General features: G+C 42.7%; 2 protein-coding genes and 1 long non-coding RNA gene across 5 annotated transcripts; 1 reads left to right on the top strand and 2 right to left on the bottom strand.

Annotated features, from left to right (window-relative positions):
• Nucleotides 1–29,716: 29,716 nt before the first annotated feature.
• On the bottom strand, nucleotides 29,717–31,413 carry LOC127308719 (purple acid phosphatase 2-like). Its single transcript, XM_051339625.1, has 2 exons — nucleotides 30,877–31,413; nucleotides 29,717–30,796 (listed from the first exon to the last, which is right to left on the bottom strand). The coding sequence occupies exons 1-2, from the start codon at nucleotides 31,373–31,375 to the stop codon at nucleotides 29,901–29,903; spliced, it is 1,395 nt and encodes a 464-aa protein (XP_051195585.1). The 5' UTR covers nucleotides 31,376–31,413; the 3' UTR covers nucleotides 29,717–29,900.
• Nucleotides 31,414–33,969: 2,556 nt separating this feature from the next.
• On the bottom strand, nucleotides 33,970–42,940 carry LOC127308717 (uncharacterized). Of its 3 annotated transcripts, XR_011746543.1 has the most exons (4): nucleotides 41,737–42,940; nucleotides 40,439–40,539; nucleotides 40,121–40,214; nucleotides 33,970–34,156 (listed from the first exon to the last, which is right to left on the bottom strand). XR_011746543.1 is itself a non-coding variant. In XM_051339622.2 (3 exons), the coding sequence occupies exons 1-2, from the start codon at nucleotides 42,887–42,889 to the stop codon at nucleotides 40,487–40,489; spliced, it is 1,206 nt and encodes a 401-aa protein (XP_051195582.1). In that variant the 5' UTR covers nucleotides 42,890–42,939; the 3' UTR covers nucleotides 33,970–34,156; nucleotides 40,439–40,486. The 3 variants fall into 3 exon arrangements, 2 of the variants coding, with proteins under 2 accessions (XP_051195582.1, XP_051195583.1); XM_051339622.2 differs by lacking the exon at nucleotides 40,121–40,214 and having other exon boundaries at nucleotides 41,737–42,939; XM_051339623.2 differs by lacking the exon at nucleotides 40,121–40,214 and having other exon boundaries at nucleotides 33,970–34,159; nucleotides 41,737–42,939.
• LOC127308718 (uncharacterized) lies at nucleotides 36,066–38,240 on the top strand. The gene is made up of 4 exons (XR_011746542.1): nucleotides 36,066–36,387; nucleotides 36,465–36,527; nucleotides 36,785–36,954; nucleotides 37,939–38,240. It is a non-coding gene; the product is annotated as an uncharacterized lncRNA (long non-coding RNA).
• Nucleotides 42,941–72,089: the final 29,149 nt, after the last annotated feature.

Raw genomic sequence — 72,089 nt, forward strand, 5'->3', positions numbered from 1 at the left:
CTGTTGTTTTCAACTTAATACTGGAGGGGGTTCGGATGATAACCTGAAGGTGGACTTTTTAGGCATAGATGCATGCTGGATAGCGGTCTATGTACTTTGTCGTAATGCCCAATTAAATCTCACTATACTCATCATAATATGTATGTGCATGGTCATGCCCTCTCTATTTGTCAATTGCCCAACTGTAATTTGTTCACCCAACATGCTGTTTATCTTATGGAAGAGACACCTCTAGTGAACTGTGGACCCCGGTCCAATTCTCTATACTGAAATACAATCTCTTGCAATCTTTGTTCTCTTGTTTTGCAAACAATCATCATCCACACTATACATCTAATCCTTTGTTACAGCAAGCCGGTGAGATTGACAACCTCGTTGTTTCGTTGGGGCAAATGTGGTGACCCGGCATACCACTGCATGGTGTAGTATGCAAGTCTGATATAACACCAATGAAACACCATTCCACTAGTATTATATCGCTCAGAGTGGTACAACAGAAACATATGCGGGTCCAAGGCATGTCTATAGAATTACAACATTGACTCTATTACATAAGATCAGCACAGCCTCCTACTTTACAATGAGGTAAATCTGCAAATAAACTCCAGAAGAACGACTCGTAGTCTAATTCTATCACGAACTCTATTTGTAGAGTATTTGACTAGCTATAGAGGCTAAGAATAGATTCTAGCTAAGTAGGAGCTAGGTTGAGGAAGCTAGTTCCCTTCTATGGCTAAACTAGGTTTTCTCCTTGATGTATGTGGTATCTGACTCCCTCTGAGGGTCTTGTCTCTTGAAGTAGTTGTTGACTCCTCGACCTTCGAGTTGCACTGTGGATCCTTCTTCGATGCCTCCATATCTAAGCAGGGGATTTTAAGAGTGGGATGAGTACGAGCGTACTCAACAAGTTCATTATAGGAAAGAGGTGTTTAATGCACTAGCTACAGCATTAGACCAGAAAGTCTAATACCAATGCAAGTTTTCATAACCATTTCTTCAAAAGGTTGCTTTTATTCAGAAGAACTATGTCCGTCAGCCTTCACCGGTTTACTAGAGCTTCATGGAGCTCCTTTCCGGCCGCGTTCGCAGTTCCATATCCCGGAACAGGGAGTGCCTGGTCACGATTCATTACACTCTGCAGAGGTGTGTTGCTTTACCCATAAGAGATCTTAACCTTGGTGCCAACCGAGCTATAGTTCTCGTCCACACTTCCTTTGGTGTGAGGCCCGGTATAAGGTCTAGCCAATCATGTTCCTCCGCTACCTCGAACACCCACCCTTTGTTGCATACCCCGACCCTGGGTCCTCGTCGGTCCTCTTATACCACTTAAGGATGGACCCCGACCACGACGACAGTTTGGGATCGAACCAAACTCCTTCGCCGGTAGCTGCAACCCATCATAGACCGCAATACCGTGGGGACTTTAGGCTTCCCCAGCCCACCGCTTGCACTTCGAGCGACAAGTGTCTACGGACTATGCCGTGGGGACTTTAGGCTTCCCCAGCCCACCGCTTGCCCTGACAGATACAAGTGTCTACGGTAAAGCGCATCCGTTGATGAACGAGAGGTGGAAACACTTTTGACTACTCCGTCCCACTCCGGATCTTATGGTTAACACGGATATTACGGCACAAGAATCACTGGCGACATTTGTTGTTTAATCCTAGATGGATATAAGCCCATGCAATGGAACCTCCACCATATCAACACAATCCATGGTTCCATTGCCCACCACATAGTCATATTCATAGTTATGAAAGTAGTGGTTTTGATTTTTGTGCAATAGTGATAACCATAATACTTTGCAAGTAATTTGATAAAAATACTCAAATGACATGAGCAAGTGATGAACTTGCCTTTCTTGGCTGCAAGATTATGCAGACAAGGTCTTCGATGTGTAATAACTCCAAATTCTGAAATAGCATCATCGTCCGGTAAGGACGATGTTTAAAAGATTGGCAAGGATGCAATAATGCATAAGAATGAGATGCAATCGCTCTAAGCGTGACCTAACCCCGATGATTTAGGATTAGTGAGTGGTAATAATTGATTCAGGGTGTGTTGCACTTTTTAGAGTGATTCACAAACAAGGTTTTTATTCAGGTGTGGTTACTTGGTATCATGAACATGTAGATAATAAAGTACAATAATCAATTGAGCACATAAAGAATGATAATTGGCATAATGTTAACGTGTAAAGAACAGTTGTCAATTTTAGTACTATATGGCATAGTTAATGATTACTTGTTATATTCTTCAAAAGAATAACTTTTGAAGAACATGTTCTTTAATAAAGAACAAGTATGATAATTAGTCTGGTGGGGTTCTATGGTTGACTATGGTTTCATCTTATTTCTAAAGTAGTTATTAGATGGATCACAACCTAGTTGGATTCATCAGCTACTAGGGCTTATATGGTTGAATTAAGTCTAAACATCTGAATTACCAATAGTTGCTATCAAGGTGGTATACCTTGTTGGTGATAGCTGATTAGGGTTTATAGGTCCTTATAAGCAGGGTTGATGATGATTCTTTATTTACTTCAAAAGAATAACTTTTGAAGAACATACTTCTTAAATAATAAGAAGTATATCAATTAGGGTTGAGGTTGTCCAGGTTTTGCTACTGGATCCACTAAGTAAGGAATTATTGGCTCCTAAATAGGATGGTTCATAATTATGAAGTATTTGTAGGGTTCAGTGGACTATGGTTATGTAATGATAAATATTGAGCCTAGATGCTATTTGGGTTCATCACAATGGTGTGATGCTAAGCATGGATGAATAAGGATGATGGTTTTGACAGTAGAAGCTAGGATTTAAACCTGGTTGATCCTACTTGATCAACTAGGTTTAGTGATATGCATACATGGATTACTAAATTGCTGGTGATAGGGTTCTACATTTTATGTGGACATAGGTATGTCTTTTAGTTGCTAATGGTGGCTCTATGATTTGAATTGAAGTACCATGATCACCTGTTCTAACCTTGGGTTTAGGTTAGAAGCCAATTAGGGTTCACATGTAATAATAGAACTAGGGTTCCTACTTAATTTAGGGTTTTAAGAGTCACATGAAATGATAGGGCTATAATATCATTCCATGTGGAATTTAGGGTTTGCTATTTACAATGTAGTTCTATGATTAATAACTTCATGTTAAAGTTGAAGTTATTAATAGCTTTGAAACAAAAATAATATTAGACTTTTTATTTTATTATTTTTAAGGAGTTAATAATTAAGGTAATTATTATTTAGGGTTAAATCTCTCTGATAAAGATTTAACAAAATTAACAAATAAAGAAAATTAGTTTTAATGGTTTCTCTATTTATTTACTGTTTTTTTTTTATTTAATTTGGACACTTTTCTTAATTTCTGAATTTTAATTGCATTTTGAATAAAATTAAAGGCTTAATTATTAGTTTAAAACAATTAAATTTTTATTAAAAATAAAAATTTCAAATTATATTTTTATTGAATAGAGTTTTCTTTTAGAAGAATTTTGATATCTTATTTTAATTTTTCTGAGTTAATATGAATTTTCTAAATTAATTCAAAGTTTCTAGAATTATGAGATTTAAATTTAAAACAGGTGAATGACTAAATCTACCCGGCTGTCTTACCCACAGAGTCACTGACCAGTGGGCCTACGCCACGGTGGCTGCCACACAAGCATTTGACCAGGGTCAAAATCGAAACGTGGCGGGGGCTTCTCTGCCGGCGGGAGGTCGGCGACGGCGCCGCCGTTCCCGGGCTCGCGCGGATGGATTAACAGCACCACTCGATTCAGCTCGCCGCAGTGAACACAATGGTACTAGCGCCGCTCCTAAAAGGTCGCCGGAGTTTGCTCGCCGGCGAGGCCGAACGACGGCGGACACGGGCATACGCGGCTAGGAGTCTACAGGCGACGATTCGGTGCAAACAAATGCTCAGGAGATGCGCGGGCTCACCGTGAGCACGACGGGCATGACGGTGAGGTCGAGGGAGGCTTGCTTCGCCGGATTTGGGGTCGCCGGCCGTCGGAGAGATGAGCTCGTCGGAGCCGCTCCGGGGCCTCCCAGCTCGATTCCTCCCGTATCTTTGGGCATGTCGAGGATGCTTGAAGACGATGGTGGTCTTGTGGGGCTCGGGGTTGCCCCGATCGACGGCGATAATGGAGACCATGCGGCTAGGGTTTCGGGTTGAGCAGAATTTGAGCAGAGAGAGCGAGAAAACGGTGCTAGGGTTTGTCCATGGGCCTTTTATACCGTGCTTGTGGCGCGCCTCATCACGAAATCGAGGAAGGAGGGGCTGCCAGCGCTGAGGAGAAGGGCTTCACGGCGTCGAGCTGCCCTCCAGCTCACGGTGAAGATGAGGACGACCTCCTCAGATATTTAGACGAAGAGGTATGGGCTGTTAGATGGGCTGGTCTTGATGGGCTCTGGTTGAGCTCTTTGTTGGGCGCCGGCTTGGGCCTGTGTTAGGCCACTCCACGGCTGCATGGCCAGGTAAGTCTCTTCTCTCTTTTATTTATTTTCTGTTTTATTTTTGTTTTGAATTCAAATTTGAATTCCTTTGTATTTTGCAGGTCTTTCATTATGTTAATTAAATGAGGATGAAGTGCAATGACTATTACACCACCCTCCTATTTGAAGAACATATTTTGTATTGATTAAATTTCATACATGTGGGCTTGTTCAAAATAGCAAATAGACATGATCTTGTATTTTTTTTATTTTTATTTCATGTCTCACTTGTGAATCAATTTATTTAGATTGTTATAGTTGATGTTTTCAACTCAATTATTTTAGAGGTTGTTAATAGGACTTGGCTTCTATTTGATGAGTCATTGACTTACATGTGATGTTATGTGAGCACTAATTTATTAGGGCTTTTCTAATTTTCTATCATAACCCCCTTTTAAGTTTATTGCTATTGTTATATTTTAACATCACCATGAAATGCCTAGAGTAAAATATTACTCTCTTCATGGTTTGATCTTGGTTATAAGAATAGGTGGTTGATCTTCACCTATGGGTCTTACTAATAGAATTTAGCACTAGGTGTTCTTATGTTTGATAAGTGAAGCATCAGATTTAACTAATGATCAATTATAGGGTTTAAATCATATTCACCTACTGGCAAATGGTTTGGAACTCAATTGTGGCCTGGGTTTATATTAGGATCATCATGGTGGTACATAAACTAGGGTTTGGATATAATTCTAGTTTATGGTTATGGGGATGACATCATGTTATATTGGCTAGGTTTACTTGCTTAATATATCATGTGCTTCCCTAATTACTAAGGATTTGAGAATTGGTTTTATCTTCTACCAATTAACTACAATTATTATCCTTAATTTATCATTAAGTTAACTACATTGGTTATAGTTCTTTTTATAGTTAACTTTGGTCTAATGGATTGTTGGTTTCTCACCATGTAAAGTATGGAGTTTTACTCTAAGGTTTTCTTAGGTTCTTTAATTTATGAAACATAGATATAGTAAGATTCTTCTTATGATCACCAAATGGTTCACAAGTAAGATAAGATATAAACCTAGGGTTGCTTACTAGTTAACTTTCTATAATTTCATGTGGGAATGAAATCTACTTACTCTAGTAGGGTTTAACTTATCCTCACATACTTCAAGAGCAATGATCATGGTTAGACATGATCCACTTGTTCTTGATATCTTTACCTCAAGTTCTTAGGGTTTATGCTCATCACTCAGTTTATAATGATCAAGGTTTGGCTTCCTAAATTATCTCTCCTGAGTTAGGTTTCTCACTTCTAAGATCAAGTATTGTCTTGATCAAGTAAATATATACTTTCTTTTATAGTTACTTGAATAGGCATGGTTATGGTTGTCTCAATTATCTTGAGTATAACACCATGGGTTGAGCTTTCTCATTTAAGAATGGTTATTCTAGGGTTTATGGTGTACTCCTAATATTTATTTAGGTTGCTGAGCCAAAGATTCAATTGTCTATCTTAGTTGGTTTATTCCACTCCTTATTTCACTAAGTCATGGATATAGTCTTATTCCATTTGGTATTTGGTGATCTCACCACTTCAAGGTGGAATGGTTTACCTAATACTTTAGTTCAAAGTTTAACATTGATTCTTAAATAGGTAAAGCTAGAACTAGTATGATTGGTCTCTCTCATTTGGAAAGGTCTTTAATACTAACCTAAGGTTAGGTTCCATAGAGAATGAGGTGATCATCAATATCCATGTTTAATATATTTGGGTCCTCTCTCTAAGGATGATCTGGAATAACATCCTAGGGTTTCTCTTAGAGATGATGCTTTGAATACTTGGATGTATATCCAAGGTTTAGCGCAAGGTTTGTTATTACTTCTCTGATAATTATAATATAACTCTCACCTCTCTAGGTTTGATGTATAATAACTTGGAATAGAGAAGAGTTATATTCCTTATTTGGATCTCCTTGTCTTGCTTCCAAGATTAAAGTAGAATGGATATCATAGGGTTTATGATAAGAGCATGGATTAGTTTAAGATATGGAGAAGATAAGTGAAGAATAGTTTCTCCAGTTATTGTTACTTGATTTCCAATTAGATGTATGTTCATATGTTATGGTAAGGATTACCTTATTATGATATGTTATGAGATCAAGCAGTTAATCATTGATTCAAGTGTTGTTGTGTTGATTTTAATTCCATTTGATCTAACCCCTTAGATCAAATCATCTTTACCCAAAACAAGGTTTTAACAAAGTCACATTGAGGTTTATAGCGCTTGACTTGATGAGCTACTTCAATTCCACCAAGGTCAAGTGAAACTTCGATTCTTTGTGTTGTTTTACTTTAAAGCGCGAAAATTCCCCAGATTTTCTATGCATGAATGCAATGCACACATCTGTTTCCTCTATTTTTATAACCCCATTACCTGGGATATTACAGTCTCTACCCCTTAAACTAAACTTCGTCCTCGAAGTTTGATATCTCTCACGTTTCGGAGTATGGATCTGACTTGTGCAGACTACATCTTTTCTCAACTCCTTGGTGATCTCACTGGATATAATTGAATATATCCCTTGTCCAGATTCTTCCTGGAATCCATTAGTGTTTGACATCAACAACTATTACTTCCTTTACTTCCATGATTTCCTCCAATATTATAAGCTTGTTTCCTTTCTCATTGAATATTCAATGATTGGGACTTCTTCTTGTCCTGACAGTCTTAATTGAGGACTAATTGGATAACATTCTCCTATTTGATAGAATAAGTCTTTGTTTTTCCCTTACAACCAAAAGTGCAGTTATGGTACTTGGCAAGACACTTACCATGGAAATGGTTGTGATGGTTTATTTTCCTAGGAATGGATTAGACTCATTTAGTCCATCCAATCATGGTTTATAGTTGATGCTTATAACTATTTTGGATTCATTAGGTTCCATGAAAGGAATCATTCTATTAGTCCTTGATATTAATATGTTCAATCTTCTTCATTCTTTGACCATCTTGGGCTTTATTGGTCTACGGTATTTCCTTCGTCCAACTTCATTATACTTAGCTTACTTGAGCTTCTGTACTTCTGAGTAACTATTACTCACTTTCTCAAGTTATAGTCCACTTCTTACTTCCTTGAGGTATGAACCTCGGCTTCTGGTCTGACATCCTTCTGAAAGTGGTGTTCGATAATCTTATGAAAATAAGATTGAATTTCCTCTCAGTTCAGACCTTCTTTATCTTTCTTACTCCGAATATTGAGTTATTGTACATCCAACTCAGTCTTTACTCTACCCCTTAGAGTTTTCTTATGGTCTTCAATTCCTTTTCTTCCAACTATTGGACTTATGATTAGAATATTGATCTAGGTCTTGTTTATAATTTATATTCCTCTAAGGTTTTGCGAAGAAACTTTGTGGTGTATCCACTCAATTGTGGACATCCACTATGAATTCTTTGACTAAATGTTTATAGATCTGGCTATTTGGCTGACAAGATCTTTATTTGTTCACAAACTTTTGTTACAACTAATTAAATCGTGGACTATTTGTAATACCAACTGATACCAGCTGTGGTTATTATACCAACTGTGGCTATTTGATATCTAAAAAATGGATTCTATTATAGGTTCTAATCAACTGGACGAAACATCTTCTACTCTATCTCGCAGTATTGATCCTATACCACAACTGTGGTCTTCAGATACCCATTATGGTCTGCTTATATCTGCTACGGTTTCATAGATCATCTTCCTTCTTCGAGAGTTTATTGTTGCAAGAAAACCACTAGCTGACATTATGATTATAGTATCCTAAGTGATTTTCCATGCATTCCCTCCTCTATAATGACTATGGATCTGCTTGAGCTTCACCATAATCACCAGATTTCTCACCTTCATGCTTCTTATGTACTAAAGTACTCCTTTGTTGAGGTAAGCATGAGTTTCTGATTGTACTACTTTCGGAGTATTGTGGTTACTTCCCACAACTTTGCTTCCTTTCTCTGATGAACCTTCATCTTGTCTTCGGAATCTTCCAGAATTCGTCACTTCCTCACACGTTTACCATTACCCTCTAGATCTATAGCACCAAGTAAGGACTTGACATTGCAACATGCATTTGCATATCAAAGTCAAACTTCATGTATGGATCTAGTCAAACAATAAAAATTCCAATAAAATCCAAGAAGATTCAGCTTTGTGCATATAATACACATCATCGTAAGCCTGAATATACTAGTTGAGTAAGACATCTCTAAACATCAGGCTGAGATGTGTAGTATACAACACCACATAATATAGGTTTATATCGTGATACTTAGCACGAATATTTGGGATTCTACTATTTGCCTCAACATTTACCTTAATTGCACATTTGCAATGAGATAAACTTGAAACAAAGTGGTCTAGGATAGTTGTGGTTAACCTAATTTTCTTTGGAAGTACTAACTTAGCTTCCATTTTGTTGAAGACTACTTCAATGATATGTCTGGTTCTAACATCACTATTCTAAACACATAACTATTGGAATATAGCTCCTATACTTCCATGTGTTCTTACCATATAACTAGGGTTCTGATGTACTTGATACAGTTCCCATAGTTTTGGAACACAATTCTTGCTCTACCTGACTTCTTATTGTTCTCCTCCTAAATGTTTATGATGTTCTATTTCATCACATAATGATTCTCAGGTGAATCATATATGATGAACAACTCTACCATGTAAGTTGACCTATATTATTCCTATCTCTCTTCCTTACCTCCCATGATTGACTCATCATGGTACATACTACCTTATATGACTTACATTTATCACTTATTATCAGTTGTTTCACATGTCTAGATAATCTTACTTACTTATTACTTATCTTGGTATACCTATTCTAGTAGGATATCTTACTTATCTTCATCACTTGATATTACTCCTATTACAGGTCTGGACAATTTTTACTTATCCATAATATGTGTTGGTACACGTCTTCCAATAGGATATCTTCCTTATGGTTGTATCCTCTCTTTGGACTACCATGTATTGTCTACCAACTGTGATCTACTCATCTATTGTTTTAAGGACTTAATGATGTTCTACATGTTTGGAATTAGCTAACTAACTTTACTTAGGAAAGATAGATAAAAAAATTGACTCAAGTATGTCAGGATTATTCTCAAGTGAATATCCATCTCAAGTCATATGTAGTATTTGGTTTGACTAAGACAACTTCCTATAGACACTACCAATCCTATAGGTCTCCTTTAAAGGGTTTTAATCCTAAGGTCAAAGCATTTGCTCTGATACCAACTGTGGTGACCCGGCATACCACTGCATGGTGTAGTATGCAAGTCTGATATAACACCAATGAAACACCGTTCCACTAGTATTATATCGCTCAGAGTGGTACAACAGAAACATATGCGGGTCCAAGGCATGTCTATAGAATTACAACATTGACTCTATTACATAAGATCAGCACAGCCTCCTACTTTACAATGAGGTAAATCTGCAAATAAACTCCAGAAGAACGACTCGTAGTCTAATTCTATCACGAACTCTATTTGTAGAGTATTTGACTAGCTATAGAGGCTAAGAATAGATTCTAGCTAAGTAGGAGCTAGGTTGAGGAAGCTAGTTCCCTTCTATGGCTAAACTAGGTTTTCTCCTTGATGTATGTGGTATCTGACTCCTCTGACAGGGTCTTGTCTCTTGAAGTAGTTGTTGACTCCTCGACCTTCGAGTTGCACTGTGGATCCTTCTTCGATGCCTCCATATCTAAGCAGGGGATTTTAAGAGTGGGATGAGTACGAGCGTACTCAACAAGTTCATTATAGGAAAGAGGTGTTTAATGCACTAGCTACAGCATTAGACCAGAAAGTCTAATACCAATGCAAGTTTTCATAACCATTTCTTCAAAAGGTTGCTTTTATTCAGAAGAACTATGTCCGTCAGCCTTCACCGGTTTACTAGAGCTTCATGGAGCTCCTTTCCGGCCGCGTTCGCAGTTCCATATCCCGGAACAGGGAGTGCCTGGTCACGATTCATTACACTCTGCAGAGGTGTGTTGCTTTACCCATAAGAGATCTTAACCTTGGTGCCAACCGAGCTATAGTTCTCGTCCACACTTCCTTTGGTGTGAGGCCCGGTATAAGGTCTAGCCAATCATGTTCCTCCGCTACCTCGAACACCCACCCTTTGTTGCATACCCCGACCCTGGGTCCTCGTCGGTCCTCTTATACCACTTAAGGATGGACCCCGACCACGACGACAGTTTGGGATCGAACCAAACTCCTTCGCCGGTAGCTGCAACCCATCATAGACCGCAATACCGTGGGGACTTTAGGCTTCCCCAGCCCACCGCTTGCACTTCGAGCGACAAGTGTCTACGGACTATGCCGTGGGGACTTTAGGCTTCCCCAGCCCACCGCTTGCCCTGACAGATACAAGTGTCTACGGTAAAGCGCATCCGTTGATGAACGAGAGGTGGAAACACTTTTGACTACTCCGTCCCACTCCGGATCTTATGGTTAACACGGATATTACGGCACAAGAATCACTGGCGACATTTGTTGTTTAATCCTAGATGGATATAAGCCCATGCAATGGAACCTCCACCATATCAACACAATCCATGGTTCCATTGCCCACCACATAGTCATATTCATAGTTATGAAAGTAGTGGTTTTGATTTTTGTGCAATAGTGATAACCATAATACTTTGCAAGTAATTTGATAAAAATACTCAAATGACATGAGCAAGTGATGAACTTGCCTTTCTTGGCTGCAAGATTATGCAGACAAGGTCTTCGATGTGTAATAACTCCAAATTCTGAAATAGCATCATCGTCGGTAAGGACGATGTTTAAAAGATTGGCAAGGATGCAATAATGCATAAGAATGAGATGCAATCGCTCTAAGCGTGACCTAAACCCCGATGATTTAGGATTAGTGAGTGGTAATAATTGATTCAGGGTGTGTTGCACTTTTTAGAGTGATTCACAAACAAGGTTTTTATTCAGGTGTGGTTACTTGGTATCATGAACATGTAGATAATAAAGTACAATAATCAATTGAGCACATAAAGAATGATAATTGGCATAATGTTAACGTGTAAAGAACAGTTGTCAATTTTAGTACTATATGGCATAGTTAATGATTACTTGTTATATTCTTCAAAAGAATAACTTTTGAAGAACATGTTCTTTAATAAAGAACAAGTATGATAATTAGTCTGGTGGGGTTCTATGGTTGACTATGGTTTCATCTTATTTCTGAAGTAGTTATTAGATGGATCACAACCTAGTTGGATTCATCAGCTACTAGGGCTTATATGGTTGAATTAAGTCTAAACATCTGAATTACCAATAGTTGCTATCAAGGTGGTATACCTTGTTGGTGATAGCTGATTAGGGTTTATAGGTCCTTATAAGCAGGGTTGATGATGATTCTTTATTTACTTCAAAAGAATAACTTTTGAAGAACATACTTCTTAAATAATAAGAAGTATATCAATTAGGGTTGAGGTTGTCCAGGTTTTGCTACTGGATCCACTAAGTAAGGAATTATTGGCTCCTAAATAGGATGGTTCATAATTATGAAGTATTTGTAGGGTTCAGTGGACTATGGTTATGTAATGATAAATATTGAGCCTAGATGCTATTTGGGTTCATCACAATGGTGTGATGCTAAGCATGGATGAATAAGGATGATGGTTTTGATAGTAGAAGCTAGGATTTAAACCTGGTTGATCCTACTTGATCAACTAGGTTTAGTGATATGCATACATGGATTACTAAATTGCTGGTGATAGGGTTCTACATTTTATGTGGACATAGGTATGTCTTTTAGTTGCTAATGGTGGCTCTATGATTTGAATTGAAGTACCATGATCACCTGTTCTAACCTTGGGTTTAGGTTAGAAGCCAATTAGGGTTCACATGTAATAATAGAACTAGGGTTCCTACTTAATTTAGGGTTTTAAGAGTCACATGAAATGATAGGGCTATAATATCATTCCATGTGGAATTTAGGGTTTGCTATTTACAATGTAGTTCTATGATTAATAACTTCATGTTAAAGTTGAAGTTATTAATAGCTTTGAAACAAAAATAATATTAGACTTTTTATTTTATTATTTTTAAGGAGTTAATAATTAAGGTAATTATTATTTAGGGTTAAATCTCTCTGATAAAGATTTAACAAAATTAACAAATAAAGAAAATTAGTTTTAATGGTTTCTCTATTTATTTACTGTTTTTTTTTATTTAATTTGGACACTTTTCTTAATTTCTGAATTTTAATTGCATTTTGAATAAAATTAAAGGCTTAATTATTAGTTTAAAACAATTAAATTTTTATTAAAAATAAAAATTTCAAATTATATTTTTATTGAATAGAGTTTTCTTTTAGAAGAATTTTGATATCTTATTTTAATTTTTCTGAGTTAATATGAATTTTCTAAATTAATTCAAAGTTTCTAGAATTATGAGATTTAAATTTAAAACAGGTGAATGACTAAATCTACCCGGCTGTCTTACCCACAGAGTCACTGACCAGTGGGCCTACGCCACGGTGGCTGCCACACAAGCATTTGACCAGGGTCAAAATCGAAACGTGGCAGGGGCTTCTCTGCCGGCGGGAGGTCGGCGACGGCGCCGCCGTTCCCGGGCTCGCGCGGATGGATTAACAGCACCACTCGATTCAGCTCGCCGCAGTGAACACAATGGTACTAGCGCCGCTCCTAAAAGGTCGCCGGAGTTTGCTCGCCGGCGAGGCCGAACGACGGCGGACACGGGCATACGCGGCTAGGAGTCTACAGGCGACGATTCGGTGCAAACAAATGCTCAGGAGATGCGCGGGCTCACCGTGAGCACGACGGGCATGACGCTGAGGTCGAGGGAGGCTTGCTTCGCCGGATTTGGGGTCGCCGGCCGTCGGAGAGATGAGCTCGTCGGAGCCGCTCCGGGGCCTCCCAGCTCGATTCCTCCCGTATGCTGGGCATGTCGAGGATGCTGAAGACGATGGTGGTCACGGTGGGGCTCGGGGTTGCCCCAGTCGACGGCGATAGCCGGAGACTGTACGGCTAGGGTTTCGGGTTGAGCAGAATTTGAGCAGAGAGAGCGAGAAAACGGTGCTAGGGTTTGTCCATGGGCCTTTTATACCGTGCTTGTGGCGCGCCTCGTCACGAAATCGAGGAAGGAGGGGCTGCCAGCGCTGAGGAGAAGGGCTTCACGGCGTCGAGCTGCCCTCCAGCTCACGGTGAAGATGAGGACGACCTCCTCAGATATTTAGACGAAGAGGTATGGGCTGTTAGATGGGCTGGTGCTGATGGGCTCCTGCTGGGCTGCTGTTGGGCGCCGGCTTGGGCCTGTGTTAGGCCACTCCACGGCTGCATGGCCAGGTAAGTCTCTTCTCTCTTTTATTTATTTTCTGTTTTATTTTTGTTTTGAATTCAAATTTGAATTCCTTTGTATTTTGCAGGTCTTTCATTATGTTAATTAAATGAGGATGAAGTGCAATGACTATTACACCACCCTCCTATTTGAAGAACATATTTTGTATTGATTAAATTTCATACATGTGGGCTTGTTCAAAATAGCAAATAGACATGATCTTGTATTTTTTTTTTATTTCATGTCTCACTTGTGAATCAATTTATTTAGATTGTTATAGTTGATGTTTTCAACTCAATTATTTTAGAGGTTGTTAATAGGACTTGGCTTCTATTTGATGAGTCATTGACTTACATGTGATGTTATGTGAGCACTAATTTATTAGGGCTTTTCTAATTTTCTATCATAACCCCCTTTTAAGTTTATTGCTATTGTTATATTTTAACATCACCATGAAATGCCTAGAGTAAAATATTACTCTCTTCATGGTTTGATCTTGGTTATAAGAATAGGTGGTTGATCTTCACCTATGGGTCTTACTAATAGAATTTAGCACTAGGTGTTCTTATGTTTGATAAGTGAAGCATCAGATTTAACTAATGATCAATTATAGGGTTTAAATCATATTCACCCTCTTGGCAAATGGTTTGGAACTCAATTGTGGCCTGGGTTTATATTAGGATCATCATGGTGGTACATAAACTAGGGTTTGGATATAATTCTAGTTTATGGTTATGGGGATGACATCATGTTATATTGGCTAGGTTTACTTGCTTAATATATCATGTGCTTCCCTAATTACTAAGGATTTGAGAATTGGTTTTATCTTCTACCAATTAACTACAATTATTATCCTTAATTTATCATTAAGTTAACTACATTGGTTATAGTTCTTTTTATAGTTAACTTTGGTCTAATGGATTGTTGGTTTCTCACCATGTAAAGTATGGAGTTTTACTCTAAGGTTTTCTTAGGTTCTTTAATTTATGAAACATAGATATAGTAAGATTCTTCTTATGATCACCAAATGGTTCACAAGTAAGATAAGATATAAACCTAGGGTTGCTTACTAGTTAACTTTCTATAATTTCATGTGGGAATGAAATCTACTTACTCTAGTAGGGTTTAACTTATCCTCACATACTTCAAGAGCAATGATCATGGTTAGACATGATCCACTTGTTCTTGATATCTTTACCTCAAGTTCTTAGGGTTTATGCTCATCACTCAGTTTATAATGATCAAGGTTTGGCTTCCTAAATTATCTCTCCTGAGTTAGGTTTCTCACTTCTAAGATCAAGTATTGTCTTGATCAAGTAAATATATACTTTCTTTTATAGTTACTTGAATAGGCATGGTTATGGTTGTCTCAATTATCTTGAGTATAACACCATGGGTTGAGCTTTCTCATTTAAGAATGGTTATTCTAGGGTTTATGGTGTACTCCTAATATTTATTTAGGTTGCTGAGCCAAAGATTCAATTGTCTATCTTAGTTGGTTTATTCCACTCCTTATTTCACTAAGTCATGGATATAGTCTTATTCCATTTGGTATTTGGTGATCTCACCACTTCAAGGTGGAATGGTTTACCTAATACTTTAGTTCAAAGTTTAACATTGATTCTTAAATAGGTAAAGCTAGAACTAGTATGATTGGTCTCTCTCATTTGGAAAGGTCTTTAATACTAACCTAAGGTTAGGTTCCATAGAGAATGAGGTGATCATCAATATCCATGTTTAATATATTTGGGTCCTCTCTCTAAGGATGATCTGGAATAACATCCTAGGGTTTCTCTTAGAGATGATGCTTTGAATACTTGGATGTATATCCAAGGTTTAGCGCAAGGTTTGTTATTACTTCTCTGATAATTATAATATAACTCTCACCTCTCTAGGTTTGATGTATAATAACTTGGAATAGAGAAGAGTTATATTCCTTATTTGGATCTCCTTGTCTTGCTTCCAAGATTAAAGTAGAATGGATATCATAGGGTTTATGATAAGAGCATGGATTAGTTTAAGATATGGAGAAGATAAGTGAAGAATAGTTTCTCCAGTTATTGTTACTTGATTTCCAATTAGATGTATGTTCATATGTTATGGTAAGGATTACCTTATTATGATATGTTATGAGATCAAGCAGTTAATCATTGATTCAAGTGTTGTTGTGTTGATTTTAATTCCATTTGATCTAACCCCTTAGATCAAATCATCTTTACCCAAAACAAGGTTTTAACAAAGTCACATTGAGGTTTATAGCGCTTGACTTGATGAGCTACTTCAATTCCACCAAGGTCAAGTGAAACTTCAGTTACTGTGACTGTTTTACTTTAAAGCGCGAAAATTCCCCAGATTTTCTATGCATGAATGCAATGCACACATCTGTTTCCTCTATTTTTATAACCCCATTACCTGGGATATTACAGCAAAGTACTTGGTTTGTGTTGTGCAGGTTCCACGTTGGCGCCGGAATCCCTGGTGTTGCGCCGCACTACATCTCGCCGCCATCAACCTTCAACGTGCTTCTTGACTCATACTGGTTCGACAAACCTTGGTTTCTAACTGAGGGAAACTTACTGCTGTACGCATCACACCTTCCACTTGGGGTTCCCAACGGTCGCGTGCTGTACGCGTGTCAGTCACCTAGAGAGATCGAGGGATAGTCAGAAACGAAAAACAGATGCTAGAGGGTATACTTCGGCATGTTTGTCGCGAGAAATAGAACGACGGTACCTCGTTCCGAATCGGCATAATGCGGAGGCGAAGCCGTCCATCGTGAGCTCTACCGCCAAGACGGCCAAGGTGAGGATCGCGAGCGAGGCCACGAAGCCATGCGGGGGAAGTGGTGTGGATGAAGATGTAAACGTTTTCTGAACTCATTGTTCAAGTTCGTACTCTTTATTTGGCCACAGGTCCTTGAGGAACGCGGTGTGGATGAAGCCTGGATCTCTGTAACCCTGTCCACGAGCTGGGTTACCTGCAATTGTTCACCTCGGTACTTAGTCAATTGTTCTTATCGCATTCTGAATCTGAATGACAATCATCAGTTGTAGCTCTAAAAGTCTGAACTCTCAACAGCAGTACTTACCGAACAGATGGCCCTGCGTGAAGGTGAGCGTGTCGGCCGGCGTCCGCTTGGAGGTCTCCTCGCCCTTGATCCTCCACTCCACGAATGGGTATGCCTCGCCGATGTTGTACCCACTCGTCCAAGTCACGGCCATCTGCATTCACCATTCAGAATCAACATCAATTCACATTAGAAAACACAGTGCACGATCCATATCTTTGGTTGATTTGTCAATTGGCTTACCTCGTTCCATTCTTTCCCCTGGGATAGGCGAGGGAACACCGGGGCTTTCGGGTTCGCAAAGGAGATCTTGTTGGAGACCTCTAGAAGTTTTGGCTAAAAAAAATAACGCAACGGCACACAGGATCATGTCTGAATATTTATTTACATCATCATTGACGACATTGCAGAGCGACGGAAGAGAAAAGCTAGGCTTACATTGTCCTTGCCACCGGAGAAGAGCCCGAAGGCGTAGTCATACTGCTGGTTGATGCCGAGAAAGCTGGTGTTTCCGCTGCCCGTGCTCAGGAAATCCGGCTCGCAGTTGCCGAATTTGTACTGCAACGGACCATATATAGGATCGAACACGATGAGATGAGTACACATGAACTTGAATCAGTTGGTCGTCACTGCGCGACATCTATTGCCTGCTGGGTCTGCCTATCCACTGACCTTGATGGGAGCAATGGGCAGCCCTGGAAGCGCATGTTGTTGCCCTGCTACCTTGGTGCTCCCAATGCCCGAGCACGGCACAGCATGGCATGGCCAAGGTGAGGATCGCGAGCGAGGCCACGAAGCCATGGACAGGTGGCATGGCGGCGTCCGGCGATAGGGCGATGACGATGACGGCTAGAGCCTAGAGGCGGCATGTGTGTATGTGGTATGCTCACGCACGTACCTAGTTTGTTGATTATTTCCTTTGACGCTGGACGAGATTAATGCTGGATGTGATTGTTTACTTAATTGTAGCGATTTGATTGATACACAATAAATATGTTTCCTATTTTTCCTCAGCGGCGTGGGATTGATTCGATGTTTGATGGTTGCTTTAGTGGCTGATGTACGGCTGTGATTTCTCTAATGTTTGATGTCAAAGTGAACACCATCCCCAACTCCAATTTAATAGTAAAGATTCTCGCTGATTGAGCAAACAATGTCACTCCGTACAAACATAGCTGCACTAGTTTCTAAAATGCAAAACGTTCATGGAGAAGCAAAAAACGAAATAAACTTCAGAGGCAACTTCAAATTTGTGAACATTTTAAATCACAAGTTCAATTTGAAAACCGTTTGGAATACCTAGGTTCCTATCAAAGAGGGCTTCAGGATAATACCAATATGGAATATGTTTTAGCAATATTAGAAAATCGATGTTTGAGAAAACATTATGAAACTTGACGGAAATATTTCTTGAAACAATTTGTTTCACCGTGTTTCAAACTATAATCTAAAAGAAAATTATGATGATTTCTATAGCAAGTATTGGCATAATGGGTGGGTTGCGCTTAAATCATGATGTTTATTACCTTTTCCATCTAGCCCACAGATGATGCCATTTTCCATGTTTTTTTTTGCTTGCTCGCACTGCATTATCCTATATCGATCGGTTGTATTTTTACAATATTCTGAAACTTCCGCTGACATCGAATGTAGGTAAAGACTTGACGGAAATATTTCTTGAAACAATTTGTTTCACCGTGTTTCAAACTATAATCTAAAAGAAAATTATGATGATTTCTATAGCAAGTATTGGCATAATGGGTGGGTTGCGCTTAAATCATGATGCTTATTACCTTTTCCATCTAGCCCACAGATGATTCCATTTTCCATGTTTTTTTTGCTTGCTCGCACTGCATTATCCTATATCGATCGGTTGTATTTTTACAATCTTCTGAAACTTCCGCTGACATCGAATGTAGGTAAAGACTTGGAACATCTACATAAAAAGATGAAGGTTGATAGGTCCAGAATAAATTAGTGGATCGCCATAGGGGAGGCGGAAAATCTCTAACACATTGTGTGCACATCGCATATTTACACTGTTCGGGCAGCTTCGATATTTGTGCAATGTCTTGTGAAAAGGGCCCTTAGCTTCATCGAATCCCTTGCATGAAGATCCTCTGTTTAATATTTTTTCTTGAGATTTTTCATGTTGACCGTCTCTTGTCATCATAAAGTATTGCGTGTTTTTTTACAAAATTTGTAGTACCCATTCTAATACTTCATAAGAAACATGTATTCACATAAAAAGATCCGTGGAAACATAAAAAAAAGATCCATATTGAAATTGGTTCGCATTTATTCTAACACAATGTGAATTTAACACAAAAATACTGAACTGGATCCACAAAGATACTAGAAAATCCATACATAATCCACACAAAGATCCATATAATTTTTTGCGAAGATCCAACAAAAAAATCAAAATAATAGGAAGAACATGCCTAGAGCAGGGCACTCTAGGACCAGATCTGACGATCCTATACCATGGCCACAACCCAACCATGCTCAGCGATGGCTGCATCTAGGGAGCAGGAATCGGTTCAAATATTGTAGCTCACCATGTCTATCTTGCTTCCACCTCACAACAGTGGCGGACGCGGGAAAGAATTTTTGGAGGCACACCTCCAAAAAAAAAAATTTGCGCCCCCAAAAAACGTGAAAGTCTTTGCCTAATGAAGTAATGAACAATATATAAGACAAACTCATTGTCAACATTGAAATTTAATACATACCTATATGCTTCTTAATTGATTCAGGTCTCTTTGAATTTCTTAAACGATCTTTACAAAGGCATCTCATTCGGGACCTCCATTGGCTCTCTCTTTGAATAAGTAACACACAAAGCAAAATACCGCATCCTTTCCGATATTATATTCGAGCCAATTGTGGTGATGAAAACAAAGGAAGCTAAAATGTCGATTTTTTGTTCTTCTTTTTTGTTGTTCGAAGAGCGGCGGCTGACGGAAACGCAGTGAGGCCGTGAGGGTAGGGAGCGCCGGCCAGAAGCGCAGTTGTCAAGGGCGGACGTGCGGCGACGACGCCGAGGGTCGGGCAGCGGTCAGTCGAGGTCTGCGTAGCGCCGGTCGATCGAGGCGGCGGGCGGCAGTGATCGGGGCAGTGTGCTGGGAGACTGGGAATCGCGTGACTGCGTGCCGTCGCGTGTCGCTCCTCCCTGTCCATGGCTCCATGCTAATTGGGCATAGGCAAGTTGGGCTTTTTTCATGGGGTACCAAAATATCATTGATGATTTTTTGTAGACAACTGTACTCGCTTTGTTACATGGATTCTCTCTTACATTTTTACACCCATGACGAGTTAAAATGAAATACATTTATACTAAAATTTAATACTTCTTCTTAACAAACTTTTACGATAATGATAATGTATATTTAAAAATAGGTTAAAATTTGTATTGTAACCATTTTCTTAGTTTTATCATTTATGGACATTGGCTTTTAACAAGGCTCCAAACCAAATGTCTATACATGTGAACATGAATAAAGTTGACAAAATTACATTCCTCTTTGAATTATTGTTTGGCAATTGAATGAATATTTAGTATTTTAATATATGGTAAAGATACCTAATGTGTATGTCTAATAAATATCTTAATAGAGGTTTCCTCTGTATAATTAAGCAAGGGAATTAAAGGAAACTTCTAGAGTAGAAGTTCAACCGTTAGCATGACAGTACCGGTTTGGTCAAATGCCTTATAGATAAAGTGCGTACTATATTAAGGTACAACGCACACATGCTCTGTATACTGAGATATATAGTATATCTTATGCTAATCACCAACAAAAAGTAGCTTATGCTTATCACCAACAAAAATAAAAATATGGTAGAATCTACTACTCATGCATACACACGATTCGATTTGATAGGTCCATTGCTTGGTATCTTCTAGTGTATACAAACGCTGCCATTTTCTCAAACAAAAAGTCCTGCACAAACTTAAAATGGAAAAGTTATTTAACATAGAGTGCAACAACGGTTACCATCTATATCCTCAAGGGACTAATAACACAACAAAACTATTTAGCGCGGATCAGATTTTTTTGTTGCTACATGATAGATGCTATTGGTTTGTGTTGTGGAGTTTCTCCTTCAAATTATTTTAGTATGCTAAGATATATATACTTCCTCTGATACATATGCATCGGGGAGTAATACATTTAGCATAAGGGTAGTAGTTCTAAAATAAGTGTTCAAAACCGAGGGAGTACATAGCTATTTGGGTCCTCCTTATCGCGGGGCTAGGTTGGTTGCCTGCCCTATGGGCCGACTCTTTGTTTGATGTGGATTGTGGTATTTTAGGGCTCGAAAAAAGAAATGTATACGTTGTTATCGGGGTAAATAAGAGTTGTCGAAAGTTTCAGAAATTAATTTTGGCCATCCATGTCTCTCCAAACGTAGCGCACTGTCCGATACGGACCCCGGGAGGACACGTGGAGCCGTCACAACGGACCCTCCTCCCTCCATCCCCGTCTCTTGGCCATGGTCCCACAATACGTCCCGTCACGAGATGTTGGGCAAACTGAATACGAAGTTGCAAATTTCTACGGTTGTCACTGATGTCTTGATGGAAGAAATTTTTTTCGTGTTTGCATATTATTCCATACTTGATTATATACTGATGAAAAATCAGGTAATAAAAAGCACCGGAGTCACAATCTTGAAGGAGTCAGGTAATAAAAGGCCAAAGCTAGCTATTTGCTGCCATCCATTAGTTTGGTGTACATGTATTGCATTGCCTCAGACCATACTAGTCGCCAGCAGCGGATAAAACAGCAGAGCAAAAGATGACCGAGAGAGGGAATGTCTTCAGCAACAGCTAGTACTGAATCTCGACCTTGTGGTCAACTCCACTGACTTGATTTCTTGCTTTCACAAAATATTGATCATTGGTAGTTCATGCGAGAAAAACCGATTCAAAAACATGTCAAAAAATGGTAGAAAATTCGATTCTGAACGGTTTATAGAATTCAGGGTTGAAGATTAAACCAAAATAAAGTTGAGGGTTGTAATCTGAACTTTGAGACAAGTTTAGGGGGGTAAATTGGACTTCTCCCAAAACGAAATAAACTTTAGAGGTAACTTGAAATTTGTTTACATTTTAAGCCATAAATTCAATTTAGAAACCGTTTGAATATTTGGGTTCCTAGCAAAGAGGGCTTCAAAATAATACCAATATGGAATATGTTTTAGCAATATTAGAAAATCAATGTTCGAGAAAACATTATGAAACTTGACGGAAATATTTCTTGAAACAACTTGTTTCACCGTATTTCAAACTATAATCTAAAATAAAATTATGATGATTTCTATAGCAAGCATTGGCATCATGGGTTGCACTTAAATCATGATGTATTACCTTTTCCATCTAGCCCACAAATGATGCCATTTTCCATGTTTTTTTGCTTGCTCGTACTGCATTATCCTGTATCGATCTGTTGTATTTTAACAATCTTTTGAAACTTCCGCTGACATCGAATGTAGGTAAAGACTTGGAACATCTACATAAAAAGATGAAGGTTGATAGGTCCAGAATAAATTCGCTGGTCGCCGTAGGGGACGCCGAAAATCTCTAACACATTGTGTGCACATCGCATATTTACACTGTTCGGGTAGCTTCGATATTTGTGCAATGTCTTGTGAAAATGGCTCTTAGCTTCATCGAATTCATTGCACGAAGCTCCTCCATTTTATAATTTTTCTTGAGATTTTTCATGTTGACCGTCTCTTGTCATCATAAAGTATTGTGTGTTTTTTATAAAATTTGTAGTACCCATTCTAATATTTCATAAGAAACATGTATTCACATAAAAAAATCCGTGGAAACATAAAATAAGATCCATAGTGGAATTTGTTCACATTTATTCTAACACAATGTGAATTTTAACACAAAAATCCTGAACTGGATGCACAAAGATACTAGAAGATCCATACATAATCCACACACAGATCCATATAACTTTTATGAAGATCAACAAAAAATCAAAATAATAGGAAGAACATGCCTGGAGCAGCGCACTCTAGGCCCAGATCCGACGATCCTATACCATGGCCACAATTAACCATGCTTGGCCATGGCTGCATCTGGAGAGGAGGAATCAGTTCGAATATTGTAGATCACCATGTCTATCTGGCTTTCACCTCACAACGTAGACCTGAACACTATCATTGACACCTTTTTTTTCAGGTAGAAGGCTGTACTCGCTTTGTTCCATGGCTTACACCCATGACGAGTTAAAATGAAATACATTTATACTAAAATTTAATACTTCTTCTGAGCAAACTTTTACGATAATGATAATTTATATTAAAAATAGGTTTAAATTCGTATTGTAACCATTTTCTTAGTTTTATCTTTTATAGACATTGGCTCTTAACAAGGCTCCAAACCAAATGTCTATACATGCGAACATGAATAAAGTTGACAAAACTGCATTCCTCCTTGAATTATTGTTTGGCAATTGAATGAATATTTAGTATTTTAATATATGCTAGAGATACCTAATGTGTATGTCTAAAAAATATCTTAATAGCGGTTTCCGCTGTATAATTAAGCAAGGGAATTCAAGGAAACTTCTAGAGTAGAAGTTCAACCGTTAGCATGACAGTGCCAGTTTGGTCAAATGCCTTATAAATAAAGTGCATACTATATTAAGGTTACAACGCACACATGCTCTTCATACTGAGATAGTATATCTTATGCTAATCACCAACAAAAAGTAGCTTATGATTATCACCAACAAAATAAAAATATGGTAGATTCTACTACTCATGCATACACACGATTCGATTTGATAGGTTCACTGCTTGGTATCTTCTAGTGTATACAAACGCTACCATTTTCTCAAACAAAAAGTCCTGCACAAACTTAAAATGGAAAAGTTATTTAACATAGAGTGCAACAACAGTTACCATCTATATCCGCAAGGGACTAATAACATAACAAAACTCTTTAGCGTGGATTAGATATTTTTTGTTGCTACATGATAGATGCTATTGTTTTGTGTTGTGGAGTTTCTCCTTCAAATTATTTTAGTATTTTAAGATATATATATACTTCCTCTGATACATATTACTTGTCGTTGAAACACTTGTATGTGTTTCAGCGACAAGTAATATGTATCGGGGAGTAATACATTTAGCATAAGGGTAGTAGTTCTAAAATAAGTGTTCAAAACCGAGGGAGTACTCCTTATCGCGGGGCTAGGTCGGTTGCCTGCCCTATGGGCCGGCTCTTTGTTTGCTGTGGATTGTGGTATGCTAGGGCTCGAAAAAATAAATGTATACGTTGTTATCGGGGTAAATAAGAGTTGTCGAAAGTTTCACAAATAAATTTTGGCTATCCATGTCTCTCCAAAAGTAGCGCACCGTCCGATACGGACCCCGGGAGGACACATGGAGCCGTCACAACGGACCCCCCTCCCCCCATCGCCGTCTCTTGGCCATGGTCCCACAACACGTCCCGGTCACAAGATGTGGGGCAAACTGAATACGAAGTTGCGAATTTCTACGGTTGTCACTCATGTCTTGATGGAAGAGTTTTTTTTGGTGTTTGCATATTATTCCATACTTGATTATATACTGATGAAAAATCAGGTAATAAAGAGCACAGGAGTCACAATCTTGAAGGAGTCAGGTAATAAAAGGCCAAAGCTAGCTATTTGCTGCCATCCATTAGTTTGGAGGAATTGCTAAGTTTCAGCTAGCTGAGACGTAGCTTATGTCTCAGTCACGTGCTCCATCGTTAAATTTTGTTTCTGCTTGAAGATTCGTGTTTGCTGTTGTTTGCACTTTATTTAGGTCCATATTGAAACACACTAATGTAATTCGAGTGAGACATAAGTTAAGTCTCAGTTGAGACTTAGAGACCCCCTTAATTTGGTGTACATGTATTGCATTGCCTCAGATCATTCCAGTCACCAGCAGCATATAAAAAGGCAGAACAAAAGATGATCGAGACCTAATTTGGGCTCCCCAACTCTAACCCAACCCCTCCTCCTCCCGACCCCTCCCCAACCCTAACCGCCACCGCCGCCGGTAGCGCCGCCGGGGCAAAGACCCTCGGGGCGTGGCGTCGGCGGGGGCCTTTCCTCGCCGTCGTGGGGGACGGCAGACGGGCTCTCCCCTCCTCGACGCTTACAGAGGCGGCCGGCGCGGATGGTGTTGGGCAACGGCGGATCTTGCGCTGCGGTCCCCCTCCCCTCCCGAAGGCTTCCACCCGCAGCACACCGGTAGGGGCTGGTGGTGGGTGGTGGCCAGGCCCTCGGTCTGCGGCATGCCCTCCCCCCGACTCTCATCGGTGCGAGGAGGCGATCTCGGGCTTCTCCGCGACACGAGGGCGCCCGGGGCAGCAGCCTTGGGTTCGACGGAGGAGGTGGCCCTCTTCTTCGCCGGAGAGGGTCGGCTTGCGGTTGGTGGTGGTGGATCTTTTGATCTATCACCGCGATCCGGCGGCGAGATGGAGGTGCTTGGAAGCCGGCGATGGTGTCGCCGGTGGAGGGTTGGTTTCGCCAGCCCGGGATGGTCAGCGACGTGGGGGTCCGACCTGAATAAAGGCGGCGGTCCTAGGGCCTCTCTTGCGTGAAGAGGAGGACCTACCGGAGGCCTGGACTCGTGATCTGGCCGGGGGGTTGAGTTCCGGAAGGCTTCGCCAGCGAATGTAGCAGTGCTTTGCCTGGAGTTTGCTGGATCGGAGGTATTCGATCGTGCGCACACATGCTTTTATTCCGACCGATTGGTTCTGGAGAGAGCGGCGCGAAGCTCTTTTTCTGTGTTGACACCAAGTGACTATGGATCCATGATGAAAGTCGGAAGAAGAGAATTTCATGAAGGCCGGAGGGGAGGACTAGCTAAGGGAGGTTCAAGTCTCCGCGCTGTTGAGGGACTTGCTTGGTGTTCCGGGCTTCACAACAGCGGTATGAAAGTGGGGGCGACAACACAGGTGAAGTGCAGAGTCCTACCTTTCAGGGTGAAAACCCAAGGTTTGGCCTTAATTGGTTGTGCCTGGCAATGACCTTGGTGGAGGCATTGTTTTGAGAGCGGGGACTATCTTCAGGGTGAAAACCTAAGATTTTTGATCGGGCGACGACGGTGTTTGAGCACTGTTCCCTTCTTGGAGGCGTCGTTTTTGGAGAGTCTGTAATTCAGGTGTTGTCTTGGCAGTGGATGTATTGCTGTTGGTAGGCCCGAGATACTGTAGCGGGACTTTTGTTTCTTAGTTTTCTTTTCTTGTTTTTGGCTGTGTGCATCCGTAGTGCCATTAGGGCGGTGCGTTGTTGCAGAGACTGGGTATAATTGGTATCTTCTTGATATTAATATATTCCCTTTATCGAAAAAAAAAAGATGATCGAGAGAGGCAAAGTCTTTAGCAACAGCTAGTATTGAATCTCGACCTTTTGGTCACATCCACTTACTGGATTTCTCGCTCTCACAAAATATCAATCATTGGTAGCTCATGCATGAGAAGCTTGGTATTAAATTATTAAAACCGAAACAAGGCTATCGAATGTGTCTCTCGTCGATTTCATCTACCTCATCCTGTTCTAATCTCTCAACAAAACCTTTCAGTACTAGTCGTAAATATTTTTTTTTTTTTTTGAAACGGGCAAAAAAGCCTTTGCCTTATATTAATATAGGAGAAGCAAACAGGGGGTGGCAGAGCCAAAAGAAAAAGAGGGAAGGCGGGAAAAGAAGAACCCTCCCCCTAAAGGTACAAGCACGATCAGCCTATAAGCTCCGCCAGATTCTTAGCGCCGGCAAGAACCCAGTCCTTCCCTTCATCCTTGATCTTTTGCATGACAACCAAGGGCAAGGAAGATTTGTTGTTGAAGACCCGCTCATTCCTCTCTTTCCAAATCTCCCAACTGATAAGCAAGATTGCAGTTCGTAAACCTTTGGGAGAGGAAGTGGGAGTTTTTGCGATAGCATGCCAGTAGTCCAACACTCTAGACCTCCCCGCCCCGAGGCAGCGGATAAGGTCTGGGCAGTCCAGCCAGGAAGCTGCAGCGATCCAAATTCTCTTAGAGAAGCGGCATTCGAAGAGAAGGTGCCGAGCCGTTTCCGGGGAGCATCTGCATAGCTGACAAGAAGGATGATGCGGCCAACCTCGTTTGGCAAGACGGTCAGCAGTCCAGAGGCGGTTTTGCACCGCAAGCCATGCAAAGAAACGGCATTTTGATGGAGCCCAAGGTTTCCAAACGATGTTACCAAAAGAGCAAGGCAAAGCGGGCAAGAACTGAGCTTTGTAGGCGGAACTGGCCGTATAACACCCATTGGGAGTCAGCGTCCAAACTATGGAGTCCTCCGTGCCTGGCGAAAGTTGAACAGCCGAAAGGAGATCCCAAAGGCGAACGTATTGCTCCATATGATCGATGGTGAAAGCCTCGACCGAAATGTCAGCCACCCAGTTGTGACCTTCAAGGACGTAAATATTGGCTACCAGGTGTCTGTGGGCAAGTAGTATCTGTTGGTGAACCAGGCCTTGTCAGCGACGACCTTGACGCCGTCCTGGTTCCGGTGCCACTCGTAGTAGGCGTGCGTCCTGTTCTTGATGTCCAGCGTCGCGTGCCCGAAGCTGGCCTCCCTGAACGCCGAGTAGTCCGGCTGCGGCGAGCGGAAGCTGGCCGGAGCCCCTCGGTGTTCCCGCCATCGCCGATGGTCACGTACACGGGCGCGGACGCATTGAACACCGGCGTGGCCTTCCCGTTGTCGATGTCGTAGGCCACATTGGACACCCGGTGGCTGCGCTCGTAGGACGAGACGTGGGGCAATCTGAATACGAAGTTGCAATTTTCTACAGTTGTCACTGATGTCTTGATTGAAGAAATGTTTTTCGTGTTTGCATATTATTCCATACTTGATTATACACTGATGAAATATCAGGTAATAAAAAATACCGGAGTCACAATCTTGAAGGAGCAACGCTAGGAGAATCTTAGAAGGCCAAAGCTAGCTAGTTGCTGCCATCCAGTTTGCATTACATATATTGTTGGAACTAATCTTTTTATTAGCGCTGAGTTTAGTGGTCACGAAGTTGCATTGCATGCACCCGAGTAGCGTGGAGCACCAGCAGCCAAGTTGCGAGCAGATACAGTAAGAACTAGAAACGGATTAGCATGTGTGTGTGCCGTTGTGGACTAGTTCCGAGTGATTGACATGCAGACTTGGTAGTGCTCAATCGTGTGTACGTGTGTAGCTAGTGGAGAGAAAATAGGATCAAGTAGTTGTGTGGCATATCCGTGGGCTTCTATATAAAGCCTTGTAACCAGGTTATGAGTTGTGGAGATTAGAACAAGAGAAAAGAAAGCACAAGTGTGGTGCTGCGAAAATAATCGTGTGTTCTTCTCCATCATATGTATGTGTGTTGTATCTTGGGCAAATCTATCAATTGGTATCAGAGCCTTGTGTGATTGAGGTCCGAGTCTCCATCATCGTCAAGCTGCGTCGCGAGCGATGGAGGAAGGTATGCTGCCTGGTAAGTTGCGCCACCGGCGGCAAGGAGGTGATGGCCAAGGTGCGGAGGCCATTGCCATGAAGAGTTCACCGTCCATGTCCGAGTCGTCGACAAGGTGCGTCATCGGCGGCAACATGGAGGCGAGTCACCGGTGAGTTGCGGCACCGGTGGTGAACATGGAGGCGAGCCACCGGCGAGGTTCGGCACCGGCGGCGAACATGCGGCATCGAGTGTGTCATGGCGGCACGCTCGTGGCGAAGGCGTAGGAGGTGCGTCTCTCGTTGGGGCCAACGGCGACGGCGACAAATCGGTGTGATAAGATGGCAATGGAGGGTGTCTACGAGTTGCATCGATGATATCGACGATGATAGGCTTCAAGAGAAGGAATGAAATAACAAGATTAGGGAGGTGATAAAAAGGCAGAGCAAAAGAGATCCAGAGACACGAAGTCTTTAGACACACATGACACATCTAGTGAATCTCGACGAAAATATTGGCTACCACGAAATTTTGGTTGTCGACGTCTCCACGAAAGTAGCGCGCTGTCCAATAGCGACCCCGGGAGGCCACATGGAGCCGTCACAATAGAATCCCCATCTCTCGGTAATGACTCTGAAAGCAGCGATACCCGCACCTAGGCGTATCCCTCCCACGCGCGAGGACTTAATATCCTCCTTGCTCCGAGGATCTAAAGATCATAAGTTAAATATGAAGAGACCATCTTAAGTATATAACTAGTTAGTGTTTGAGCTTTTTTATGCTTAGCAATTGTTGTTCTGACAGTTCGTGCCAATGCATTTTCTTGTTTGTGAGTGCTCCAAGCAGGGGTGGCGATAGGAGTATTGTTAGGTATTCGTATGAATACCAATGATTTCGGTTAAACACCAAGGATATTTGGCAAAATAGTGATACTTTTAGCCAAATGGTGTCGGTTTTGGCAAACTGAATGCAAGTTGCAAATTTCTAGAAGCGATATCTTGATGGAAGAAAGTTATTTCGTGTTTGCATATTATTTCATCTTTTGTTGAACATAATGAAAATTCAGGTAACGAAAAGCACCGGAGTCACAATTTTGAAGGAGCAAAGGTAGGAATCTTAAAATGCTAAGCTAGTTATTTGCTACCGTCCAGTAGTTTGTAGTACGGACTACATCACATGTCTACATGTATTGCATGGCCTCAGATCATACCATTCGCCAGAAGCGGATAAAAAGGCAGAGCAAAAGATGATCGTGAGAGGCAAAGTCTTCAGCAGCAGCTAGTACTGAATCTCGACCTTTTGGTCACCTTCACTGACTGGATTTCTTGCTCTCACAAAATATCGATCATTGATAGTCCATGCATGAAAAGCTTTGTACGTAATAAAATTATTAAAACCGAAACAAGGGCTACCGAATGTGTGTCTCGTCTCATCGATCTACCTCATCCTGTTCTAATCTCTCGATGAACAAAACATTACTACAGTACTAGTCGTCGTAAATATTAGCTACCTTTTTTTCGAAAAAGAAATATTGGCTATCTAGCTAGTTGGTGTGTGTGGGCAAGTAGTATCTGTTGGTGAACCAGGCCTTATCGGCGACGACCTTGACGCCGTCCTGGTTCCGGTGCCACTCGTAGTAGGCATGCGTCCTGTTCTTGATGTCCAGCGTGGCGTGCCCGAAGCTGGCCTCCCTGAACGCCGAGTAGTCCGGCTGCGGCGATCGGAAGCTGGGCGCAAGGCCCTCGGTGTTCCCGCCATCGCCGATGGTCACGTAGACGGGCGCCGACGCGTTGAACACCGGCGTGGCCTTGCCGTTGTCGATGTCGTAGAGCACGTTGGACACCCGGTGGCTGCGCTCGTACGAGTGGACGTGCCCGGCGAGGACGAGGTCGACCTTGGCGTCGACGATCCACGGCTCGAACTGCACCCGCATGGTCTCCCCCTCCATGTAGTGGTAGTCGTTGGTGTTGTACCAGGGCGAGTGCACGCAGACGATGAGCCACGGCGTGGTGGTGCGGTCGACGCGGGCCAGCTCGTCCTGCAGCCACGTCCACTGCGGCGTGTACTTGCCGTAGGAGGAGTAGGAGGAGAGCATGATGACGTGCGCCGAGGCCATCTTGACGGAGTACCAGAAGGGCTCCGTGCTGTTGGACGCGCGGTGCGGCGTGAGGTAGCGGTTGGTGAAGGGCTTGAAGGGGACCGTCTCGCCGATCTCCGGCGCGTAGTCGATCTCGTGGTTGCCCGTGCTCCAGATCCACGGCTGGTACGCCACGCTGCGCTCCACGAAGCGCGCCCACGAGTCCCACCGCCGGTTGTCGTGGCCCGGGTGGTTGTCGGCGTACGAGAGGTCGCCGATGAAGAGCACGGCGGCGCAGTCGCCGCTGCCGGCCTCGTAGTGCGTCAGCGTGTCGTTGGAGTGGAACGTCTGTCCCAGGTCACCTGAAGTGTACGTAAAAGGTATTCAGCAGGCTAGTCTATTATCTATGCAATAATCTGATGACACAGGCAATGCAACGTACCGATGATGCCGAACTTGATGGGCACGTCGGGGCCGGGCTTCGGAGGGGTCTTGAATGAGAAGGACCGGACGGTGTAGCCGTGGCCGACGGCGTAGTGGTAGACGGTGCCGTGGTTGAGGCCGTTGAGGGTGGCGTGGTGGATGTAGGGGGACCGGTAGACGCCGCCCCAGGTGTAGCGGCGGACGGTGCCCTTGGCGGTGAGGTTGAGGCAGTCAGCGGCGAAGCCGTAGCGGACCACGTTGCTGCCGGGGCGCTCGCGGGTCACCCAGGAGACGGTCATGGCGCGGCCCGTGAGGTCGCCCTGCGTGATGTGGACCTGCTCCGGCGCGTTGTAGCCCGGCGGCGCGCGGAAGACGTCGGCGTCCAGCGGCATGTCCGGGAGCGTCAACAGGCTGCGCCGGTACGAGCTCGTCACGCCGGCGGACGCGTGCGCCGCCAGGAGCAGGAAGAGCGCGGCGAGCACGAGCGGCGCCATGCTGCTGTGGCTACGTAGACCCATTCCCGTGTGTGCTGGGCGGGTGGGGAGCACAGCTGGGCGAAGTAGAGCACAGCTGGGCGAAGTAGTATATATATCGTGCGATCTGATCCGTGGAATATGCCCACGCGAATTAACAGCCCTGACCAACAAACTTGTGCTGACTGACTCCTCTTTCTCATATCTAACAAACCAGTCAACCCTAACAACCTAGAGCCGTGCGTGCCGTTACTGATCTGCAGCGCCGGCCGGCACCGTTGCCCGGCTCATATGCTGGCCTAGCCTGGCCGGGTACTCCGCTAGTACTAAAAAACTTAAAAATCTCTATTATGTATTGCGAAATTCTATAAAAATTTATACCTAAAAAACAAGATTCACCATAAGAAAAAATTCATGACCTTGCATCTGGAGAAAATATTAATTTGGTTCTTTTTTTTAAACGGATACAAAATGTTTATCTCAATCTATTAAGTAAGAAAATAATGTCCAGTTAATTAACGGAAATCGGGCATAAACCTTTACAACAACACCACATAGGGCCGCCCTTATAGTGCCACTCTTCTTACCTTTGCTCTTGTGAGACACTCTTTCACCTTGATTTTATCACATCTATCCTTTCCGGACAAGATGCACACAATCTCTTTGCTAGATCTAGGGATAGCCTTCTCCAAACTACCGAGAAGGTCGCAAAGTTCTTTCGGAAAGACAGCCTCGGAGTAAACGAATGTAAGCCACCGACTGAGCTTTGAACATGGTGGCATGGGTACCAACGCCGAGGGCACAAGTGAGTCCACCTCCAAATGCACCATCGATAGGGGGAAAGCCGAGTCCCCACACATTAGTCTTCGAAAAAACTTGAAATATGAATAAACAACATATGTCAAACAACAAATATCTCCTATGAAAACTTGCTGCTTTGCATGATGTCATTGCCTATTCGACGGTACCCGGAGGAGCGATCCTCACGAAGGGGGGAAGAAGTAGGGACCATAGGGCGGAGAGCTATTGGGATGGTGGTACGCGAGTTATCCAGCTTCAGAACACGCTGCTCAGATGCACGGCCTACAGCTGCTTCTCTAGAATTATCTGGGCGCTTGCGCGTTATTACAATGAGTTGTGGTTGTGCCTCAGTACCACGATACCCTTTCATTGGTTCACACTGATTTGAGACTTGAAAGTTTATGGAATCACAAGCCTATGAAATATATGGAGTCAACAATTCCCTCCATCCCGTGTTTTACAGAAACTAAACTCACAACTAGAAAATGTAGAAACTTAGATACAAATATCATCAAAAAGAGCAGCCACCGCTGTTGATAGGAAACTTTCCGTCTGAAGGGCTTCAATCACTTGTAGACAATCGGACTGAATAATGAGAGAAGTCCACTTTAGCCCCTCAAACTTATCTCAAGGTTCAGTTTGCAACCCTGAAGTTTAATTTGGTTCAAATTTCAACCTCGAACTTTAGAAACCGATCAAAATACACCCCTTTCACAGTTTTTGCAACCTCTGCGTTTTTTTTCATGTACGGCAAATCAACGTCTGAGTTAAAATATAACCGTATATGTATGTACCTCCTCGTACACGCATGCTAGGGCTAGTATACCAAAATCAACGAATGCACATTTGTATGTTCTGAATCAACAGGAGCATGATCTTTTCTCCTCCCTCACATGTGAGATCTCAATACATGTACGAGTATATTTAGTTAAAATATTGGAGAAACCTAGCTGATATGTCTATAAACTTGGCTTAACCAGTTAAACAATGAAAGGGGTGTATTCCAAACGGTTCTTAAAAATTTAGAGGTGAAATTTGAACCAAGTAAGAATTGAGGGTTGTAAACTAAACTTTAGAACAAATTTAGGGGAGGTAAATTGAACTTCTCTCTTGAATAATAATACGACTTTATATAGAGAGTTTTTTTTTTTGATAGAATACGGCACTTTATTGATTAACTCATATCAATACAAAGGGTCTTCCGGATGCAAGCCGGAGCATAATTGGAAATAAAACCTAAAGACGCTAGATTACATGATCTAGCTAAAATGTGTGCCGCTTCATTCAGAGAGCGTTTAACATGCCAAAAAGATGCAACAGAGAAGTCTGCAGCCATCAGTTTGATGTCCTTTACCAACACTCCCACCTGAGACCGATCATGCACTCATGCACAGTGGAGTTTAGTCGCTGGATCAAGGACAAACAATCAGTGACGAAGATCGCTTTTGAAAAAACCCTATCTCTAGTGATCAGCACCGCTTGTCGAAGAGCCAAAGCTTCAGCCATCTCCGGAGAGGTAAAACCCTGAAGAGGAAGACTTGCCGAAACTAGGCAATCCCCTGAGTCATCGCAGATCACCATGCCCATGGCCATGCTGCGCCGATCATCAAACAGGGCTGCATCACAGTTGACAAGGACCTCACCTGGTGGCGGCGGAGACCATCTGAAGTGTGTACTGGACTCACGCCTGTTACCTGGTTGTTGTTTAAAGCAATGTTGGATAATCATATCAACGTATGCAAGTGTCTTCGCGCAAACTTTATATAGAGAGTTTGTGAACCTAAGTAAAGGTTCTTATTAAGGTTTGGCAAAATAAATCCATCTCAAAGAAAGGTAAATAAGAAGGAAAGAGGCATCATGCAAGGCTGGACCAGATAAAAGTTCCAGACAATAAACAGAAGCATTTAATTCCACACCACAGTTCACCGGCACATGTAACATAGATGGTCAATCTCCGCGCGCACAGGAAAGAGCCTACACATCAAGAAGCATACACCAAGAAGCCGCTTCTGCATCTCCTCATACCTGCTGAACAATCGGTGCCATTGGTCAAACAAATTTATTCTATTAATTCAGAAAAAGAAACCAAGTTATATCTGATAATTTGTGCAGCTCAAACAATGAACATTAGCATCACAATTGTGAAAACTTGACCAAAAATTCCAAAGCTGAATCATTTGGACAAAACCAGTAGAATAGCTCATTTGTAGTGCCACATCCTCAACTTCTAGTTTTTTTTTACCAGAAACCTTCTACTTCTGTTGTTGATACGACATGTTATGAAGTCTTACATCTGATCTTAGCAGAATCTAAAAGGCCAGTTGTTCGAATACCTCCAATTAGAGGTAAATGCTGGTCTGCCTAGCTTGTTAAATCATTTAAAATGCTCATCTAGTTTGTACCTAATATGCATACTTTTTAGGAACGTACGAGCTAGACAGTCAATGGGGAAATTAAAATTAATAACACCAATGGCTTTGTACAGGAGGATATCCATTTGGAGATGTATAGAGGATATCAGATTTCTGAAGGTCCATTTGGAGATGTATAGAGGATATCAGATTTCTAAAGGTCCAGGTGTGACATCTTTTGGCTTTGTATAGAGGATATCAGATTTCTCAAAATCATCAGAAAGGCTGTAAGAATCGCTTTGAGGATTGGCTAGAATCTCTTGATGAAGATAATGTTCAAAGCATTTGAGATAATGGGAACAGTCCAGGGGGATTTGCTTGATCACATTATCAATCTCAAACTGATGGAAAAGCTCAGAAATAATAACCTATATAAAAGCCGCACCACTTTGCTGAAACCACGTTTTTCTGGGTATTTTTTGCAATTAATTTTCACACTGATTTGTTACTGTAGATGGCTGCCTGGTACTGTAGATCTGGACGAGTTAATTCACTGCCCCCTTTTTCTTTACATGCAAAACGCGTCATAACCGGGAGTATCCGGTTGTCTCTTCCGGTTATTACTCATCTAAAAAAAATCTCGCTGCTTTTGCCTTTGAACAGTTACCGGTTGCCTCCATTCACTCCCTAATTTCCTCCGTCCCTTTTAATTCGGTCAAAGCGGTGCCCAGAAGGCAATGGAACAGTCGAGGCTCTCCATGACTCCACTTCTTTCTCTTTTATTTCCACCGACCCGGTTAAAAAAACAGCCCCCAATGGCCCTCCGCCGGAGGCTGCTCACTCCCCTACCTCTGGTATCCATCTGGGTGCACGTCGACTGGCGAGCTTCCGAAGCCGGTCATGGCATCGTGGTGATGTGTGCCGATCTTGCCGCTGCGCCATACGGAGTTGGGGTGGCGGTGACGCCATCGGTCAGGAGGTGGAACAGCGAGCCGGGAGCACCGTCGACGGAGACGCCCACGGCGGCGAGCCGGCGGCCAGCGACTACACGCAGCGGTGCGTAGGTACGTACCTGATTTTTACTCCTCTACTCTCCTCTCTCTCTGGCCTCACATCTTCTCTCTCTGTTACCGAGCGCAGCTGCGGGCGAACTGGAGGATCTCGATCTTCGCCGGCGCGCCCTCGGCTCCACGGCTTCTGCTAGCGGCGTCGTTTGGCCGCCGGCGCGACCTTGGCTCCACTACCACATTCAAACGGTGAAAAGATCGACGGGTCCGGGGTTAGCACAAGGGCAGCAGACCATGCCCCTATCCACTTCCTTGGGGGTTCTATTCATGCTCAAGGGCTTGTTCGGTTAATCCCCTGTGCAAGGGGATTGGAGTGTATTGAAGTGGATTGAGGTGTATTTTGACTTACGGGGGGATTAAATCTCCCTCAATACTTTCCGATCCACTTCGATTCCGTCTAAAGCGAACAAGGCCCAACAGAGAAATGAGACTCGAGGTCCTGAGCCCGTTTTGCTGCAGGGATAGGTATAAGCTGTCCATCCGATTACTGATTGGACCCTTCCATTACGTCAACCATCACTAATTTTTTTTTTCTCTTCAACCAATCTAACACCTACTCATCAATTACAGGCAGTTGTGGAGTTGCAGAAAGCCGAACGATGGAAAGTTGCTACTGGGGAAGAACGGAGTAGAGTACGGGATGTGCATCTCAGTAAACCGAGGTTTCTTGATTAATATGGAGCATGCCTTAGCAAAGCATGAATCTGTGTGGCTTGATTTGTGTATGTTAAATATGCAGTTGAAATCTTGGGAAAATATCTTCTCTAGATGACTTGCAAGCCATACCATGAAATCAAGCGAGGACACCATCTGTAGGTGTTTGCAAAGAAACATTAAGGTGATTCGTCTGTTTGTACTAATGTTGGATTTGTTGTTATTGTGCATGTCTGGTTAAGCTTTTATCAATTCTTGCAGGAAACTGAGTGTTCGAGGGGTTTGATTGCAAGGTTACTTCTTAGTTGGGTCACATCTTATGAGGTAGTATTCCTAAAACCCATTACTTGCTGTTTGAAAATAATTTTTCCATGACAGCTTCCTAATTGCACTTTTGGATTATTTTTTAAAGGAAAACTTTGGGTGTTAAAGCTTTTAAAATTTCTTCATTATTAAAGTTTTCTGATGGTCCTTGATAGAGTATGTAGCTGTTACGTATCCATGTATAAAAGAAACGGTTCTGATATACAAGGATTAATTAATTTCGTCTAAATATTGACCGTAAATGTTTCCTGCTGCAGGTATTGCTCATACAGATGCATGAGCATCGTCAATCATGAGACCACCAGCGGATTGCCAATATCATCTACCAGATTGATCTACATGTCGTGACATCCATTTCGTTGGAGAATTTTACTGCCAAACAATATGCAGCATCACCTCTAAGCAGTGCTTTGTACGCAAGCATTCAGTATGTGATAGCATGACCTTCTCATATATCTTTTCGCAATTGTGGGATTTTAGAGAGCCTTTTGCATAAAGATAAAACTTAAATCTAAGGAAATCATATGTGTTCAGGGGTCAGTAAAGATGCTCTTGATTTACATTTTCAGCTCTGTTCAGAAATTAGATGTTCTTAGTCATGTGTAGTACTATTTACATTTGAATGCAAGTCAGAATTGTACTTTTACCATGGGTTGTTGGTCTCCTTGATAGTACTCAGTACTGACCGGGCTAATCTTGGGATTAAGTTTTACATGGACTTTACATGTGGCCGTTCTATATGCTGGAAAGCTGCATTGAACTGAAACGTTCCAAAGACATAGAAAGCACACTTCTATTCTTGATACATAATTACCTACCTTTGACTTGCTAAATGAACAATGCAGTTTGTTTCCATCTGAGTTTCCATTAGTCCATTATGTATAATTTTCTGGGGATGGTCTGTTCACCCAGGTAGGCTGCATTACCTATCTACATAAAACCTCAAGATTATTTAAATTTTGAGTGTTAAAAATATGTTTTAATGTGATGTTAAAATTAAAATAATAATGGAACCTCATACTTATGTGAACATCAGGTTGTTCGGTGTTCATGAATGTTGATGTCTCCAGTGCATTTTATGGAGTTCTTTAGCTATGGCCTAACACTAAGACTTGCTTTAGTCTCTTCTCCATGTTGCCATTACCAAGTGAAAATGTATCAGCATCAAACACTGCACTTCACATATGTTTTATTCTGCATTGCTGAGAGAAATAGCTGCAGAAAGCATCGGTTAATTGTTTATGTGACCTTATATAGTTACAATGTAGTTAAGTTGTTCTTGGCATGTTAAGTCAAGGTGTCATGTATAGATCCGGCCACTCTGCTCACCCTGAATAATGCGGTTGATTGTACTTCCTCATTCCTGTAATTTTTCCTGAATTTATATCTCCCATTTTCCTCTTATAACCAGGTTGTGGGATATCAGGATATGGTACTGTATATTGGTATCCAACATTGTTTACTTGAGGACCGGTAGCATTTTGGGGTGCATGGTTACTCTAGTGAGCATATCATTGTGCATCTCAACATGAACACCAAAATGGTGATCTACCCACCCGCCACCTAAGGGAGTTAGGGTGGTAGCGATGCCACCGGCGTGGAGGTGAAATGGCGAGCAGGGAGCACCGAGGACAAAGACACCCACGTCGAACACAGGTCCGCGGCGACCATCGGTTACGCGCGGCGGTGCGTAGGTACGTCACCTGACCTCTTCCTCCTCTACTCCCCTCTCCCTCTATGGCCTTACCTCTTCTCTCTCGGTTTGGCGGCGAACAGGATTATCTCGACCTTTGTCGGCGCGTCCTCTGCTCCACGGCTTTAGCCAACGGCATACGTTGGCCGCTGACGCGATCTTGGCCCCACTACCACATTCAAACGGTGAAAAGATTGGTGGGTGTCCGGGGTCAGCACCACAGCAGCGCGCCATGCCCCTGCTGGTTTCCTCAGGGGTTCTATCCAAGCCCAGCAAGGAAATGAGACTTGAGATCCTGAGCCCGTTTTGCTGCAGGGATGGGTATGAACTGTCCATCAGATTACTGATTGGATCATTCCATTACGTCAGGCATCACTCGATATTTTTCTCTTTAAACAAATCTGACACCTACTCATGAATTACATACAGTTGACGACCCTGAAGAGTGCCGGATGAGGGAAAGCTGCTGCCAGGGAAGAACAGAGAGTACGGGATGTGCATATCTCAGTACACCAAGGATTCTTAATTAATATGTAGCTTTGTGTATCGTATCCACTCTAAAGACACCATAACTGAACAACAAAAGGAACTGCACATGAACACATGCCAAAAAAATATACCCGCCATGCCAGCCTCTTATTAATAAAGATAAACTTCTAAAAAATACAAAATTCGCTGAACATTAACCTTGGCATATTTTGCCAGTGTGTTAGCTGCCCATGCAACAACAGCATCAAACCGACGCACATCACTCTGCTAAAAAAAACAGCAATGGTTGATGAATTATTGGCTTTCTTCATTATTAGACGATAACAAGCATCATCAATAAAACATTTCTCCCACAACGTAGACAGCATGGGCGCGGCGTGCGCCGCGCCGCACACTTCCTAGTATCAAATAACAAGCGCTGGCTGAGACAGCCAATCTGTTATTGAACGTTCTCCAGATGAATAGCAGCTTTAGCTTCATGACTATTCGTTGAGGAGCGCTGTCAATCGGCAAGAGATGGAATGAAATTTCTTCTGGCTGCTGCATGACAGAATTTCGAGATTACATGTCTGAAACGGACTAATCTGATAGTGCATCTATTTTTCCAGTACAGCTGTTCATACTGGAGGAGTCTGTTAATGTGATTTTTAATGATTCTTCTGAAGTTCCTTTCTACAATGGATGTAGTCCTTTGCTCTTCAAGACTTTAAGTCCATTGATAAGATCGACACTATCCAATGAGCAACCAGCAATGAGAGGCGGGAAAGATTTCGGATCCAGATTTCAAAGACTCTTTCTAATGCTTTTGAAATTAGAACGAAGTGTCACCACCGTTTTTGTTTTACTAGAGAAACTCCAAGCTTGTTGTAACACATCTAAGAAGCCTGGGTGGCCAGCGCCAAAAGTTCTCAAAGTAGAAGATATTAGCTTTAGGGACTTTGGTCTGAATGGAGAGAACATAACGGATGTATCATTTATCTGAGGTGAATCATGAAAACAATGGTAATCAGTTCTAGATATTATTTCGAAATTTTATTTGTAAGATTTACTGCTTTGCATTTTGTTCAATCTCATATTTAGTGAGGGCATCAAAATAATTAATTAGATATATCAAGATTACTATTGTTGATTTCCTTCAGAAGATTGTCACATTTTATAGACATTGCAGTCACACTTTTATTGAAATATATCATGCTATTTCTATTTCTTTATTTATTACGCAGTAGTTGCTACACTAGACCATTAATTGTATTGGATAAAACCTTGCTTGTGGACTCTTCACAATGGACACTCCATGACCCTAGAAAATATCAGCATCTAAAAAAGCACTGGAGGTTGATGGCAGATTACATATGTGAGTTAGAGAGACAAAACACAGATAGGCTGAGAAAATAGTTAAGGCAAGACCTGCCTGGAAGTCTAAGATTGCAGAATAACTCCAAGCGAGCAGTAGGTACTATTATGATCCAAATGAACAGTGATGTGGAATGGCAATTGCTATCAGACTGCATTAATAAAGGGAATTCAAAGCCATAAGATCAAGTACTGTTAGTTACCGATTACTTACATAGAGGGAACAACATACAAATCGCAATCAGACTAGACAGATTGATAGCTCCAAAAATATCCAATGCAATGTAGCAACTAGTAGAAGTAAAACAGAAAAATATCCATGAAACAAAGGAAATGGACAATAATTCATTTTGCTACTATTTAAAGATAAGCTTACCTACTCAATCCAGTACATCATGATAGCATATTTATCCAACCAATCATCTTAGGTACTGTGCAGAAGTTCAGCTCCATTATGATCACCACCAATTTCCATATCTACAAACGCAAGTAAAAGAATAAATGACATTTAAGTGGAAAAACCAAATAGATAAGAGGGCATTAATGAGATATATAAACAGACATCTGGACTTTGATAAAAATATCTCAGATCTGATACAGTATCTGGACTATATAAATAAAGCCCCATCTACTTCCAAATAAACAGAACATCCGTACAACAATATTTGTTTAATAGTGTCATAAAAATGGAGAACACGTACACTCAGACTGTTAGCAGAATGGAAGGGAGAAGTTATACAAAAATTATTATTAAGCTTGTTCCATGCCATATTGTCAGTACAAAATAAAATATATTCATATCAATAACTTCTAGCGATCAACCTGATCACGACTATTCATATTTAGATTATCTTTAAATAAACTTGCTTGAAGACAATGAAGCAAACTCAATTAGTAATTTTCTCTGGCAGAATTGAATTGCCACCTGCAGCGGGACCATTATAAAAGTAACAAAAGGTGAATCTGAATAAGTATTTTGTAAATATCATACCAGCATTGTTATGAACTTAAAATTGTTAGCAAGATCAACAAGGTTAGCAATAAGAACTGAAAGAAATATAACCAATTAAGGTATCAATTTGAGCTTTCATTTCGTTCAAGCTAGTAGTTGACTTTTTGTTCATTTAGTTATCTTCGATTTCCAATTGTTATGTATCAGGAGACATCCTCACTGCAGCAATACACTAGTACTACCATTGTTATACAACTACAAGATATGCCAACATGCAGGCAACAAAATGAGTTACACGAAAAAATGCATAAAAATATCGGCATTGTTTGCTTTCATTGTTTTATCCTATGGACGTCAATAAAATGCACAGGTTTGCTACTGACAAACACCATAGCTTTCATTTATTTTGTTTTCTGACAGCGGAGGCACACCTGACGCCTCAATAAAGCAAACTCAAAATTACTATAGTATTTGTTAAAGAAACACAACATATTAAAAGCCAAGCAGGGGCTATACCTACAATTAACAGGTTTTTTCAGGTCATCAACATCACATAGAACGCCACCACAAACTACAGAGCAATCAAGCAGCAAAAGAAACAATTGATACAGCATTGCTGAGATTATTAGTTTAACATAAAAGAATGTGCAGGGTATTCCGTGAGCTAATAATTATAAAAAAAAACTGGTTTTGTTATATTCACAGTGTGAAGGCTATATTACCTGCCGTATAGACACTTTCAAATGGATGATAGACACAGAAGCTGTTGGTTTCCGAAATCTTCTTGAACTGCAATGAATCGAGCTGGATCATGAAGACACCAAGAGCCGTCGACAGGAACAGCACATTATTTTCTTCAGCAAATCCTACAATCCCGGACACCTTCTCTCTACGTAGATTCAGGGAAAGGAGCTTGTCCAGTTCAATAGTTCTTCGTAGTAGTTCCCATGACGCAGCGCCATCACAACCGGTCTTCCTCTTCCACAATTGTGCGCTCCAGTCTGACAGAAAGATGAATCCAAGGCCGCCATCGTCTGCCCGCATGAGAGAGCACTGGTAACTTGTCCCGCCATACATATCCACCGGCACCCCTGTCACAGCTAGGCTCTGCTTCCCCAGATCAAACTCAATAATCTGAAAGAAATTCCCAGGAAGCAGCCAGTAGAGGGAATCCCCAACCAGCACACTGGGGATGGCCATGTAAATCATGGCGGGGACTCCTTGCAGCGGCACGGGTGGAAGCGGTATTGAGATGAGATCACCCCAGCCGCCGCCGCCGCCGGTCTCTGACGAGTAAACGCAGGCAAACACTCGGGCAAGTTGAGGCTGAAGGTCGTTCTCCTCCACACCTACCAAGACCACTTGGAAGTGTTGGGCGTCTGCGGCCGCGCGAAGAACCGCCCCATGGATGTGGATCCGGGCCTTCACGGTGTCGAACCCGGGGGGAAAGGCGATGCGGTGCTGGGAGCCGTTGATGGGGTCCAGCACTAGGACCTGGAGCTGGTTTCGGTACAAGATGAGCGCAAGGCCGTGGCGGCATTCGAGGAGGAGGAAGGTGCCGCCGCGCAGGGACTCCAGGGAGAAGCGGTCGCGCGGGACACGGTCGGGGGGATCCATGGTGGGCTCGAAGTATAGGTCGTCGAAGGTTGTGACGAAGCAGCCGAGGAGGGGTGGGCTGCGGCGGTGGTGGAGGCGGAAGCGGCGGCGGAATCCGCGGTCGGAGAGGAGGCGGCGCCAGCGGCTGCAGACGAGGGAGGCGCGGGGGAGGGAGGACGGCTGCGGGGCGAGGCGGATGAGGATCTCGGAGAGGAGGTCGTCGACGTCCAGCGGCGGCGCCGCCGACGAGCTAGGGCGGCTGCAGGGGCTGGCCGCCATCTCGCCCTACTCCGCGAGATGAAAGCCCAAGATGTTATTACAGCAATATAGGAAGCCCACTGCACAGTTTCGTGTGTTTAACGTACGTTCGCCAAATTTCCAAAAAAACAAATGTATGCCCACCGAACCTATAAAAGGACAATACTGGTATCTATATTTATTTTTTAGACATATATCCAACTTAATAAAAAAATAAGAAAAGGGCAGAAACTAAAAACTAATAAGAAAAAATAAAGGAGTCTGAAATGTGCATAAGCCGTACAATATCATATTCAAAGGTTTTGAAGAGCCACGTGAGAAGCCCATTACCAAAGTGAGAATCTAAATTTGGTTGAACTTGAACATGTTGTGGAAGGGGAAGAACAAGGTGGGCTCCATCAAGGCAGGGGTGCCGGTGGGAAGCGAGTGCTTCAAGTTTGGACGGCATGGATGCTTTCAGTCTGAGTGCACCTTCCAGCCTCTAAGCGTTATCTGCAGCGGAGAGGGACACCCGTCGGCGAGCTACCCATCCAAGGGGATCACTATGCGACTGCAATCGATGGGGCATGCGATCATCGGGGGTGGGTTCTTCAACATTGATGTTGAACCGCTCCGCGGTGGGAGTGTGCCAGGTGAAACCTTTGCGGCGGTGATCCAATTCAAGGCGGCTCCTTTGTCGGAGGAACAGCTATCAGACGAGTTGAAGAACCTGGTTGACGAGATGTGGGACTGGCGGGTTAGGAAGCTCTCGGAGTTGGAGTTTGCGGTGGTCTTCCCCTCGCGAGAGACCCTCCGCATGTCGATGGGAAGTGGGAAGCTCTACCTCCTCATGAGCAAGTCGGACACGCTGATCAGGGAGGCGTTCCTGGCCCCAAAACCGAGCCTGGTCTTGCCGTCCACATGGGTTAGGCTCACGGGAGTGCCGGAGGACCTAATGACCAAGGAATGGCTGAAGGCGGCTTTCACAATGATTGGGAGGCCGATTGATGTGGATGAGTTGTCGATTCAAAAGAGGGACCGTGAGCCGATCCGGATGTGTTTCCACTGTTGTTTCCCACAGAGGATCAAAGGTTCGGTGTAGGTGTTTGTCAATGGAGAAGGCTACACCGTGTGGGTGCAGGCGGAGACGCCACCCCGGGGCGGTGCAGGTGGGTCTGGGGGTCCACCCCCCCCCCCCCCCCACACACCACCGCCTCGTAGAGACCAGGAGGATGACTATGACTCGGACTACCTCTTGTCGGAGGGGGAATGGAACAAGCACGGTAAGAGAAGGAGAGGCAATGACCAGGGCAAAGAGAAAGAGAAGGAGATGGAGATGGCACCACCCTCGGGTGGGAAAGGGAACTCTGCGGCCGGTGCGACAGAGAGGGGATCGCAGAGCGCTCCGCCAACCATGAAAGGACTGGACTTGGGATCGAAGGTGGTGGAGGAGCCCATCTACCAGTACGGGTCAAATCTGGGCCTAGAGGACCAGCAGCTCCCGTCTCGGCTCGTGGGTGGCGAGATGGTGATTGGGGCCGTGGCGGGCGGGAAGGGGTTGATGGCGATTCAAGCTTGGCTGGACGTGGTGGGTCAACCATGTCGATGGAGATGGGCTCGCACCTGACATGCCCTTGACTCTTCTGGGGCGGTGGACAGCCCGGTGGCGGAGGGGCCACCTGCCAAGATGGCCAGGTTGGGGCCTACGGAGGAAGAGATGGTGGAGGTTGAGTCGGTCGATGATGATGAGGAACGGCGGGAGGGGAGGCAGCTCGAGGTAGAGAGGCTGCCGAAGGATCTTCAGGCGGACGTGCTGGCGACGTCCACGCTGGTCCAGGGAAAGCGCACCAAGGTTGTCCCGTACACCAGGAGGGCACCAGCGGCACCAGCGACAATACTGGTATCTATATTTATTTTTTAGAGATATATCCAACTTAATAAAAAATAAAAAATAAGAAAAGGGCAGAAACTAAAAACTAATAAGAAAAAAAATAAAGGAGTCTGAAATGTGCATAAGCCGTACAATATTCATATTCAAAGGTTCTGAAGAGCCACGTGAGAAGCCCATTACCAAAGTGAGAATCTAAAGGTGTGTTTAGTACGGTTGGTTCTCTTAGGGCATGGCCAACGTGTAGCTCTAACATGCTGCTCCACAGCCCACATAGGATCGGATTGTCAGAGTAGTTGCTCCGCAGCTTGTCAGTGTTTCAGTGTTGCTTCAGTAGGAGGCAGGATCTCTAGGATAAAATGCATGGTAGTGGGAGATAGACAGAGATACAGAGGAGCGACGCCCTCCTTTCTTTTTACTGCAGAACGCCAGAGTTGTAGTTGGAGAAGGAAAACTAATCATGATGCTTCAGACCGCCCTTTTTTATCGGAGGAAGCATGTTTCGTATGCCACCGATGTCCTTAAGATATTCCCACCTCACCTCACTATTTCTTACTCCGTATTTGCTAGGTCAGCCAGGGTGCCTTGAGCTATGTCCACTTCATAGAAAAAAAGCTCTCAGCCATGTTCAGTTGAGAAGCTCAAATCGAGCTTCACAACTCAGTCGAGTTGAGTCCATCCGAACATGTTCCCGCATGCGACTTCCGCCCGCTATGGGTCACCGGCCCCAACGCCTCCATCTGTCCATTTCCACGGCAGCCCCATCTTACCATATCTCTTCTTCCCGCCAACTGCGCAACCACCATCCCATTCGACCTTCTCTGAACCACTGATCCGGCAATTGAGAAGGCGGCAGGCCGTGTCGCCTCTCCCGGCCTTGTCCGGCACCAAGCAGCAGCAGGAGCTTGGCCTCGTATGGCACCAAGCAGCAGCAGGAGCTCTCCACCGTGCGCGGATCAGGACAGTTTTAGCTAGTCCACCTTCTAGCAACGGCTCCTCTCGCCGGCCGTGACGCCGAAGCCCGAGCCCAACGTTTATAGGGACCCGATTGCTTTTCTGTTTTCCGATTATTTTTCTATTTTATATTTAGGGACCTGATAGCAGAAGCCGTACACGACATAACAAATAATGAGCAAAGAAGAGTTTATGAAAAATTAGTAAAAAGGATACTCTCTCCGTATGCCATATAGTTTTTTAGGAAAAAACTAAAATATAATGTGTATTGCCTTGCACCACTTGGCTCAACAACCTTTTAGGGTATTGGTTTACGTTTTGTTAACTTATGCAAAGTCCCCAATTTTCTCACGTCAATTGTTCAATGATTATCCTGCCCAAACCCGAAGTAATTTTCCTTCAACACGCGTTATTTAATTTTCGTGCTAGAAACTATATGGTTTATATCAAGACACGGATGGAGCAAATAAGAAGACAACAAGAGACCACGTGAACTTAGAGTCCACAAAAAAAAAAAAACTATGCTGCGGAAATGCACTTTTAATCTTGGGGGTATATGCTCCTGGCACAAAAAGCATTTTGAAATATCAAAAAAAATGTGAACAAAAATTATGCGCATATATGCCGACATTCTATGTGTGTATGCCAAGTTTCACGGAAAACCGATATTGTTTTGTGTTTCATGTAAAAAGACAAGGAAATACTTTTAGCACCAAAATTTGTCTTTTTTACACATGACACAAAAATATCAATCTTTCGTGAAACGACTTTGCGAACACATAGAACAAGAAGATGTATGCGAGACATTTTTCGATAGAATTTTTTGACACTTTATAATATGTTTAAAATTTATTTTAAAAACTAGGAACATATGTTCCCGGGTGCAAAAATCCACTATGTTGCCCTTCACAAGCTGCACTAGGATTTCATACGTTAAGGCCAAGAGCCGTGGCTTCCACCTCATGGGCCTCACAACTTGAATGGACCGGAAGAGATGTGGGGAGCGAACAGCTATGGCGATATTGATGAAATCACCATGCTCGCGAATTCTCTAAAAAAAAAGGCCGACCTTCGTGAAGAGAAGACAACTCGCTCCGCATGCGACAAGTGGTGCGCTGTGGTGCCGGAAAATCTCTGGGAAGTAGTCTCCCTGCTCACCACGTGTCGCAAGAGGAAGCAAGGTGGGAAGGAGGGAGGAGAGAGAAGAGCTGGGTTTGGTCAGTTTTTTCCTTTTTTCGTTGATTTGTTTTTTTAAAATGGAATATCTTGAGAACCGTAAGTCCAAATGACGAACCGTTTTCACTTTTGAGATCCTCTCGTCGAGATCTTCAAAACTAGATCCCATGTTGATAGGTTTGGAGATACTTTTTTTTCGTACTTCCTATAATACTATGATTGTACTCGTGTTGTGTATCTAACTGTACTCGTGCATGAACTGATAAGGACTTCTATTTTGAATATAGTTGGTGCATTTTTCCATTTATTCTTGTGAGCAACTGTACCTGTACTCGTTCATGTGCGCGACTGTACCTGTCTTAGGTGGACGACTGTACATGTACTTGCTCGTGTAGACGACTGTACTTACTCGTGTGCGCAACTGTACCTATCTCGTGTGCGCGACTGTACCTGTACTCGCTCGTGTACGCGACTGTACCTACTCGTATGCGCAATTGTACCTGCTCATGTGCGCGATTGTACTTGTGCTCGCCCGTGTGTGCAACTGTACTCGTGTATTGTACACAACTGTACTCGTGTGTTATACGTAACTGTACTCGTGTGTTATATACATTTGTAATTATGTGTTATGTGCAAACGTACTCGTATTTATACCTAACTGTGATTACATAGATGCAAAGACGTACTTCTTTATTTAATGTACTTCTCGATGCAACTAAGCGTGTGTTTGGTTGAGGACCAGAGGGTGGATGGGATGGGATGGTCCTAATTTTGAATGTGTTTGGTTGTAAATAAAGAGGATCCATCCATATAACAGAATATACCACAAAGATGCTGAATCAAGTGATCCCTTCAATTTGGCCGGACCTCCTCATCCACGTATTTCCAATCGGTGGACCGCTCCTAATCTTTTTCCCCATCGAAGCCGCCCCATCGGAGCACACTGTCGCCGCGGTGCCGCCCCATAGGAGCTCACCGCTGCTGCCCAAAGCCACCACCCCATCCAAGTCCGATCTCCACTCGCTAGGCCACCGCTCGCCGAGACGCCGCCCCAGGCCTGCCCGCGTCAACCTCCGTGGCCGCCGGCCGGTTTTAGGGGAGCTGCAACCGGCCGAGACTAGGGAGCCGGCGGCGGCCGGGAATTGGAGAGCCGCTTCGCGAAGGCGCTTGCCTCAAGCTCGCCCGCCCGCCTCAACCTTCATGGCCGCCAGCCGATTTTAGGGAGCCGCGGTCGACAGAGACCAGGGACCCGCCGGCGGCTGGGTATAGGAGTGCCGCAGCCGCCTGCCTCAAGCTCGTGGCTGCTCACCAGGGCGCGACCGGCAAGCCGTCCAAGATTGGCAGGCTGGCAGCCACCCAGACCGGCGACTCCCTATGCCACCCAGACTCTGCTAATTGTTGTTAATTACTCTTAAGATAATTCTTAACCTAATGACCATCTAAGCCGATTGCTGCTGGTTCTAATGGCGTCCTGATCCTGGTCCTGGTCCTTCCGAACCAAACAAAAGCTAAAAAATGGACCATCAAAGATTCCCATACTCAAGGTGTGGATGATCCCATCCCATCCCTACAAAGCCATCAACCAAACGCACGCTAAGAAAACCATGCGGTAGTGCTGGTGGTGGATCACGGGTATATCCAATTGATTCGATTCTATGCATGCGCCAAAGCAGCTACAGTAGCTAACTATGAATGCATGCCGTGGTGCAAGTCTGGTAGATGTACTCGCGCGGGGAGCGTTGCGTACCTACGCGCGGAGTCGCGTACGTGCCGGGGGAGCCGCGAAAGGAATCTGTACTCGCGCCACCGCGGATCGCTCTTGCGGGAAAGCACTCGTTGAGTCGAGCGGGGCCGACACGCGTCAATCTCTGGTGCGTTTTACGGGAGGAAGTTTCCCTTCGCGAAGGTCGGTCTCTAGGTAGTGGTACCCCCATGCTCGCGCATAGATGTTAACGGATGATCGCTCTCGTTGCACCTTTTATTTGGCATAGAAGCCCATAAATAAGCTCGCTTGGCATTACGAAAATACTTTATGACAGTGTTGCTGCCAACCGGTCATTCATCCACCCTTCACGATCACTCGGGATTCGTGCAAGGCCCCTCGGCATATATTACTTGTTTCATATCAATATGGCAAGTCTTCGATATTTGTATGAAACTGTAATGAGATATTACAGATTTTTTTTATGAATCCAGCTTTACCATAATTTGGTTTAAGACCTAAAATAGTTTAAATATACATGGATCTATAAGTAATGTTTTTGAAATAACAATATCTGTACAAAAAAAATATGACGAGGGAGGGAGGCACGGATCACGAGGGCTGCTGAGGACCAAAACGGTGGATGCATGAATGACCGGTAGGCCATGGCGCCGTCAGAAAATTCACGTTTGCTTTCCAAGCGTAAGAGCATCTCCAGCCGCGTCCCCCAAAGCGTCCCCCAAACCGCGCCGGATTGAGCGTTTGGGGGACGTGTTTTGTTCGTGCCGCCTTTGGGGGACTTCGCTCCCCAGCCGCGTCCCCCAAACGCCGCCCCTAAACATTTAAAATACTTCTTTTTAACACATAACCATTTATCAAATATAGCATATGAATAAAAATGTGTGCGAGGATTGTTTTCAAATTAAATTACAACAAACAATAAAACAAGTAAACAAATATAATAAATAGGGGTAGATGCTACGTCAAGGTGCCACGGTATTTCCTTTGATCCTCCACAAATGCTCAACGAGATCAGCTTGAAGTTGCTCATGCACATTGCTGTCACGGATCTCTGCGTGCATGGCGAGAAAATCAGCAAAATCTGCAGGCAACTCATGATCAACCTCCGCAAGAGGGCCTTCACACTCATAGGGACCAACATGTGACCTAGCGTGATTCTTGCGGTCATCCTCGATGATCATGTTGTGCATGATCACACAAGCCTGCATCACCTCCCACATTTGGTCGTGAGACCAGCTTAGAGCAGGGTACCGGACAATGGCAAATTGTGCTTGAAGCACACCAAATGCCCGCTCGACATCCTTCCTGCAAGCCTCCTGTCGCGTAACAAAGTGAGAATTCTTCAGACCTGATGGATTCGAGATTGTTTTGACAAAAGTGGCCCATTTTGGATATATACCATCGGCTAGATAATAGCCTTTGGTATATTCGTGGCCATTGATCTCATAGTTGCATGGTGGAGCATGCTCTTCCACTAGTCTGCTGAACACCGGAGACTGCTGCAACACGTTGATGTCATTGTGTGATCCCGCCATGCCAAAGAAAGAATGCCAAATCCACAGGTCATAATCTGCCACAGCTTTAAGCACCACACTGCAATATCTATGACGGCCTTTGTATATACCTTGCCAAGCAAACGGGCAGTTCTTCCATGCCCAGTGCATGCAATCGATGCTTCCAAGCATTCCAGGAAATCCTCTGGCAGCATATTGTGCCATGATCCTTGCAGTCTCTTCCTCAGTTGGCCCTCTCAAATAGTATTTGCCAAACTTTTCCACCACAGCTCGGCAAAACTTGTACATGCACTCAATGGCAGTAGACTCACTCATGCGAAGGTAGTCGTCATGTGTATCGGCAGGTGCTCCGTATGCAAGCATCCTCATGGCGGCGGTGCACTTCTGAATCGACGAGAACCCGAGAACGCCTACAGCGTCGAGCTTGAGCTTGAAGTAGGGGTCGAACTCTCGAACACCGTGGAGGATATTCATGAACAGCCCCTTGCTCATCCTGTACCGGCGCCGAAAATTGTCGGCATGTGTTGCCTCGTCGGCGAAGTAGTCGTTGTGCAGTATGGCATGCCCCTCCATCCTCTGCCGGGGCTTTGACTTCCTTCTTCCCGGCCTTGATCCTCCGCGGCGCGGCCTCTTCCTCTTCTCCGCCTCAGCGTCAAGCATGTCCTGGAGGGACGCGATGATCAGCAAATGCTCCCGCAGGTCGTCGTCGAAGTCTTGCTCGTCCTCCAGCAGCAGGGCAACCATCTCATCGTCGCTGTCCATGGCTAAAGCAAAATCAACGGTTAAAATTGCGTCGAGGCAGACAACGCAACAAACAGCGGCCAATCGCGCCTACCTGGCAAGTCGTCGAGCACCTTCTGTGCGTGGAGGTGGGGCGGATTTGACGGCGCGTTCTAGGACGCGCTGGCGACGCTGCGGCGGCGGCACGACCGGCGGGAGCCCTAATACGCGTACAGCACGCGTCCGTTGGGAACCCTAAGAGGAAGGTGTGATGCGTACAGCAGCAAGTTTTCCCTCAGTAAGAAACCAAGGTTATCGAACCAGTAGGAGTCAAGAAGCACGTGAAGGTTGATGGTGGCGGAGTGTAGTGCGGCGCAACACCAGGGATTCCGGCGCCAACGTGGAACCTGCACAGCACAATCAAAGTACTTTGCCCCAACTTAACAGTGAGGTTGTCAATCTCACCGGCTTGCTGTAACAAAGGATTAGATGTATAGTGTGGAAAATGATGTTTGCGAAGAACAGTAAGAACAATGTTTGCAGTAGATTGTATTCGATGTAAAAGAATGGACCGGGGTCCACAGTTCACTAGTGGTGTCTCTCCAATAAGAAATAGCATGTTGGGTGAACAAATTACAGTTGGGCAATTGACAAATAAAGAGGGCATGACAATGCACATACATATCATGATGAGTAGTGTGAAATTCAATTGGGCATTACGACAAATTACATAGACCGCTATCTGATACGTCTCCAACGTATCGATAATTTCTTATGTTCCATGCCACTTTATTGATGATACCTACATGTTTTATGCATACTTTATGTCATATTTATGCATTTTCCGGCACTAACCTATTAACGAGATGCCGAAGAGCCAGTTGTTGTTTTCTGCTGTTTTTGGTTTCAGAAATCCTAGTAAGGAAATATTCTCGGAATTGGACGAAATCAACGCCCATGATCTTATTTTTCCACGAAGCTTCCAGAAGTCCGGAGAGGAAACAAAGTGGGGCGACAAGGCGGCGACACGCCAGGGCGGCGCGGCCCACCCCCTGGCCGCGCGGCCCTGTTGTGTGGGACCCTCGCGTCGCCCCTAAACCTACCTCCTCCGCCTACTTAAGCCTTCGTCGATAATAACTCCAGTACCGAGAGCCACGATACGGAAAACCTTCCAGAGACGCCGCCGCCGCCAATCCCATCTCGGGGGATTCAGGAGATCGCCTCCGGCACCCTGCCGGAGAGGGGAATCATCTCCCGGAGGACTCTTCACCGCCATGGTCGCCTCCGGAGTAATGAGTGAGTAGTTCACCCCTGGACTATGGGTCCATAGCAGTAGCTAGATGGTCGTCTTCTCCTAATTGTGCTATCATTGTTGGATCTTGTGAGCTGCCTAACATGATCAAGATCATCTATCTGTAATGCTACATGTTGTGTTTGTTGGGATCTGATGAATAAGTGAATGCTATGTTATGTTGATTATCAATATTATCTATGTGTTGTTTATGATCTTGCATGCTCTCCGTTGCTAGTAGAGGCTCTGGCCAAGTTGATACTTGTAACTCCAAGAGGGAGTATTTATGCTCGATAGTGGGTTCATGTCTCCATTAAATCTGGGGGGGTGACAGAAACCTCTAAGGTTGTGGATGTGTTGTTGCCACTAGGGATAAAACATCAATGCTATGTCTAAGGATGTATTTGTTGATTACATTACGCACCATACTTAATGCAATTGTCTGTGGTTTGCAACTTAATACTGGAGGGGGTTCGGATGATAACCTGAAGGTGGACTTTTTAGGCATAGATGCATGCTGGATAGCGGTCTATGTACTTTGTCGTAATGCCCAATTAAATCTCACAATACTCATCATAACATGTATGTGCATGGTCATGCCCACTTTATTTGTCAATTGCCCAACTGTAATTTGTTCACCCAACATGCTTATTCTTATGGGAGAGACGCCTCTAGTGAACTGTGGACCCCGGTCCATTCTTAACATCGAATACAATCAACTGCAATACTCGTTCTACTGTTTTCTGCAAACAATCATCATCCACACTATACATCTAATCCTTTGTTACAGCAAGCCGGTGAGATTGACAACCTCACTGTTACGTTGGGGCAAAGTATCTTGGTTGTGTTGTGCAGGTTTCACGTTGGCACCGGAATTCCTGGTGTTGCGCCGCACTACACTCCGCCGTCATCAACCTTCAACGTGCTTCTTGGCTCCTACTGGTTCGATAAACCTTGGTTTCTTACAGAGGGAAAACTTGCCGCTGTACGCATCACACCTTCCTCTTGGGGTTCCCAACGGTCGCGTGCTGTACGCGTATCAAGACTGTTTTCTGGCGCCGTTGCCGGGGAGACCAAGACACGCTGCAAGGGGAGTCTCCACCTCCAATCTCTTTACTTTGTTTTTGTCTTGCTTTATTTTATTTACTACTTTGTTTGCTGCATTATATCAAAATACAAAAAAATTAGTTGCTAGTTTTACTTTACTTGCTATCTTGTTTGCTATATTAAAAACACAAAAAAATTAGTTACTTGCATTTACTTTATCTAGTTTGCTTTATTTACTGTTGCTAAAATGGGTACTCCTGAAAATACTAAGTTGTGTGACTTCACAACCACAAATAATAATGATTTCTTATGCACACCTATTGCTCCACCTGCTACTACAGCAGAATTCTTTGAAATTAAACCTGCTTTACTGAATCTTGTTATGCGAGAGCAATTTTCTGGTGTTAGTTCTGATGATGCTGCTGCCCATCTTAATAATTTTGTTGAATTATGTGAAATGCAAAAGTATAAGGATGTAGATGGAGACATTATAAAATTAAAATTGTTTCCTTTCTCATTAAGAGGAAGAGCTAAAGATTGGTTGCTATCTCTGCCTAAGAATAGTATTGATTCATGGACTAAATGCAAGGATGCTTTTATTGGTAGATATTATCCTCCTGCTAAAATTATATCTTTGAGAAGTAGCATAATGAATTTTAAACAATTGGATAATGAGCATGTTGCCCAAGCTTGGGAAAGAATGAAATCTTTGGTTAAAAATTGCCCAACCCATGGACTGACTACTTGGATGATCATCCAAACCTTTTATGCAGGACTGAATTTTTCTTCGCGGAACCTATTGGATTCAGCTGCTGGAGGTACCTTTATGTCCAGCACTCTAGGCGACGCAACAAAGCTTCTTGATAATATGATGATTAATTACTCTGAATGGCACACGGAAAGAGCTCCACAAGGTAAGAAGGTAAATTCTGTCGAAGAAACCTCTTCCTTGAGTGATAAGATTGATGCTATTATGTCTATGCTTGTGAATGGTAGGACAAATATTGATCCTAATAATGTTCCGTTAGCTTCATTGGTTGCTCAAGAAGAACATGTTGATGTAAACTACATTAAAAATAATAATTTCAACAACAATGCTTACCGGAACAATTCTAGTAACAACTATAGGCCATATCCTTATAATAATGGCAACGGCTATGGTAATTCTTATGGGAATTCTTAAAACAATAATAGGAATACACCCCCTAGACTTGAAGCCATGCATAAAGAATTTATTAGTACACAAACTGTTTTTAACAAATCTGTTGAAGAAAAGCTTGGGAAAATTGATATACTTGTTTCTAAAGTCGATAGTCTTGCTGCTGATGTTGATCTTTTGAAATCGAAAGTTATGCCTAATGAAAATAATGATATTAAGTCATTTGCTACAGCAAACGCCATCCAAGTTAGAATTAATGAGAATATAAGATTGATGGCCGAATTGCGTGCTAGGTGGGAAAAAGAAGAAAATGCTAAAGAAGATAATGTAGCTAAAGTTTGGACTATTACCACCACTAGTAATGCTAATGCTCCACATGTTGCTGCACCTCCTACTATTAATGGTAAAATAATTGGCAATGTTTCCACTTCTAATGCAAAGCGTGAAAAACTGCCTGAAACTGCTAAAGCTATTTGAAACTCACTCGTGATAAAACTGCTGAAAATTTTTCCAACATTGGGGACAATGATCCCATTGCTTTAGACTATAATGGTTTGGATTTTCATGATTGCCACATCTCTGAAGTTATAAAGTTCTTACAAAAACTTGCTAAGAGTCCTAATGCTAGTGCTATAAATTTGGCCTTTACGAAACATATTACAAATGCTCTCATAAAAGCTAGAGAAGAGAAATCAAATCGCGAAGCTTCTATTCCTAGGAAGCTAGAGGATGGTTGGGAGCCCATCATTAAGATGAAGGTCAATGACTTTGATTGTAATGCTTTATGTGATCTTGGTGCAAGTATTTCCGTTATGCCTAGAAAGATCTATAATATGCTTGACTTGCCACCATTGAAAAATTGTTATTTGGAGGTTAATCTTGCTGATAATTCTACAAAGAAACCTTTGGGGAGAGTTGATAATGTTCGCATTACGATTAACAATAACCTTGTCCCCGTTGATTTTGTTGTCTTGGATATTGAATGCAATGCATCTTGTCCCATTATATTGGGAAGACCTTTTCTTCGAACTGTTGGTGCTATTATTGATATGAAGGAAGGTAATATTAAATATCAATTTCCTCTCAAGAAAGGTATGGAACACTTCCCTAGAAAGAGAATGAAGTTACCTTTTGATTCTATCATTAGAACAAATTATGATGTTGATGCTTGATACGCGTACAACACGCGTCCGTTGGGAACCCCAAGAGGAAGGTGTGATGCATACAGCGGCAAGTTTTCCCTCAGTAAGAAACCAAGGTTTATCGAACCAGTAGGAGCCAAGAAGCACGTTGAAGGTTGATGGCGGCGAGATGTAGTGCGGCGCAACACCAGGGATTCCGGCGCCAACGTGGAACCTGCACAACACAACCAAAGTACTTTGCCCCAATGAAACAGTGAGGTTGTCAATCTCACCGGCTTGCTGTAATAAAGGATTAGATGTATAGTGTGGATGATGATTGTTTGTAGAAAACAGTAGAACAAGTATTGCAGTAGATTGTATTCGATTAAAAGAATGGACCAGGGTCCACAGTTCACTAGAGGTGTCTCTCCCATAAGATAAATAGCATGTTGGGTGAACAAATTACAGTTGGGCAATTGACAAATAAAGAGGGCATGACCATGCACATACATGATATGATGAATATTGTGAGATTTAATTGGGCATTACGACAAAGTACATAGACCGCTATCCAGCATGCATCTATGCCTAAAAAATCCACCTTCAGGTTATCATCCGAACCCCTTCCAGTATTAAGTTGCAAACAACAGACAATTGCATTAAGTATGGTGCGTAATGTAATCAATAACTACATCCTCAGACATAGCATCGATGTTTTATCCCTAGTGGCAACAGCACATCCACAACCTTAGAACTTTCTCCTTGTCCCATTTAATGGAGGCATGAACCCACTATCGAGCATAAATACTCCCTCTTGGAGTTAAGAGTAAAAACTTGGCCAGAGCCTCTACTAATAACGGAGAGCATGCAAGATCATAAACAACACATAGGTAATAGATTGATAATCAACATAGCATAGTATTCTCTATCCATCGGATCCCAACAAACACAACATATAGCATTACAGATAGATGATCTTGATCATGTTAGGCAGCTCACAAGATCTGACAATCAAGCATAATTAGGAGAAGACGACCATCTAGCTACTGCTATGGACCCATAATCCAGGGGTGAACTACTCACTCATCACTCCGGAGGCGACCATGGCGGTGAAGAGTCCTCCGGGAGATGATTCCCCTCTCCGGCAGGGTGCCGGAGGCGATCTCCTGAATCCCCCGAGATGGGATTGGCGGCGGCGGCGTCTCTGGAAGGTTTTCCGTATCGTGGCTCTAGGTACTGGGGGTTTCGCGACGAAGGCTATAAGTAGGCGAAGGAGATAGGTCAGGGGGCCACACGAGGGCCCCACACAACAGGACGGCGCGGCCAAGGGCCAGGCCGCGCCGCCCTGGTGTCTGGCCACCTCGTGGCCCCACTTCGTATCATCTTCGGTCTTCTGGAAGCTTCGTGTGAAAATAGGCCCCTGGGAGTTGATTTCGTCCAATTCTGAGAATATTTCCTTACTAGGATTTCTGAAACCAAAAACAGCAGAAAACAGCAACTGGCTCTTCGGCATCTCGTTAATAGGTTAGTGCCGGAAAATGCATAAATATGACATAAAGTATGCATAAAACATGTAGATATCATCAATAATGTGGCCTGGAACATAAGAAAATATCGATACGTCGGAGACGTATCAGCATCCCCAAGCTTAGTTTCTGCTCGTCCCGAGCAGGTAAACGATAACAAAGATAATTTCTGGAGTGACATGCCATCATAACCTTGATCATACTATTGTAAGCATATGTAATGAATGCAGCGATCAAAGACAATGGTAAATGACATGAGTAAACAAATGAATCATATAGCAAAGACTTTTCATGAATAGTACTTCAAGACAAGCATCAATAAGTCTTGCATAAGAGTTAACTCATAAAGCAATAATTCAAAGTAAAGGTATTGAAGCAACACAAAGGAAGATTAAGTTTCAGCGGTTGCTTTCAACTTATAACATGTATATCTCATGGATAGTTGTCAATGTAAAGTAATATAACAAGTGCAATATGCAAGTATGTAGGAATCAATGCACAGTTCACACAAGTGTTTGCTTCTTGAGATGGGAGAGAAATAGGTGAACTGACTCAACATAAAAGTAAAAGAAAGGCCCTTCGCAGAGGGAAGCATTGATTGCTATATTTGTGCTAGAGCTTTGATTTTGAAATCATAAAGAGAGTATAAAAGTAAAATTTTGAGAGGTGTTTGTTGTTGTCAACGAATGGTAGTGGCACTCTAACCCCCTTGCCAGACAAACCTTCAAAGAGCGGCTCCCATTTTATTTTTATTTTTGTGTGGCACTCCTTCCAACCTTTCTTTCACAAACCATGGCTAACCGAATCCTCGGGTGCCTGCCAACAATCTCATACCATGAAGGAGTGCCTTTTTATTTTAGTTTTATTATGATGACACTCCTCCCCACCTTTGCTTTCCCAAGCCATGGCTAACCGAATCCTTCGGGTGCCGTCCAACAATCACATACCATGGAGGAGTGTCTATTTTTGTTAATTAATTTGGGACTGGGAATCCCATTGCCAGCTCTTTTTGCAAAATTATTGGATAAGCGGATGAAGCCACTAGTCCATTGGTGAAAGTTGCCCAACAAGAATGAAAGATAAACACCACATACTTCCTCATGAGCTATAAAACATTGACACAAATCTGAGGTGATAAATTTTGAATTGTTTAAAGGTAGCACTCAAGCAATTTACTTTGGAATGGCGGAAAAATACCATGTAGTAGGTATGTATGGTGGACACAAATGGCATAGTGGTTGGCTCAAGGATTTTGGATCATGAGAAGTATTCCCTCTCGATACAAGGCTTAGGCTAGCAAGGTTTATTTGAAACAAATACAAGAATGAACCGGTGCAGCAAAACTCACATAAAAGACATATTGTAAACATTATAAGACTCTACACCGTCTTCCTTGTTGTTCAAACTCTATACTAGAAATTATCTAGACCTTAGAGAGACCAATTATGCAAACCAAATTTTAGCAAGCTCTATGTATATCTTTATTAATAGGTGCAAAGTATATGATGCAAGAGCTTAAACATGAGCACAACAATTGCCAAGTATCACATTATCCAAGACATTTTAGAATTACTACATGTAGCATTTCCCGTTTCCAACCATATAACAATTTAACGCAGAAGATTCAACCTTCGCCGTGAATATTATGAGTAAAGCCTAAGGACATATTTGTCCATATGCAACAGCGGAGCGTGTCTCTCTCCCACACAATGAATGCTAGGATCCATTTTATTCAAACAAAACAAAAACAAAAACAAACCGACGCTCCAAGCAAATTACATAAGATGTGATGGAATAAAAATATAGTTTCACTAGAGGAACCTGATAATGTTGTTGATGAAGAAGGGGATGCCTTGGGCATCCCCAAGCTTAGAAGCTTGAGTCTTCTTGAAATATGCAGGGGTGAACCACCGGGGCATCCCCAAGCTTAGAGCTTTCACTCTCCTTGATCATGTTGTATCATCTCCCTCTCTTGATCCTTGAAAACTTCCTCCACACCAAACTCAAAACAACTCATTAGAGGGTTAGTGCACAATTAAAATTTACATGTTCAGAGGTGACATAATCATTCTTAACACTTCTGGACATTGCACAAAACTACTGAAAGTTAATGGAATCGAAAAATCCATCAAGCATAGCAAAACAGGCAATGCGAAATAAAAGGCAGAATCTGTCAAAACAGAACGGTTCGTAAAGACGAATTTTATTGAGGCACCAGACTTGCTCAAATGAAAATTCTCAAATTGAATGAAAGTTGCGTACATATCTGAGGATCACTCACGTAAATTGGCATAATTTTCTGAGTTACCTACAGAGAATTAGGCCCAGATTCGTGACAGCAAAGAAATCTGTTTCTGCGCAGTAATCCAAATCTAGTATGAACCTTACTATCAACGACTTTACTTAGCACAACAATGCACAAAACTAAGATAAGGAGAGGTTGCTACAGTAGTAACAACTTCCAAGACTCAAATATAAAATAAAAGTGCAGAAGTAAAAAACATGGGTTGTCTCCCATAAGCGCTTTTCTTTAACGCCTTTCAGCTAGGCGCAGAAAGTGTGTATCAAGTGTTATCAAGAGACGAAGCATCAACATCATAATTTGTTCTAATAATAGAATCAAAAGGTAACTTCATTCTCTTTCTAGGGAAGTGTTCCATACCTTTCTTGAGAGGAAATTGATATTTAATATTACCTTCGTTCATATCAATGATAGCACCAACAGTTCGAAGAAAAGGTCTTCCCAATATAATGGGACAAGATGCATTGCATTCAATATCCAAGACAACAAAATCAACGGGGACAAGGTTATTGTTAACGGTAATGCGAACATTATCAACTCTCCCCAAAGATCTCTTTGTAGAGTTATCAGCAAGATTAACATCCAAATAACAATTTTTCAATGGTGGCAAGTCAACCATATTATAGATTTTCTTAGGCATAATGGAAATACTTGCACCAAGATCACATAAAGCATTACAATCAAAGTCATTGACCTTCATCTTAATGATGGGCTCCCAACCATCCTCTAACTTCCTAGGAATAGAAGTTTCGCGATTTAATTTCTCTTCTCTAGCTATTATGAGAGCATTCGTAATATGTTTCGTGAAAGCCAAATTTATAGCACTAGCATTAGGACTCTTAGCAAGTTTTTGTAAAAACTTTATAACTTCAGAGATGTGGAAATCATCAAAATTCAAGCCATTATAATCTAAAGCAATGGGATAATTATCCCCAATGTTGGAAAAATTTTAGCAGTTTTATCACAGGCAGTTTCAGCAGTTTTAGCAGTTTCAGGCAGTTTTTCACGCTTTGCATTAGAAGTGGAAACATTGCCAACACCAATTATTTTACCATTAATAGTAGGAGGTGCTGCAACATGTGAAGCATTAGCATTACTAGTGGTGGTAATAGTCCAAACTTTAGCTATATTATCTTCTTTAGCATTTTCTTCTTTTTCCCACCTAGCACGCAATTCGTCCATCAATCTTATATTCTCATTAATTCTAACTTGGATGGCATTTGCTGTAGTAACAATTTTATTATTATGTTTTTCATTAGGCATAACTTTCGATTTCAAAATATCAATATCAGCAGCAAGACTATCGACTTTAGAAGCAAGTATATCAATTTTCCCAAGCTTTTCTTCAACAGATTTGTTAAAAGCAGTTTGTGTACTAATAAATTCTTTAAGCATAGCTTCAAGTCCAGGGGGTGTGTTCCTATTATTGTTGTAAGAATTCCCATAAGAATTACCATAGCCGTTACCATTATTATAAGGATATGGCCTATAGTTGTTACTAGAATTGTTCCAGTAAGCATTGTTGTTGAAATTATTATTTTTAATGAAGTTTACATCAACATGTTCTTCTTGAGCAACCAATGAAGCTAACGGAACATTATTAGGATCAACATTAGTCCTACCATTCGCAAGCATGGACATAATAGCATCAATCTTATCACTCAAGGAAGAGGTTTCTTCGACAGAATTTACCTTCTTACCTTGTGGAGCTCTTTCCGTGTGCCATTCAGAGTAATTAATCATCATATTATCAAGAAGCCTTGTTGCTTCGCCAAGAGTGATGGACATAAAGGTACCTCCAGCAGCTGAATCCAATAGGTTCCGCGAAGAAAATTAAGTCCTGCATAAAAGGTTTGGATGATCATCCAAGTAGTCAGTCCATGGGTTGGGCAATTTTTAACCAAAGATTTCATTCTTTCCCAAGCTTGTGCAACATGCTCATTATCCAATTGTTTAAAATTCATTATGCTACTCCTCAAAGATATAATTTTAGCAGGGGGATAATATCTAACAATAAAAGCATCCTTGCATTTAGTCCATGAATCAATACTATTCTTAGGCAGAGATAGCAACCAATCTTTAGCTCTTCCTCTTAATGAGAAAGGAAACAATTTTAATTTTATAATGTCACCATCTACATCCTTATACTTTTGCATTTCACATAGTTTAACAAAGTTATTGAGATGGGCAGCAGCATCATCAGAACTAACACCAGAAAATTGCTCTCGCATAACAAGATTTAGTAAAGCAGGTTTAATTTCAAAAAATTCTGCTGTAGTAGCAGGTGGAGCAATAGGTGTGCATAAGAAATCATTATTATTTGTGGTTGTGAAGTCACACAACTTAGTATTTTCAGGAGTACCCATTTTAGCAACAGTGAATAAAGCAAACTAGATAAAGTAAATGCAAGTAAGTAATTTTTTTGTGTTTTTAATATGGAGAATGCAAACAAGACAGTAAATAAAGTAAAGCTAGCAACTAATTTCTTTGTATTTTTATATAATGCAGCAAACAAAGTAGTAAATAAAATAAAGCAAGACAAAAACAAAGTAAAGAGATTGGAGGGTGAGACTCCCCTTGCAGCGTGTCTTGATCTCCCCGGCAACGGCGCCAGAAAATCTGCTTGATACGCGTACAGCACGCGTCCGTTGGGAGCCCCAAGAGGAAGGTGTGATGCGTACAGCGGAAAGGTTTCCCTCAGTAAGAAACCAAGGTTTATTGAACCAGTAGGAGCCAAGAAGCACGTTGAAGGTTGATGGCGGCGAGATGTAGTGCGGCGCAACACCAGGGATTCCGGCGCCAACGTGGAACCTACACAACACAACCAAAGTACTTTGCCCCAACGAAACAGTGAGGTTGTCAATCTCACCGGTTTGCTGTAACAAAGGATTAGATGTATAGTGTGGATGATGATTGTTTGCAGAAAACAGTAGAACAAGTATTGCAGTAGATTGTATTCGATTAAAAGAATGGACCGGGGTCCACAGTTCACTAGAGGTGTCTCTCCCATAAAATAAATAGCATGTTGGGTGAACAAATTACAGTTGGGCAATTGACAAATAAAGAGGGCATGACCATGCACATACATGATATGATGAATATTGTGAGATTTAATTGGGCATTACGACAAAGTACATAGACCGCTATCCAGCATGCATCTATGCCTAAAAAGTCCACGTTCAGGTTATCATCCGAACCCCTTCCAGTATTAAGTTGCAAACAACAGACAATTGCATTAAGTATGGTGCGTAATGTAATCAATAACTACATCCTCGGACATAGAATCGATGTTTTATCCCTAGTGGCAACAGCACATCCACAACCTTAGAACTTTCATCCTTTGTCCTGCATTTAATGGAGGCATGAACCCACTATCGAGCATAAATACTCCCTCTTGGAGTTAAGAGTAAAAATTTGGCCAGAGCCTCTACTAATAACGGAGAGCATGCAAGATCATAAACAACACATAGGTAATAGATTGATAATCAATATAGCATAGTATTCTCTATCCATCGGATCCCAACAAACACAACATATAGCATTACAGATAGATGATCTTGATCATGTTAGGTAGCTCACAAGATCCGACAATGAAGCATAATTAGGAGAAGACGACCATCTAGCTACTGCTATGGACCCATAGTCCAGGGGTGAACTACTCACTCATCACTCCGGAGGCGACCATGGCGGTGAAGAGTCCTCCGGTAGATGATTCCCCTCTCCGGCAGGGTGCCGGAGGCGATCTCCTGAATCCCCCGAGATGGGATTGGCGGCGGCGGCGTCTCTGGAAGGTTTTCCGTATCGTGGCTCTCGGTACTGGGGGTTTCGCGACGAAGGCTATAAGTAGGCGGAGGGGATAGGTCAGGGGGCCACACGAGGGCCCCACACAACAGGCCGGCACGGCCAAGGGCCAGGCCGAGCCGCCCTGGTGTCTGGCCACCTCGTGGCCCCACTTCGTATCATCTTCGGTCTTCTGGAAGCTTCATGTGAAAATAGGCCCCTGGGCGTTGATTTCGTCCAATTCCGAGAATATTTCCTTACTAGGATTTCTGAAACCAAAAACAGCAGAAAACAGTAACTGGCTCTTCATCATCTTGTTAATAGGTTAGTGCCGGAAAATGCATAAATATGACATAAAGTATGCATAAAAAATGTAGATATCATCAATAATGTGGCATGGAACATAAGAAATTATCGATACGTCGGAGACGTATCAATGCTTCGTCTCTTGATAATACTTGATACACACTTTCTGCGCCTAGCTGAAAGGCGTTAAAGAAAAACGCTTATGGGAGACAACCCATGATTTTACTGCTGCACTTTTGTTTTATATTTGAGTCTTGGAAGTTGTTACTACTGTAGCAACCTCTACTTATCTTAGTTTTTTTTGCATTGTTGTGCCAAGTAAAGTCTTTGATAGTAAGGTTCATACTAGATTTGGATTACTGTGCCGAAACAGATTTCTTGCTGTCACGAATCTGGGCCTAATTCTCTGCAGGTAACTCAGAAAATTATGCCAATTTACGTGAGTGATCCCCAGATATGTACGCAACTTTCATTCAATTTGAGCATTTTCATTTGAGCAAGTCTGGTGCCTCTTATAAATTCGTCTTTACGGACTGTTCTGTTTTGACAGATTCTGCCTTTTATTTCGCATTGCCTGTTTTGCTATGCTTGATGGATTTTTCTATTCCATTAACTTTCAGTAGCTTTGTGCAATGTCCAGAAGTGTTAAGAATGATTATGTCACCTCTGAACATGTGAATTTTGATTGTGCACTAACCCTCTAATGAGTTGTTTTGAGTTTGGTGTGGAGGAAGTTTTCAAGGATCAAGAGAGGAGGATGATACAATATGATCAAGGAGAGTGAAAGCTCTAAGCTTGGGGATGCCCCGGTGGTTCACCCCTGCATATTTCAAGAAGACTCAAGCGTCTAAGCTTGGGGATGCCCAAGGCATCCCCTTCTTCATCGACAACATTATCAGGTTCCTCTAGTGAAACTATATTTTTATTCCATCACATCTTATGTACTTTGCTTGGAGCGTCTGTTTGTTTTTGTTTTTGTTTTATTTGAATAAAATGGATCCTAGCATTCATTGTGTGGGAGAGAGACACGCTCCACTGTTGCATATGGACAAATATGTCCTTAGGCTTTACTCATGATGTTCATGGCGAAGGTTGAAACTGCTTCGTTAAATTGTTATATGGTTGGAAATGGGAAATGCTACATGTAGTAATTGGTAGAATGTCTTGAATAATTTGATACTTGGCAATTGTTGCGATCATGTTTAAGCTCTTGCATCATATACTTTGCACCTATTAATGAAGAAATACATAGAGCTTGCTAAAATTTGGTTTGCATAATTGGTCTCTCTAAGGTCTAGATAATTTCTAGTAAGGGTCGAACAACAAGGAAGACGGTATAGAGTCTTATAATGCTTACAATATGTCTTTTATGTGAGTTTTGCTGTACCGGTTCATACTTGTGTTTGTTTCAAATAACCTTGCTAGCCTAAACCTTGTATCGAGAGGGAATACTTCTCATGCATCCAAAATCCTTGAGCCAAACACTATGCCATATGTGTCCACCATACCTACCTACTACATGGTATTTCTCCGCCATTCCAAAGTAAATTGCTTGAGTGCTACCTTCAAATTTCTGTCCTCTATCTTTGCAATATATAGCTCATGGGACAAATAGCCTAAAAACTATTGTGGTATTGAATATGTACTTATGCATTTTATTTCTTATAAGTTGCTTGTTGTGCGATAACCATGTTCCTGGGGACGCCATCAACTACTCTTTGTTGAATATCATGTGATTTGCTATGCATGTCCGTCTTGTCTGAAGTAAGGGCGATTTACCATGAGTTGAATGGTTTGAGCATGCATATTGTTAGAGAAGAACATTGGGCCGCTAACTAAAGCCATGATCCATGGTGGAAGTTTTAGTTTTGGACAAATATCCTCAATCTCATATGAGAAAATTAATTGTTGTTGAATGCTTAAGCATTAAAGAGGAGTCCATTATATGTTGTCTATGTTGTCCCGGTATGGATGTCTAAGTTGAGAATAATCAAAAGCGAGAAATCCAATGCGAGCTTTCTCCTTAGACCTTTGTACAGGCGGCATAGAGGTACCCCTTTGTGACACTTGGTTAAAACATATGTATTGCGGTGATAATCCAGGTAATCCGAGCTAATTAGGACAAGGTGCGGGCACTATTAGTATACTATGCATGAGGCTTGCAACTTGTAGGATATAATTTACATCATGCATATGCTTTATTACTACCGTTGACAAAATTGTTTCTTGTTTTCAAAACCAAAGCTCTAGCACAAATATAGCAATCGATGCTTCCCTCTGCGAAGGGCCTTTCTTCTACTTTTATGTTGAGTCAGTTCACCTATTTCTCTCCATCTCAAGAAGCAAACACTTGTGTGAGCTGTGCATTGATTCCTACATACTTGCATATTGCACTTATTATATTACTTTATGTTGACAATATCCATGAGATATACATGTTACAAGTTGAAAGCAACCGCTGAAACTTAATCTTCCTTTGTGTTGCTTCAATGCCTTTACTTTGAAATTATTGCTTTATGAGTTAACTCTTATGCAAGACTTATTGATGCTTGTCTTGAAAGTACTATTCATGAAAAGTCTTTGCTATATGATTCAATTGATTACTCATTACATTTACCATTGCTTCGAATCGCTGCATTCATTACATGTTCTTACAATAGTATGATCAAGATTATGATGGCATGTCACTTCAGAAATTATCTTTGTTATCGTTTACCTACTCGGGACGAGCAGGAACTAAGCTTGGGGATGCTGATACGTCTCCAACGTATCGATAATTTCTTATGTTCCATGCCACTTTATTGATGATACCTACATGTTTTATGCATACTTTATGTCGTATTTATGCATTTTCCGGCACTAACCTATTAACGAGATGCCGAAGAGCCAGTTGCTGTTTTCTGCTGTTTTTGGTTTCAGAAATCCTAGTAAGGAAATATTCTCGGAATTGGATGAAATCAACGCCCAGGATCTTATTTTTCCACGAAGCTTCCAGAAGTCCGGAGAGGAAACGAAGTGGGGCAACGAGGCGGCGACACACCAGGGCAGCGCGGCCCACCCCCTGGCCGCGTGGCCCTGTTGTGTGGGCCCCTCGCATCGCCCCTAAACCTACCTCCTCCGCCTACTTAAGCCTTCGTCGATAATAACTCCAGTACCGAGAGCCACGATACGGAAAGCCTTCCAGAGACGCCGCCGCCGCCAATCCCATCTCGGGGGATTCAGGAGATCGCCTCCGGCACCCTGCCGGAGAGGGGAATCATCTCCCGGAGGACTCTTCACCGCCATGGTCGCCTCCAGAGTGATGAGTGAGTAGTTCACCCCTGGACTATGGGTCCATAGCAGTAGCTAGATGGTCGTCTTCTCCTAATTGTGCTATCATTGTTGGATCTTGTGAGCTGCCTAACATGATCAAGATCATCTATCTGTAATGCTACATGTTGTGTTTGTTGGGATCTGATGAATAAGTGAATGCTATGTTATGTTGATTATCAATATTATCTATGTGTTGTTTATGATCTTGCATGCTCTCCGTTGCTAGTAGAGGCTCTGGCCAAGTTGATACTTGTAACTCCAAGAGGGAGTATTTATGCTCGATAGTGGGTTCATGTCTCCATTAAATCTGGGGGAGTGATAGAAACCTCTAAGGTTGTGGATGTGCTGTTGCCACTAGGGATAAAACATCAATGCTATGTCTAAGGATGTATTTGTTGATTACATTACGCACCATATTTAATGCAATTGTCTGTTGTTTGCAACTTAATACTGGAGGGGGTTCGGATGATAACCTGAAGGTGGACTTTTTAGGCATAGATGCATGCTGGATAGCGGTCTATGTACTTTGTCGTAATGCCAATTAAATCTCACAATACTCATCATAACATGTATGTGCATGGTCATGCCCTCTTTATTTGTCAATTGCCCAACTGTAATTTGTTCACCCAACATGCTTATTCTTATGGGAGAGACGCCTCTAGTGAACTGTGGACCCCGGTCCATTCTTAACATCGAATACAATCAACTGCAATACTCGTTCTACTGTTTTCTGCAAACAATCATCATCCACACTATACATCTAATCCTTTGTTACAGCAAGCCGGTGAGATTGACAACCTCACTATTACGTTGGGACAAAGTATCTTGGTTGTGTTGTGCAGGTTCCACGTTGGCGCCGGAATCCCTGGTGTTGCGCCGCACTACACTCCGCCGCCATCAACCTTCAACGTGCTTCTTGGCTCCTACCACTACAAGAAAAGTTGCCATGGCCGACGAAGTTGAAGTCGCGCCGTGGTTGCTGGTGTACCATGGCCAACGATTTTGGGTCTGTCCGTTGTGCATGTCCAAACGTTTTTTTTCTCGTTTTTGAGGCCACCTAGCCCAACGAAACCGGCCAAAACGTTGCGTATGGTGGCCCGGGACGTGGTGCATCTCGAATTCTCGGGTTCGCCGGCCGAGTCAACGCAAATCCGCACCGTCGAGGGATGTAGGGCCCAGATGGCAGCCTCTCTGGCATTGTTTTTTTTCTCGATCGCGCCATCTCGTTCAACGCTCTCCGATCGAGCCGTTTACGATGCAGGATCATGGGTCCCGCATGTTATCCTCTATGAACCAAAATTCTTTCTATTCTAGGATTTTTTTTGACCCCCTGATTTCTGGCTACTTCCTTTTTCTTTTGATCCCTTGCCGCCTTGGAAACGTTGAGACCGCTGCTGCTAATTGGGACCTGCATGTCATCCTCTATGAGCAATCAACTTTCTTTTCTTGGAGTTTTTTTTGGCACCTCAAATTTGGTCACTTGCCTTTTTCTTTCGATCCCCTGCCGCCTCTCAAACGGTGATACCGCTGCTGCTAAATGGGACCCGCATGTCATCCTCTATGTACTATAAAACTTTCTTTTCTTGGATTTTTTTTGGCACCTCATATTTGGTCACTTACATTTTTCTTTCGATCCCCTGCCGCCTCTCAAACGGTGAGACCGCTGCTGCTAAATGGGACCCGCATGTCATCCTCTATGTACTATAAAACTTTCTTTTCTAGGATTTTTTTTGGAACCTCATATTTGGTCACTTGCCTTTTTCTTTCGATCCCGTGCAGCCTCTCAAACGGTGATACCGCTGCTGCTAAATGGGACCCGCATGTCATCTTCTATGTACTATAAAACTTTCTTTTCTAGGATTTTTTTTGGAACCTCATATTTGGTCACTTGCATTTTTCTTTCGATCCCGTGCAGCCTCTCAGACGGTGATACCGCTGCTGCTAAATGGGACCCGCATGTCATCCTCTATGTACAATCAAGTTTCTTTTCTTGAATTATTTTTGGCTCCTGATATTTGGTCACTTGCATTTTTCTTTCGATCTCATGCCACGTTGAGGACCCCTGCAGCTCATGGGACCCGCATGTCATCCTCTATGTACAATAAAATTTCTTTTCTTGGATTATTTTTGGCTCCTGATATTTGGTCACTTGCCTTTTTCTTTCGATCCCGTGCAGCCTATCAAACGGTGATATCGCTCGCTAAATGGGACCCGCATGTCATCCTCTACGTACACTCAAGTTTCTTTTCTTGAATTATTTTTGGCTCCGATATTTGGTCACTTGCCTTTTTCTTTCGATCTCATGCCACGTTTGAAACGTTGAGGAACTTTCTTTGGCTCATGGGACCCGCATGTCATCCTCTATGTGCTATAAAATTTTATTTTCTTGGGGTTTTTTTTTCACCCTCGATTTTTGGCTATTTCCTTTTTCTTTTGATCCCCTGCCGCCTTGGAAACGTTGAGTAAGCTTGACTCATGGGACCCGCATGTCATCCTCTATGTACAATCAACTTTCTTTTTCTTTTGATCTCAAGCCGCATTTGAAACGTTGAGACCGCTGCTGCTAATTGGGACCCGCATGTCATCCTCTATGTACAATAAAGTTTTTTTCTTGGATTATCTTTGGCTCCTGATATTTTGTCACTTGCCTTTTTCTTTCGATCTCATGCCGCCTTTGAAACGTTGAGTAAGCTGTTGGCTCATGGGTCCCGCATGTCATCCTCTACGAACAATAAAAGTTTCCTTTCTTGGAGTTATTTTTGACCCCTAATTTCTGGCTATTTGCCTTTTTCTTTTGATCTCCTGCCCCCTTTGGAACGATGACGACGCAGCTGGCAGGTCGGTCCCACATGTCATCCTCTGTGAACAATAAAATTTTCCTTTGATGGATTTATTTTGAACCCCTAATTAATTTCGGGATATTTCCTTTTTTCCTTTGATCCCTGCCGCCTTGGAATCGTTGAGGATCTTTGCTGCCTCATGGGTCCCGCATGTCATCCTCTCGAACGGTAAATGTTTCTTTTCTTGGATTTTGTTGACCAAACGATTTTTGGCTTATTTTTTCTTTCGATCTCCTGCAGCCTTTAAAACGTTCAGGGCGCTGCTGGCTCACGGGTCCCACATGTCAACCTCTATGAACAATAAACGCTGAGGATGCTGCTGCCTCATGGGTCCCGCATGTCATCCTCTCAGAACGAAAATGTTTCTTTTCTTGTATTTTTTACCAACAGATTTTTGGTTTATTTTTTCTTTCCATCCCCTGCCGCCTTTAAAACGTTGACGACGCTGCTGGCTCATGGGTCCCCGATGTCAGCCTCCCCGTACAAGAAACATGTGATATCTTGATTATTTTGCAGACAATAAACATTGTATTTCGCTCTGAGCTATTGCAAACGGATAAATTAAATCTTTATTTTTACATAAACAAACTTATATGTTGAATCTCCTTGTTTTGTGTTTTTGCGAAGCATAGGACTTTCCTGTTTTTTTTAGAAAAATCCGAACTTTCCTGTTTTGGAGTGGGCTGAAATTGTACGAGTCAAAAGGCCCAGCAGGATAGTTCGAAGGCCCAGATGTCCAGATGCAGCCCAATTGAAATCTTTCTTTTCTTGGATTTTTTCACCCCCGATTTCTCGGCTACTTCATTTGTCTTTTGGTCCTTGTACGCCTTGGAAATGTTGAGACCGCTGCTGCAAAATGGGACCCGCATGTCATCCTCTATGTACAATAAAATTTCTTTTCTTGGATTATTTTTGGCTCCTGATATTTGGTCACTTGCCTTTTTCTTTCAATCTCATGCCGACTTTGAAACGTTGAGGAAGCTGCTGGCTCATGGGTCCCGCATGTCATCCTCTATGAACAATAAAAGTTTCCTTTGTTGGATTTATTTTTTACCCCTAATTTCTGGTTATTTGCCTTTTTCTTTTGATCCCCCGCCCCCTTTGAAACCATGACGACGCAGCTGGCAGGTCGGTCCCACATGTCATCCTCTATGAACAATAAAGGTTTCCTTTGATAGATTTATTTTTTACCCTAATTAATTTCTGGCTATTTCCTATTTTTATTTTGATCCCCTGCCGCCTTGGAATAGTTGAGGATGCTGCTGCCTGATGTCTACGGGAGCTTCTATTCTTGTAGACAGTGTTGGGCCTCCAAGAGCAGAGGTTTGTAGAACAGCAGCAAGTTTCCCTTAAGTGGATCACCCAAGGTTTATCGATCTCAGGGAGGAAGAGGTCAAAGATATCCCTCTCAAGCAACCCTGCAATCACGATACAAGAAGTCTCTTGTGTCCCCAACACACCAAATACACTTGTCAGATGTATAGGTGCACTAGTTCGGCGAAGAGATAGTGAGATACAAGTAATGTGGATGAGTATGAGTGATAATAGCAATCTGAATGAAATATGGCAGCGAGTAAACATTCAACAAAACAGTAAACAAACGGAGATTCGATGCTTGGAAGCAAGGCCCATGAATTCTGCTTTCACTAGTGGACACTCTCAACAATGATCACATAATAGGACTACTCTACACCCTCTTGTTTGATGATGAACACCATTGTGTAGGATTACACGAACCCTCAATGCCGGAGTTAACAAGCTCCAGAATATTCAATGTTCATATTTAAATAACCTTAGAGTGCAAGATAGATCAACACGACCAAACCAAGTACTAACATAGCATGCACACTACTACCATCACACTATGAAAGGAGGAATAGATCACATCAATACCATCATATTAATAGTTAACTTCATAATCTACAAGAGATCACAATCATAGCATACACCAAGTACTACACGATGCACACACTGCCAACATTACACCGTGCAGGAGGAATAGACTACTTTAATAACATCACTAGAGTAGCACATAGATGATATTCAACTTGATCACAAAGAGAGAGAGATGAACCACATAGCTACAGCAGAGCCCTCAGCCCCGGGGGTGAATTACTCCCTCCTCATCATGGAGACAGCGATGGCGGTGAAGATGGCGGTGGAGACGGCGGTGGAGATGACTCCGGGGGCAATTCCCCGTCTCGGCAGGGTGCCGGAACAGAGACTTCTGTCCCCCGAATTGGAGTTTCGCGATGGCGGCGGCTCTGGATGGTTTTCTCTGGTTTCGTCGAACTGGTCGAGGTTTTTAGGTCAGGGACGATTAAATAGGCCGAGAGTCGGAGTCGGAGGGGCCACGGGGTGCCCAGATGATAGGGGGCGCCCCCCCCCCTTGGGCCGCGCCGCCCTGTGGGGTGGGGCCCCCCTGGCTCCCCTCTGACTTTTCTCCGGTGCTCTGGAAGCTTCCTGGAATTATAAGATCTCCGGTGTTGATTTCGTCCGATTCCGAAAATATTTCCTTACTAGGATTTCTGAAACCAAAAACAGCAGAAAACAGCAACTGGCCTTTCGGCATCTCGTCAATAG

The sequence above is a fragment of the Lolium perenne genome, chromosome 6, assembly GCF_019359855.2.
Source record: "Lolium perenne isolate Kyuss_39 chromosome 6, Kyuss_2.0, whole genome shotgun sequence".
NCBI lineage: Eukaryota > Viridiplantae > Streptophyta > Magnoliopsida > Poales > Poaceae > Lolium > Lolium perenne.

What these genes read in the sequence shown, in the direction of transcription:
- LOC127308717 (XM_051339622.2), bottom strand. Translation starts at nt 42,889, where the DNA reads ATGGCGGCCAGCCCCTGCAGCCGCCCTAGCTCGTCGGCGGCGCCGCCG. An exon ending in TGAAAGTGTCTATACGGCAG is followed by an intron (nt 40,540 to 41,736) that starts GTAATATAGCCT and finishes TTGCGTTTGTAG; the next exon opens with ATATGGAAATTGGTGGTGAT.
- LOC127308719 (XM_051339625.1), bottom strand. Translation starts at nt 31,375, where the DNA reads ATGGGTCTACGTAGCCACAGCAGCATGGCGCCGCTCGTGCTCGCCGCG. An exon ending in CATCAAGTTCGGCATCATCG is followed by an intron (nt 30,797 to 30,876) that starts GTACGTTGCATT and finishes CGTACACTTCAG; the next exon opens with GTGACCTGGGACAGACGTTC.